The sequence below is a fragment of the Silene latifolia genome, chromosome 9 (assembly GCF_048544455.1).
Source record: "Silene latifolia isolate original U9 population chromosome 9, ASM4854445v1, whole genome shotgun sequence".
NCBI classification, from domain to species: Eukaryota; Viridiplantae; Streptophyta; class Magnoliopsida; order Caryophyllales; family Caryophyllaceae; genus Silene; species Silene latifolia.
Window position 1 is genome coordinate 165,132,248 of NC_133534.1, and position 72,089 is coordinate 165,204,336.

The 72,089-nt window shown below is 39.1% G+C and overlaps 1 protein-coding gene and 1 non-coding gene across 2 annotated transcripts; both read left to right on the forward strand.

Moving 5' to 3' along the window:
* Positions 1-7,262: 7,262 nt before the first annotated feature.
* Positions 7,263-7,369, forward strand: LOC141602958 (small nucleolar RNA R71). Its single transcript, XR_012524860.1, has one exon. It is a non-coding gene; the product is annotated as a small nucleolar RNA R71 (small nucleolar RNA).
* Positions 7,370-20,066: 12,697 nt separating this feature from the next.
* Positions 20,067-20,939, forward strand: LOC141601849 (uncharacterized). The gene has a single exon (XM_074422155.1). It carries the CDS (start codon positions 20,067-20,069, stop codon positions 20,937-20,939), a length of 873 nt encoding a protein of 290 aa, XP_074278256.1.
* The last annotated feature ends 51,150 nt before the right edge of the window (positions 20,940-72,089 follow it).

Sequence of the window (72,089 nt, forward strand, 5' to 3'; positions counted from 1 at the left end):
TCTCCATTTCGTAGCTTGAAGAACGAAATCGCTGTCTTTGTCTTTGTGATCCGTGCGGGCCGGGAGTCGGGACGGCCGGATCTGGGATGGACGATCCGAGCGGATCAAGGAACAAGACGCTCGGACTGGGCATGGGGAATCCGAGCGGATTCCTGGTGAGGACGCTCGGACTGGCGAGGACGGACGGATTCTCTACAATCCGTTCGGATTGTAGTTCAGCAGCTTTCCTTCTTCTTTTTCTTCCCTTTTCTTCATGAATTCCTTGGGGATTTCCTTGGGGACTCAAGGATCCCTTTCTCAACAATGCTCTTCTACTATGCTATGTACAAAGGCCTTCTAGTCTTGTCTCTCCTTGATGCTTGGTCATTGAATATGATCAATTTAGCCTTGTTTTGCCATGAAAATGCAAGATTCTTACTCCTTTCCTACCAAGGGATCAAAATCTCAAAGAATATGCAAAATAAAGAACTAAAGATAAGAAATGACCCAAATAGGCACTAAAAAGCATGGAAACAATGGTAATTCGGGGGCTAAATATGCGCCAATTATGGTCGCATCAAATATCCCCAAACCGAACCTTTGCTCGTCCCGAGTAAAGAGGTGACTAAGACTAGGACCAATACTAACCTAACCTAATAATAATAGCCGATATGAGACAATTAGCGGGTCTCACTCCGCCCCTTCAACTCACAACAAGACAACCATGAGGTAGGATGCCTTCTTGCAAGGCAAGGTGGGTCTTGCCAAAATGGCGACACATCCAAACATTAAGCACACAAAAACACATAATGGATGCATCTACAAAAAGAATAGCCACTTTCCTCATCTAAATGGCGGAAATTATCTACAAGGGAAGCAATTCAAGGGTACACAATCCTTCATAGATGCAATTTGTTCAAACTACTAAGCCTAGAAGGATACCAATAAATCACCTCCAAAAGGTGTCAAGCTAGGGTACCTTTGTCCTCAATCGTTAAATGCTTTTGTCAAAAGTAGACTCCCTATGGTGTTAGAAACACTGGAGGATCGCGGAATTCCCCCTCTTGCCTAGACAAGAAGAAGGGTCGTCCCCTCTCTACCATGCACAAAAATGGATACGATGGATAAAGGGATCAATAGATATTTGAGTTTCACTTTGGGAGTTTGCTTTTGTTTTTGTTTTCCCCCCCAAATTTCTTTGGCATATAACATTTGAGAACACTTTCTTTTTGCCATTTCTTTTTGATTTTTGGCTTTTCAATACTTGACAATTTTTTTGCATTTCTTTTTGAACATTTTCAAAGTCACCCCAATTAGTAACGAGGGTGCCTTGTATTTGAAGCTTTTAGGAGTTCTATTTTTGCTCCTCTTTTCATTTGATGCATTTTTGCAAACTTTCTTTCACTTTTCATTTCATTGAACTCAAATTGATTTCTTTTTGTTTTGTTCCCTTTGATGACAAAATTGTGGTAGAACATGGATGAATGATGGATGTATGCATGGTTTCAAGGGTCACCTTGGAATAAACGGTAGCCAAGGAGTTATCACACCACAAGGTACTCTTGACTAGGCCTTAAACCATGGGTCAAAGGATACTAGCATGACACATCCTAGGGTGTTTTACAAGTATTCTAACAAGCAAAGTCTTAAGAAGAAAAAGCATCTACTAGGGCCTATATACACTTGTCAAGCTTCCCAAGTAGACGGTTTCGCAAAATTTTCTAACATGCAACTACATGCCATGATGCAACTTAGCATATAAACATCCTAATGCATATGATTCTACCAACTAATATGACATATAAACTAAATGCAATCCTAAGTTCACATTGTTTTTACCGCATCAATCAAAATAAAGCCACATAGTCATTAACATAAAGAGGAAAAAGGAGATTGGAAAGATCATACCATGCGGTCTTCAATATCCTCATGTCTCGGATGTGGCGTAGTCAATCAAAGTGAACAAGGATGAACAAACGCAATATATACAAGACAATACATACAAAGGAGATGAACTTGTTTTTGGTTTTTTCAATTTTTTCAAATTTTTATGATTTTTGAATAAAAGTTAAGTGTTAGAATTCCCATCCCCACACTAATATGGGCATTGTCCTCAATGGCCAAAATGATGGAAATTATGCAAGAATGATGCATGATTTCTATACTAAATGCAATTCTACACTAAGCTATACTACATGATGCATGGTTTTTGTTATGACGGAGAGGATAATTTAAATTACCTCCCGTTGCGTATGCATTAACTTCCCCAAACCAAGTAAGACACTATTGCTAATGTCAAAGCAAGGGGGAGTTCATGCACATGCTATGCAATGCATGAAACTAGATTGTCATTTTGGATTTTACAAAAGTGGGAACAATAAAGAACACCTCAAAGGAACCGAGGTTTGAGTCCTTTGATGTTGCTAGGACTAAACCAACAATGATCAAAATGAAATAAAATACAAAGAGATATAGACAAACCGTGGGAGAGTAGGAATCTCCAAGGCTAGTCTTCCATCATGCTACTATCACCATCACTTCCCTCATGAGAGGTGGTCACATTGCCACTTTCCTTGGCACTTTCTTCTTTGCTTTCCTCATCACTATCTTCTTCATCATTATCTTCACCATCTTCACCATCTCTTTCTTTATCTCCACTTGCTTCTTCCTCAATGTTATCATCAAATTCCTCATCATTTCCAACAACTTCATTGCCTTCCACCACGTCCCTTGATGCACCCGGAAATAAGGCTTCTCTATCCGCCCAACTAGGCAAAGGACAAGATGGATCAAGGAGTCCTTGCCTAGCTAGATGTAGGAGGGGAGGATATTGAGCCAAATAAGCATTCTTCCGATCTTCATAAGCTTGCTTGTGCATGGCTTGCATTAGAAGAGTGACATAATCTTTTCCAATTTCAACTCCTTGCGGTGTGAACTCTTCATAATCATAGGGGTAAGGTGGTATAACAATGGAAGAGGAGGGAGTTTCATGATCACCCTTTTGTTGTTGAATGATGTACTCGGCTTCCTTGGATAGGGGAAGTAAATAGTTGGTCCGGTGGACACTAAGACGGCAAATCTTTGCGGGTAGAGTGAATGATCGAGCCTCACTTGTAAGCCACCCATACTTGGTATCAAGGGGATTGTGAGCAACCCACTTAAACTTGTTAATCAAGGTGGACATATCAATAAGATGGCCACCATCCTTAGCCTTGTACTTGCTATCCTTATTGAAATTAGGATCAAAGTGCTTGGCTAGGACCGTGACAAGGCCGCCATTAACAATTACGGTTTGACCCTTCTTCCCACTATCTACATGGAGCCATCTATCAACCAATAGCCTCAAAGAATTGTAAGGCTTGGTGTGAATTCTTCCAATATTCAAAGTTGATTCAAGGAGAATAAAATCGAGTCCCGTGAAATGATTGGTGTCTTTCCTAGCAATTATGGTATTTCCCACAACTTTGTGCCATATTCTTATGCCCGGATGATGGACCAAAGGAGCACGACAAGCTTTAAAATCTTCAAATTTCTTCCCGGAGATTGCCTCCCAAAGAGGCTCGGGATCATACTTCCCATATTGCTTATAAAATTTTTGTTCATCGCTAAGACCCAAAATTGCACCCAATTCCGGAAAGGTAATGCGTCTACTAGTGTTAGCTAGACGAAACTCAATATTTTCCCTATTCTCAACTTTTGTCACTTTTAAAGAACTTAAGAATTCCAAGACAAGGGAGGGGTATGTTACTTCCTTCATTTCAAACAATTTCTTTAAACCCATGGCATTGAAAAAGACTCTTTTTTGTTCAAGAACACCCAACTTCTCTAAAGCATCTTGGCATATGAATTTGGTGGATTGAATTTGTTTCATAGCAAACTTGACAAATGTATTTCTATGGGAATCGGAAATGAATGTTACCTCCGGGTAATGCAAGAGTTGATTAATTACCGGAGTAGAGGGTGATGCTTCCATAGAAATTTGTTGAGGTGGTTGCACTTCCAAGCTTGGTGTTGATACCACCATTGCCAAAGCCTTCTTCATTTGTAGAGCTTTTTCCCTTTGAGAGAGAGTTGTAGTCTTTGGTGCCTTTGCTTTTGCTTTTGTTGCTCCCTTTGTTCTTGCCATTTGATGAGCTAACCAAGAAAAAGATCAAAAATATTCAATTTGTAGAATGCCCAAATCGATTTTGAAGGTAAAAGGCTTTGCCTTTATGAGAACAAAAATCAATTCAAAGGTGAAGATTTTGTGCTTGGTTTTGATTGTTAATGAAGATGGAGTGATTGATTTGTTATTTGAAAGATGGTTTGATTTGATTTTGGTGAGTTTTGTTGAGGGTTTTTGTTTTTGAGATGGAGAGGATGAGGGTTTTGATGTTATGGGTAGTGTTTATGAGTGAATGAATGAATGAATGAAGGTGGGGTGGGTATTTAAAGAACTCGACAATATTAGGACGCAGGGGACAATCCGTGCGGATTAGGCGCAATCCGCTCGGATTCTTCAACTTCAAATTTTCAAAAATCCCGCCTAGAGACGGGCGGATTAAGGAATCCGCTCGGATTCTTCCGAGATGAGACGGGCGGATTTCGTGCGGACGGACGGATTCTTGTCCGAGATTTTTCTTTGTTTTTCTTCACCGCAAGACGGGCGGATTGTCCACAAGACGGACGGATTCTCGTGAGACGGGCGTCTTTCCGTAAATCCGCTCGGATTCTTCAACATCAAGAATTTGCGCTATTTCAGCTCAAAGACGGGCGTCTTCTCAGGGGACGCTCGGATCCTCTGCAGACGGGCGGATTCTCGTGAATCCGCTCGGATTGGTCCTTGTGTACACGGATTCCCCATCCGTGCACCAACGCATTCCCTTATCATTCTTTCTTTCTTTCTTTCAAATCTTGTGTTCTTCATTGTGGGGGCACTACTAAGGCATGAACAGCCTAGGCAATTGCCATCCCCACACTAAGGTAAAGCACTACACATCAATTAAAATCATTAGTCCCTCCCTCACTTCTCTCTTTTCATGACAATTATTTTGATCAAAGTAAATAAATCCAAAAATGACAAAAAAAATGCAATGCAAAAATTAAATGTAAGTTAGGGAGTTAGAAATATTTACAAGTGGTGGTTTAAGGAGGACTCCACCAAACTCTCATTCTTGATGAGATGTCAAGGAGGCATGTTCAAGGTGTTGTTGATGTTGCTCAACACCTCGAAGAAGTAATTAAAAGCTTGTTCATTGTTGTGGTAGAGGTCCTCAATAGACCGTGGCCCTTGTTGTTGATCATGATCGATGGCATGCCCAATGTAGGGATTAAAGATCCCTTCAAATTCATCGTCCCAAAGACCACAAACTTCATTGAGTTGATCATTGAAAATCTCTTGCTTGGATGGAGACAACTCTCCCAATTTCTTCTCTTGGCCAATGAGGCCATCATCTTCTTCCGTGGTTGATTTTGATGAGCTTTGCAAGCTCTCCTTTTCACAATTCACTTGCTCTTTGAATGGAGCATCTTCAACTTTCTTCCTCCATTGGAGTTCCGATTTCTTCTTTTCATCTTTTCGGCTATAATGATCAATCATGAAACATGGCTCATGCAAACGAGGAGCTCTCATGGTCTTGTCAAGATTAAAAGTTATGCTTTCATCTCCCACTTCTAGAGTGAGCTCTCCATGTTTCACATCAATCACCGCACCCGCGGTCTGTAGGAAAGGTCTTCCTAAGATGATTGGAATGTTGGAATCTTCCTCCATATCAACTATGACAAAGTCCACCGGGATGAAAAACTTCCCAATTCGCACGGGGACATCTTCCCATATCCCTAGCGGTGTCTTCGTCGATCTATCGGCCATTTGAAGAGTGATATTGGTACATTTAAGCTCTTCCCTTCCCAACCTTTTACTTACCGAGTACGGCATGACACTCACACTAGCCCCTAGATCACATAAGGCTTTGTTGATCGTTGTGTCGCCAATGGTACACGGTATTGAGAAGCTTCCCGGATCCTTTAACTTTGGAGGTGAACTCCCTTGAAGAATTGCACTACTCACCTTAGTGAAGGCGATAGTCTCAAGTTTCCGGATTGACTTCTTCTTTGTGAGGATATCTTTCATGTACTTTGCATAGGCCGGAACGTGATTGATTAATTCCGTGAAAGGAATTGAGACTTCTAAGTTCTTCACAATTTCCATGAACTTTCCAAGTTGATCATCAAATTTAGGCTTGGCTTGACGACTTGGAAAAGGAAGTCTAATCACAATGGGCTCCTTTTCTTTGGCTTTGTCTTCATTTTTCTTTGAACTTTCTTCTTTTGATGATTCCCCTTCCTTGGGACCTTGCACCACAACTTCATTCTCACTAGCTCTCACAACTTCATCCTCAACTTGCTTCTTCGGTGCTTCATATCTTGTACCACTTCTCAAGTGAATGGCACTAACCGTTTCATGTCTAGGAGGATTACCTTGAGGTGGTAATTGCCCCTTTTGTCTTTGTGAGTTTGAAGATGCTAGTTGGGTCAATTGTGTTTCCAACATCTTGGTGTGAGCTAGAATGTTGTTGATGGTGGTGTCTTTTACTTGGCTATCTTTTTGTATTTTGGTGAAAAATTCATGTTGATTTTTTTGCATTTGAAGGACCGCTTTTTGGACATCAAAACTTTGGTCATTGCGGTGATTGTATGGATTTTGATTTTGGTAGCCTTGGTTTTGATTGAAAAAGGGTCTTTGATTTTGATTTCTCATGGGTGGTGGAGTGTATGTTGTTTGAGGGTTTTGGACATTTTGGCTTTTGTATGAGAGATTTGGATGGAACTTGGTGTTTTCATTGTAAAAATTTGAATAAGGGGTACCACTTTTGTAAGCTTGGAAAGCATTGACTTGCTCGGTTGTTCCCCTACATTCACTTGAGTCATGACCCAAGGTTCCACAATTCTCACATATCCCGCTTGGGATTGATGAGGATGCCGTCATGGCATTGACATGATGCTTTGATGATTTTGAGCTTTCCTCAAGTCTAGACATAGCTTGTTCAAACTTCAAGTTGATTGTGTCAATGTGAGCACTAAGTTGAGCACCCAATTGAGTAACGGTGTCCACTTCATACTTTCCTCCTCTAGTAGCCTTGCGAGGCCTACTATATTGCGAATTATGGACCGCCATTTCCTCAATCTTGTTCCATGTTTGATTGTCATCAACTTCGGTGAACATTCCATTTGATCCCATATTGAGAATGTTCCTTGAATCTTCATATAAACCATTCCAAAATTGTTGCACTAAAAACCATTCGCTAAGTCCATGGTGAGGACATGAGCGACAAATACCCTTGAACCGCTCCCAAGCTTCGTACAAAGATTCTTCATCCCTTTGCTTAAAACCCGTAATTTGAGCTCTTAGCATGTTGGTCTTCTCCGGTGGGTAGAATTTTTGTAGAAAGCTAGAGCTAGCTTCTTCCAAGAATCTATTCCAAGGGTGGCCTTATCAAGGCCCTTCAACCATTGCTTTGCGGTGCCGATTAACGAAAAAGGAAATAAGACCCATCTTATTTGGTCTTGAGTCACGCCCGTTTGAGAGATAGCTTCACAATAATCACAAAATGTTTCCATATGAGAATGAGGGTCCTCACTAGGCATTCCCCCGAATTGGCTCCTCTCAACTAGTTGGATGAAGGCGGACTTGGCAATAAAGTTTCCGGTAAGATGTTGTGGGGTAGGAGTACCATTTGGTAAATCCTCCTCGGTGGGAATAGAGTGTGACGAGAATTTAGGCATTGTAGGTGGATTTTGTGTGGTATTGTTTAATGGGTTCTCTTCTCCTTCTATTGCGAAAGGATTGACAAACTCACTAGTAGGTTGAACAACTTCACCAACACCTCCCAAATTCCTCCTAACAAGTCTCCTATTATTCGTCAAGGTTCTTTCGATTTCACGGTCAAAAGGTAACAAATCTCTTTGTAACCTTCTAGACATGCAAAATATCAAACAACTAGAAAACAATTAGAACAAACCTTGAGGAGTTTTACTTCCCAAGGTGAAAAAGACACAACTAAAAACAATAAAAGAAATCTTAAATCAATTAAACACCGTCCCCCGAAAACGCGCCATTTTTGATCGGAGCCATTTGGTGTTCACAATTAAGCATATGTGGTCGTTGGTCAATGGTCCATACAAAACACAATTTATACTTCACAAACAACTCTACAATTAGTAAAGAGGCAAGTAAAGGTCGGATCCCAAGGGACGGGTATTGAAATGAAGATTCTATTGTAACTAGTGGTGTCTAGGGGTGTCACAAATTGGGTTGATGTAGAAGGTCACTAAACTAAAATAGCAATGAAAATAAACTAACAAGGTAGATGAAATAAGGGTGTAAACAATTGATTAAAAGCACTAGGGTGTCATGGGTTCATAGGGGAATCATGGGATATGATCATACAAACATGTTCTCAAATTATAAGCAAGCAATTATTGTTGTGATGGATTGAGTTGGGTTATATCTTACAATCCTAGGAAAGTTTGGGTCCCGGAGCCGAATCTCTTGGATTGTACAACACCTACAAGTCGACTTAATCTTCCCTACTTAACACATGCATGATCTAACAAGACTCGAGTTGGGTTATGTCTTACAAGTCAAGTTGAAAGGATAGAAGATGATAGTAAATGCAAGGATTCATAGGCTTAGCATTTCATCAAATATAACATGTGTATGTATTAAGATCAAAACAAGCAAGCAAATAAGATATGAAAGCATATTAATTTAAGCATGAATCATTCCCCATGTTGGTTTCCCCTAATCACCCATTAAACCCTAGCTAAGAGATTACTCACTCATTATCATATTGATCATGCTAGAAAGGTTGTCAATCATACTAACATAATGAAACATGATGAATAAATGAAAGTAATTAGCAATAATTAAAAAGGGATTAAGAGATTATACCTACTAATGATTCCAAAATAATAATGCAAAGAATAATAGAAGAACTTGATGATTGATGGAAGGTTGTCAATCTCCCAATAAACCCAATAATCTTCTAATTACCCAAAATAAAGTAAGAACAAGAGAGAGATTGAAGAACTAAAACTTGGATTAAAACTTGATTAATATTTGATTACAATATTGAAGAGAGATTTGATTGATATTAACTACTCTAATTTTTGATAAGAAGAACATGCTCCTCTAATTAGACTAATGGGGTATTTATAGTGAAAATTAGGGAGGATGCATTAGGGTTAACTAAGGGCTAAACTAGTAATTACACTTTTTAAGTTGAGCAAGGAGCCTCCGGGATTATCCGAGAGAAGGGCTTCTCCATTTCGTAGCTTGAAGAACGAAACTCAGCTGTCTTTGTCTTTGTGATCCGTGCGGTACCGGGAGTCGGGACGGCCGGATCTGGGATGGACGATCCGAGCGGATCAAGGAACAAGACGCTCGGACTGGGCATGGGGAATCCGAGCGGATTCCTGGTGAGGACGCTCGGACTGGCGAGGACGGACGGATTCTCTACAATCCGTTCGGATTGTAGTTCAGCAGCTTTCCTTCTTCTTTTTCTTCCCTTTTCTTCATGAATTCCTTGGGGATTTCCTTGGGGACTCAAGGATCCTTTTCTCAACAATGCTCTTCTACTATGCTATGTACAAAGGCCTTCTAGTCTTGTCTCTCCTTGATGCTTGGTCATTGAATATGATCAATTTAGCCTTGTTTTGCCATGAAAATGCAAGATTCTTACTCCTTTCCTACCAAGGGATCAAAATCTCAAAGAATATGCAAAACAAAGAACTAAAGATAAGAAATGACCCAAATAGGCACTAAAAAGCATGGAAACAATGGTAATTCGGGGGCTAAATATGCGCCAATTATGGTCGCATCATTTGTTCAGTTCACTTTGTCTATGTAAGACTCCTGACTGAGAGATAACATCCGTCGTGATCTATCTCGATAGATACGGATGCCCAGAATTCTTTGTGCCTCACCCAGATCTTTCATCTGGAAATGGTTTTTTAACCATACTTTCACCGAAGTTAAGAGAGGTATGTCATTCCCAATCAGGAGTATGTCGTCTACATACAATATTAGGAAGACAATCTTGCTCCCACTCGACTTGATATATAGACATGGTTCCTCGACCGATCGAGTAAATCCATTTTCTTTTATCACTTGGTCGAAGCGATGATTCCAACTCCTTGATGCTTGCTTAAGTCCATAAATGGACCGCTTAAGCTTGCACACTTTCTTAGGATGTTCTGGATCGATGAAACCTTCGGGTTGTACCATGTACAACTCTTCCTCCAAAAAGCCGTTTAAGAAGGCGGTTTTAACGTCCATTTGCCAAATCTCATAGTCATGAAAAGCGGCAATCGCTAAGATAATCCGAATGGAACGCAGCATGACTACGGGTGCAAAAATCTCATCGTAGTGCAAACCTGGCACTTGGGTGAAACCTTTAGCAACTAGTCGTGCTTTATAGATATCTTGTTGACCTTCCACAGAATGCTTTATCTTGTAAAGCCATTTGCATTGAAGGGGACGAACCTTAGCAGGTAAGTCAACAAGATCCCATACGTTGTTCTCATACATAGAGTCCATCTCGGATTGCATGGCCTCAAGCCATAGCTTTGAGTCAGAACTAGTCATGGCACCTTTATAGGTTGCGGGTTCACTACTCGTTAAGAGTAGAACGTCATCTATGTCATGTTCCTCGACCATACCAATGTATCTGTCTGGAGGAATAGAGACTCTTCCCGACCTCCTAGGTTCCTCAGGAATATTAACCGGAGCCGGGATTGAAGGAACTGGTTCCTCCAATGGTTGCTCGGTATTTGGTTCCGGAATCTCCGACAGGTCGAAGGTTCTATCACTCTTTGCATTGTCGAGAAATTCCTTTTCTAAGAATGTCGCACTAGCCGCAACAAAAACGCGTTGTTCGGTTGGCGAATTGAAGTAATGACCAAGTGTTCCTTTAGGATAACCTATAAAGTATGTCTTGACCGATCGCGGGCCGAGCTTATCCTCGTGTCTCCACTTGACATAAGCCTCGCAGCCCCAAACCCGTATAAAGGACAAGTTAGGGACCGTTCCCTTCCATAGTTCATATGGAGTCTTGTCAACAGCTTTAGACGGACTTCGGTTAAGTATTAGAGCTGACAGAAGAGCATAACCCCACAATGAGTCGGGCAACACGGTGTGACTCATCATGGATCGAACCATATCAAGTAGTGTTCGATTTCTCCGTTCGGACACACCATTCAACCGAGGTGTTCCAGTGGAGTTAACGTAGGGCAATCCCACGCCTTTAAGGTGTTGATCAAACTCGTGAGAAAGATACTCGCCACCACGATCTGAACGTAGTGTTTTAATCTTTCTACCCAATAGGTTCTGTACCCTATTCTGGTATTCTTTGAATTTCTCAAAGGATTCACTTTTATGCTTCATTAAGTAGACATAGCCATATCTACTTAAATCGTCCGTGAAAGTGATGAAATACCTATAGCCTTCTCGTGCGGTGATTGACATAGGACCACATACATCCGTGTGTATGAGTCCTAATAGGTCAGCAGCGCGCATTCCAACACCTTTGAAGGAAATACGAGTCATCGTACCGATGAGACATGATTCACACGTGCCAAATGATTGAAAATCAAAAGCCGAGATAGCTCCATTCTTGATGAGCTGTTTAACGCGTTTCTCATTAATGTGTCCCATACGGCAGTGCCATAGATACGTTTGATCTTTGTCACCAACCTTTAACCTTTTATTCATTACGTGTAATATTTCAGTGGTCTGATCTAAAACATAAATTCCGTTCATGGAGACTGCCTTGCCGTAAATCATATCGTGTAATGAGAAAATGCAAGTATTATTCTCTATTACAAATGAAAAACCAAGTTTATCAAGTGCAAGAAACTGAAATAATGTTTTTCGAAAGACTGGGGTACATAATAGCAGTTATATAAAGATAACTCAAATCCGCTAGGAAGTTGGATCACATATGTTCCCCTCGAGACGGCAGCCACTCGTGCTCCATTCCCGACACACAGGTCCACCTCACCCTTTACGAGGGGTTCGATGTTTCGGAGCCCCTGCAGATGATTACACAGATGAGAACCACAACCAGTATCAAGTACACAAGTTCCGTAACTTGCGTGGTTAATCTCAATCATATGAATAAAAGTAGAAGAAGAAGAAGACATACCAACAGGTTTAGCACGACCTGCCTTTAAGTCCTCATGATAAACAGGACATGTACGCCTCCAATGCCCAGTCTTGTGGCAATGATGGCATTCCATGTTTTCATTCTTGCTCTTTGTCGTGCCTGATGAGGTGCTCGACTCACCAGGCCCACTCTTACCTGAACCCGACTTCTTGAACTTCGGTTTACCTACTGTTAGGTTTGCCTGAGCTTTGCCCTTACCTTTCTCTTTGTTTGTTACAACGAGAACATCCTGTTTCAAGCTCCCACTGAACTTCATGTCCTTCTCGGTCTGTACGAGAAGGGAGTGCAGTTCATGGGGACTTTTCTTCAAATCATTCATATAGTAATTCGCTCTAAATTGCGAAAAACCATCGTGGAGTGAGTGAAGCATGCGGTCGATCACAATGTTCTCGCTGATCTTACAATCAAAGGTCTCCAGCTTCTCGACATTCTCAATCATGCTGAAAATGTGTGGGCTAACTGGTTGGCCCTTCTGGAGTCTCGCATCAAAGAAACGAGTGGTATGCTCATAGGTCACGATTCTCGGTGCTTTCGAGAATTCCTTGGGGAGCGTGGTGAAAATCTTGTTCGCACCATGGGATATGAAGCGTTTCTGCAAATTGGGTTCCATTGCAAAAATGAGTACGTTTTTAATCGCACCCGCTTCCATACAGAAATCATTAAACTTGGTGATTACAGCAGCTCTAGCCGTGGGACCTGGGTTTGCCGGGATGGGCTCTAATAGATATTTGAGCTTCCCGTCAGCAGCGGCAGCATTCCGTAATGCCGCCTCCCAATCCGCGAAGTTTGATCCATCATTCTTCAGTCGAGTAGACTGATTCATCTGATTTATGAAGATCCGAAGCCAGGACTCACGGTCCAATGTGGCACTTGGCATTGGGTTATCAGTAGAACCAGCCATTTGTTATTAGCAGTTTAAAAATTCGTGATCTACACTGAAAAGGAAAGAAAAACAAAACGAAATAAGCAACTCATCGAGGTGATTTAAGTCTATTTTAAAATACATTTTAACATGTAGACTCTCGCACTTGCATAATTGATCTCCCTCAAGAATGATACAAGTGATCCCAAGACTCAATTTCCGTAAATTGATAAGCCAACTGTTTAGCTAGTTCTTCCGTAAAAACTCTTGGTCGATAGATTTCTGGAAATCCTATCTATAGTCCACCATAATCACAGGATCGTACGAGTGACCATAGTGTTGAGATAAATAAGTCAATCGGTTCCAACTTACCCGACGTAGAAGGGGTCATATTATGCCTACCGACGAAGAAGGGATTCATTGGAGTTTGACCTATAAAGACCGTTCTCAATTTTTTGATTATACGAGGAAGATCCCATCAACTTAATTATAATTCATATTAAGTGAACGAATAACTAGCGTCTGCGTGAATGAATTAATTTAGGTGATGGCTTAGCATAGATCGTGTGATATGAGAATGTCAAAGAAAACTAACTCGAGACCTCTATATGTGTCAGTTTTCATGCAATAAATAGGTGGTTTGGTGTTTAGGCGGAATATGATGCATATTATCGTTGCGAAAAATAAATAAAAGAATGCAATACGTAAATAAAAAATTCCTAGTGTGGCCTATCCTAATAAAAAGAACATAAAACAACTTTGGAATCCACCGTTGGACCCGAGAAGCTTGTCTTGATGTTCCATCTTGATCCATGTAGCGGGAGTGAGCATCCGGTCTCCACCTTTGGTCTTCTCAAAAATTACATTTAAAATTACAAAATATAACCTATTTACATTCTAATTAAAACAGTAATTACAAGTGAAAAATCCAAAACGGAGATACGAGATCTCAAAATACAACCAAGACCGTGTTCCATCATTACGGTAACACGTTCTACTAAGGCCACACTAAGTTACAACCGTTTGTAAAATAAATAAATACGTAATATAAAGCATTCAAAATAATCAAAACGATAAATAAAATGCATTAACTAAATTAAATTTATTCGTGACATAATTCCGTAATTATGTTAAATTTATCCAAACCACCTTTTAATGATTAAAATTCATGTGATAAAACCGCTTCTATCATTCAATTTTAATCTAATACAATCCGTTACTTTAAATACGCTTTAAAATAACTTAATGGTACGTGTGTGAACCGTTTCACAATCATAGCGAGTGTACAATATCCGTATAAAGTACATATTAAGGACAAAAGAAAATTTAAAACAAAAGAATAAATTTTCAAAGCTTGCGAAACAAAAAAATCCCTCGATCCAGGGACAATAGTGCTCGATCGAGGAACTAAAGGGCTCGATCGATCAATCGCTAGTCGATCGAGAGGTATGCTAATCAGGAAGTACTCGATCGACAGAACTGGTGGTCGATCGAGGACTTTTATCAGCAATACTGCTCGATCGAGTACGAGGACTTCTCGATCGAGCAGTGGGGTTTTAAAAGTGGTCGATCGAGTACAGCAAGGACTCGATCGAGTAAAAACAAGACAGAAAAACCTCTCGATCGATTAAAAACTTGGTCGATCGAGAACAAAAGTTTCTGGAAAACTTAAAACCCTCGTGAAACAGTTTTGACGAAATAAAACAAAAACAATTTTGATCAAAACCACATCAAAACAATTTTATAATCTGACAAAACGTGACATATTGTTATAATCTCCGTATAAAACAACAATATGCATAAAAACAAATCGAAAATGAAAACAAAAACAGCCGCAAAACACGTTTGGCCGCACGGTTTTCAAAGCACGAAAACGCAACAACAAAAAAAAAAATTTCAGCCGAGAAAAAAAATTGCTGCCTCACGGTTTTCTAGACAATCCGAGATCGTCTCAAATCGTTTTTATGAAAAATCACAATGAAAATTTACGTGGCCTCGCTCTGATACCACTTGTGGGGTAATATCCGTATAAGACCCTTTAAATTTAGGACTATAACGTAAATTTAACATGTGAAATATGGTCATAAACGAAATACAATATAGAAACGACAAAGATAAAGAATCAACCTCGGGTCCTTTGTGGTGCGGCGTAAAGAACAGAAATCAACAGAGATTCCCTCCTAATTGTTGCACCCAAGACCGTCTGAGACTATGCCCTTGTGCTAGAAATGCTTTCTAATTGACTTGCAATATTGAGAAAGCTCTTGTGAGGTTTTACGATGTGAGATCTAGGTTTCGAGAGAAAATGATCTCCAAAACCCTAGTTTTCTCGAAAAATGAAATTGTCTAGGTCAAAAGGAGAGGGAGTCTCTCCTTTTGTTTGGTTCGGCCAGCCGTGGGTTTGCATGGGGAAGTGGGCTTCCACTTCCTCTTAATTTTACCTCGTGGACCGGCTCGAAAAACGCTAAATGTATATGACGCGGTTTATTATAAATCGTCATCGGTTATCGGTTATTAAAGCATCAACTAATAATACGGATTAGTTGAAACATTAATACATGTCCGACAAAGACGATATTGTATAATTATATTCAATATACATTTAATTAAATATAAAACGGTTATATTCAATTTACGAATTAACTGCTTAATTCGCCTTAGCCATTATTATTTAATCCGTATTAAATAACATATCTCAACATCACATTTTGACTTATTATTAGTCAAATAACTCGGACTAACTGGTTAGTCAATTTTGGCATCTACATGACAGTATTTTCATACTGTCACATCTCTCAAACGTATCCTATAGGTGTGATTTTGAGGGACCAGTTGATCACCGCCATCTGTATGACAATAACGTCAAACTTATCTAGCAAGCCAACCGTTATTGATAAACGTGGATCAACTGATAATAATACCAAAAGTATGCCCTTTGATCCTTTTAGAGATTTATAAGTCCTTGCACTAACTGTTAAGGACACCAACCCCAACAAGCTCCCACTTGTCCGTACAAGTGTATGTGCAATGACGTTATCCGCACTAACTGGAGGACACATGCTCCAACAAGGTTCTCCTCTCCTTCTATTGTGAAAGGATTTACGAACTCTCTAGTGGGTTGAACAACTTCACTAATACCTCTTAAATTCCTCCTAACAAGTCTCCTATTGTTCGTCAAGGTTCTTTCGATTTCACGGTCAAAAGGTAACAAATCACCTTGTAACCTTCTAGACATGCAAAATATCAAACAACTTGAAAACAATTAGAACAAACCTTGAGGAGTTTTACTTCCCCAAGGCGAAGAAAGACACAACTAATAACAATAAAAAGGAAATCTAAATCAAACAAACACCGTCCCCGGCAATGGCGCCATTTTTGATCAGGTCCGTTTCGTGTTCACAATTAAAGATGTGGTCGTTGGGTCACGGTCGAATCAAAACACAATTTATAACTTCACAAACAACTCTATAATTAGTAAAGAGGCAAGTAAAGGTCGGATCCCAAGGGACGGGTATTGAAATGATATTTCTATTGCAACTAGTGGTGTCTAAGGGGTGTCACAAATTGGGTTGATGTAGAAGGTCACTAAACTAAACTAGCAATGAAAATAAACAAGAAAGATGAACTAAAATAGCACTAGGGTGTCATGGGATCATAGGGGAATCATGGGAATTGATCATACAAACATGTTCTCAAATTATAAGCAAGCAATTATTGTTGTGATGGATTGAGTTGGGTTATATCTTACAATCCTAGGAAAGTTTGGGTCCCGGAGCCGAATCGATTAGATTGTACAACACCTACAAGTCGACTGAATCTTCCCTACTCAACAACATGCATGGTCTAATGAGACTCGAGTTGGTTTATGTCTTACAAGTCTCATTGAAAAGATAGAAGATGATAGTAAATGCAAGGATTCATAGGCTTAGCATTTCATCAAATATAACATGTCCATGAGTTGAGATCAAAACAAGCAAGCAAATAAAACATAAAAGCATATTAATTTAAGCATGAATCATTCCCCATGTTGGTTTCCCCTAATCACCCATTTAACCCTAGCTAAAAGACTACTCACTCATTATCATGTTGATCATGTTAGCAAGGTTGTCAATCATACCAACAATATGAAACATGATGAATAAATGGAAGTAATTAACAATAATTAAAAAGGGATTAAGAGAATTATACCTACTAATGATTCCAATAATAAAGCAAAGATAAAAGAAGTACTTGATGCTTGATTGAGAGGTTGTCAATCTCCAAACAATAACCCAAATAATCTTCAATTACCCAAAATAAAGGATGAACAAAAGAGAGATTAAGGAAATAAAACTTGTATTAGAACTTGATTAATTGTTGATTACAAAACTAAAGAGAGATTTGATTGATATTAACTACTCTAATTATTGATAAAAGAACATGCTCCTCTAATTAGACTAATGGGGTATTTATAGTGGAAATTAGGGAGGATGCATTAGGGTTAACTAAGGGCTAAACTAGTAATTACACTTTTTAGATTGAGCAAGGAGGAGCCGGTATTTTTCGAAGGAAGGGCTTCTTTCTTCGTAGCTTGGAGAAGAGGAAATCACGCTGTGCTGGAATCCGGGCGGAATAAGGTCGGGACGGGCGGATTCTGGTGATGGGGTCCGAGCGGATTCGAGGGAATCCGGGCGGATTGTGGAGGTGGAATCCGAGCGGATTAGAGCAAAGCCGCATGGATTGTGCAGCTGTGGGACGGCCGGATTGGTGACAATCCGCACGGATTGTCACTCAGCAAGACATCTTCTTCTTTTCTTCCCTTTTCTTCATAAATTCCTTGGGGATTTCCTTGGGTACTCAAGGATCCTTTCTCAACATTGCTCTTCTACTATAATATGTACAAAGGCCTTCTAATCTTGTCTCTCCTTGATGCTTGGTCATTGAATTCGATCAATTTAGTCTCGTTTTGCCATGAAAATGCAAGATTCTTACTCCTTTCCTACCAAGGGTTCAAAATCTCAAAGAATATGCAAAAGAAAGAACTAAAGATAAGAAATGACCCAAATATGCACTAAAAAGCATGGGAACAAGGTTAATTCGGGGGCTAAATATGCGCTAATTATGGTCACATCATTGGTCAGCACTGCTGCTGCATTTTTTTTTTCTTTGGGCTTTTGTTGCTGTGTTGTGCAGGAGCTACGGCCAATCTGTGCAGGCCGTGGCTGGGCATTGTCGGGGTGCGGCCAGGCCGTGGCTGGGCAGGTTATGGTCACGGCAAGGTCGTAGCCTCGGTTGGGTTAATTTTTATCCGTGAAATATTTTTTTTTCGGGTTTAATTAAATTGAATTTCTTCACATGTTTTATGCATATTAAATTCCTTATTTGCCATTTATTTACATATTTCTCACATGAGTCATAAATGTGGAACTTATTGTTTATTCATGTCATAACTATTTGAAATATCTTCATTTATCTATTATATGAGCTTTAATTAATTTATTCTCATTTATTTATCGTATTTCAAATACGAGCGATTTATTCCACTTGGTTAATTGATGAGTCGTATTCTTGTGAAAATGTCATAATGCTATGCCTTATTGCTTGACTAATTTACACCTCTCTCGTTGGCCGTTCTGCCGAGGGTTGGTTATTATACTCCTTCGACACTTCTCTCGTTGGCCGTTCTGCCGAGGTTGGTTATTATACTCTTTCGACACCTCTCTCGTTGGCCGTTCTGCCGAGAGTTGCTTATTATACTCTTTTGACACCTCTCTCGTTGGCCGTTCTGCCGAGAGTTGGTTACTATGCTTTCTCGACACCTCTCTCGTTGGCCGTTCTGCCGAGAGTTGGATATCTTATTTTATTTCTGCCGCTCTCGTTGGCCGTTCTGCCGAGAGTTTGGTACTCGACTTCCCTTCTGTCGATCGAGTCTTGGGTGCGAACCGTTCAACAGTAGGTCGAATCTGTCCAGGTTACACTAGGACCTACCAGGGGAAAGTGAGTCTAAGAGTAGCTAGTAAAGGTTTTGCATAGTCGGATAGTTGCATATGACATACTTCCGTAATTAATTGCATTTCATTTCTTTACCTTCTTATTTAATTGAGTATGTCCATAAATTGCCTAGTTTTATCCTATTGTGTCTCCTCTTATTAATCCATTATATATATAATCTCGTGTTCTCTCATGTTTCAAGTTATTTACATTTTAATTAACATGCTTGCCTATCTGAGTTCTTTGTTATGTTTGTATCGATTTAATGTGGCTGGGAGGATCCTTGAATTACTCCCCACCGACTGTGGCGTTCATGTTTACATGAATGACAGGTACTAATCGGCGTTTATATGGGGTGAAGACATGTGTGAGCTAGCGAGTACGTCGACCCTTGGATCATGTTATTTTTACCCTTTTATGACGCGTAGACTTATGTCCTAAATATGTTATTCGTGGGATATCTTTTCCCTGTTTACTAAACTTGGATGGTAAACATCTAAATTTACCCATTTGTACTTGTTTACCTATGTTATGGATACCTCGTGTTAAACTTCGATAAAACTTTAAAAAAAAAAAATATTCAAAATTTTCATGTTTTTCCGCTGTGGTTTATTAAGTTGTATCTTCCGCTTTAACGCGGGGTGTCACAGTTGGTATCAGAGCCTTTGTTGCTCCCGACACACACACGTGTACCCCAATTTAAATTTGAACTTGACCTTGAAATAATGAATGAGAGATGGTTAGAACTAAGGACCTAAGTTGGTAGTCTTCTTGTGTATGGTATTTGTTAAGTACTAACTTGTTTGATTTTCTTTGGTGCTTTAAGAAGTTATAAGATGGTGCGACCAAATAATGTGGAGAATACTATCTTGCAAGCCCTTACTCAAATTCTTCAAAATCAACAAAATGTCAATGTTCAAGCCAATCCCGCTCCACAAGTGGTAGATCGTCAAGGAAGTTTTGCTTGGATTCCAAGTCAACTAGCAAGAAACAAGGCTAGGACCTATGGTGGTGAAGTGGATCCTATTGAGATTTCTGAGTGGTTCCGTGACATGGAAAAGAATTTCTCTCTTTATGATGTCCAAGATCGAGACAAAGTGAAGTTTGCCTCTCATTTCCTTGTGAGGGAGGCCGATAGGTGGTGGACTATAACTGGACCTTCCGTCACTCAAGACCCCACCTTTGATTGGAGCCGCTTCAAGTCTCTTGTGGAAACTGGTTTCTACCCTAAGGAACTCAAACAACAAAAATTGAAGGAGTTCATTGAATTCAAGCAAGGAGGACTATCTGTCCAAGCTTTCACCGACAACTTCAATGATCTCGCTCATTATGCTTCAAGATTCGTGAAAGATGAAGATGAGCGTGTCTACTTCTACCGGAGCAAGTTGAATCCCAAGTTGGAAAGTATGGTGAGAAGAGACTCCACAACCTTTGTGCCGGTCTATGATGATGCTCTTTGGGCCGAGAATTCCTTGAAGGCTATTGAAGATGATGCTAAGCCTCGTCCCTCCTCTATTTCTTATCATCTTAACGTCCATGGCAAGAGACCCTTTGTGCCCCCGTCTTCGACGAACATTGCTAACAAGAAGAGATCCTTACCAAGAGATCAAGAACCAAGAGTACATGAGCCGAGTGGACAAGTCTCCCAACCAAGCTATAACACCAATTTTGAGAAGTCCCGCAAGTGCTTCGGTTGTAAGGAAGCCCTACACCCCGGAGTTGGATGTTATGGTAGACCCTTAACTTGCTACCGTTGTAAGACGTCCGGACATCGCTTCCATGATTGCCCCGAAAGGAAAGTTTCTACTACTTCTAATCCCACTCAAGCTCCAAAAGCTAAGCCAAGAGGAACCATTTATGTTATGAGTCGAGCCGAAGCTGCCGCTTATTCCGATATCATTACGGGTGTGTTTCTCCATTCTTGATCAACTTTGCCTTATTCTTCGCCTCTTGGTGCTTATCCTTCTTCTAAACTCTCTTTCGTTATACTTTGGAAGCCACTCTTATAACCTTCTCAACTTGCCCTTTATTTCTTGCTTACCCTCCTTGACCATAAGCTCTTTCGTTCATGCCTGTGTTACTCTTTTCGTTGTCCTTTCCCATTGAGTTCAAGTCTAGTGACCTATAAAAACTCTATGTCCTTTCGCCTTGTGTTGACCTTATTTACCGTGACTTTTTACCCTTAAAAGTTCGTCATAGCTCTTTTGTTGGTTAAGTTTAAATTCTCTTAGCGTGCTTTGTAAACGTAATATCTAAGTTGTTTTTTTTTCCATTTGTACAATCTCTAAACTTTTCAAACTACCATTTTTTTATTTGTTGTTAAAAAAATTTATGTTACTATTACAAAACTTTACCTATTTGTAAAGATTTGAAAAATGAAAATTTGATTTAATCCTCTTTTTGTTCTTTGAGTATAACTTCTTTTTATTGATTTTTAATTGCTGAACCCGGGCTACTTTTAATTTTGCTCAATTTCTAAATAACTTTGATTTATCTATGATTCTTTGTCAAAGTTTAATGTTATAATTTCAAGGACTTGACTCCTTTTTGAGTTTAAAAATGAAACTTTTATTTTCATTTTGGCTTTTGCAAAAAAAAAAAATTGAGTTGATTACCTTTTTCGATTGGTTATAACGTTGATGGAATGTTAGGACTCGTTATTAAAGGCGTCTAATAACTTGTCCTGCGCTTATCGATGAATGATTTTTGTTTAAAACTTGTCCTTGACTTGGAAAGTTAGCGTTCTTGTGTGCACGACAAGAGCAATTTCGTTCCATGAAGGGACTTACACTTTTGAAAACTCTCCATAGATATTTTTGGAAGTATTTTATTTCTGCAAATGATTTGGTTTTTAACCTTATTTTCGATTTGGAGTGTGATGTTCTTGAATGCGCAACGAGAACACTTCCGTTTCTTTGACGGGAATATGGTGCTGTTTAAAATCTTACTTGAAACTTTTGAAAAAAATAAATTTAATTTACAATAAGTATCCTTTTAATATTTTAGTTACCGATTTCAAAAAGTCCAGCTTTATTTTTATAACCTTTCATTTCTACTTTCAAGTTTCGAGGACGAAACTTTTTAAAAGGAGAGGTGATTGTAACACCCGCCCTTTTTGTATAATTTTCGTAAAGAAAAGTAATACTTTTACATTACTTTACCTAGTTAATTTAATTATATTACTAAAAGTGAATTTAATTAAAGCTATAATTTTTAAAGCTTACTTTATACGAAATATACGTTTTAACCGGATGAAGTAATAATGATGATAATAATAATAATAATAATAATAATAATAATAATAATAATAATAATAATAATAATAATATTAATAATATTAATAATAATAATAATAATAATAATAATAATAATAATAATAATAATAATAATAATAATAATAATAATAATAATAATAATAATAATAATAATAATAATAATAATAATAATAATAATAATAATAATAATAATAATAATAATAATAATAATAATAATAATAATAATAATAGTGTTAATAGTAATAAGTTCCGTCTTAAATTATAGTAGGTTTAAGACGTAATTTTTAAGTCTAGCTAGGAATCGTCACACGTTCTCATGTGAGACTAGACTAAAATCTACCCTCGACCTAGTCCGAATCGACAACTCAATGCTCAATTCATCACCCAATTAATACAATACAATACTTTATCTAATCTCCTCTCACACTTTTCTTTGTTTTGGTTCTGGACCAATCCTAAGCCATTGACCTTCCTTCCTTTTTCCACCTACCTGGTAAACCACAAAAAGGAAAGCAACCTGCATTGTGAAAACAATAGACGAAGCAGAGGTTAAAAGCTCCTTTTTCACGACCTTGTTACACAGATCCCGGCCCCATTTCTTCACCATTCCTCTTAAATTTTGTACCGTCCCCATCCCCTTTCCTTCCTTCATCTTTCAAGGTATGAAAGACATAGTCTTGTGGAGTTTTCGTCTCGACCCGTCTCATGAATGTAACGTTTTTAAGCTAATCTCGGCTATTATTACGGTTTCTAGGTGAAGGATTTGAAGACCCGGAGTAAGACTCGAGCTTTGGGGACCGTTTATTCGAAGAATAAGGAGCGTTTAAGGTAACGGTGATGGGATTACTCGACATTATGTCGAAAACTGACCCAATGCAGCCCATGGGACTACCTTTGTCCCGGGTTCAACATCCATGGGACTTATACACCTCTTGAGGGTAGTACTTTGATTGATGAGGACGCCGTCTTCAACCACCACCGGTGGTGTAGGCAATGGGAGTGTAGAATGGTTCACAAAAGGGTGTTCCTCTATTGTTCTTTCGGAGTGGAATATACCCGGTACCGACCCAAGGTTGACCCCGTATTCGCCTAGGCCGAGCTACCTTCTCGACATCCAAATCCTCGCCAAACCCCCCCCAAAGAGAAGAAGTACCTCAACAACCTCGTGGGATACCGGCAAGGCCTATTCCCCCGCTATCCTATGTGCCTATCCCATCTTACCCTACTCCTCATACGCTATTTTCACCACAAATCCCCAATGCTCCGGATATGCATGACTTGATGAACCTTATGAAGAAGGTTGATCTCGGAGTACACTGTAATACTACGGTTTTATGAGTCTCTGGGTACTCTATCGAGTAAGGGTGAGTTGCGATTTAAAATAGTTTCTGACCTGTTGGGTACTCGATCGAGTAACTTGGGTACTCGATCAAGTAAGGGGGCACTCGATCGAGTACCTTAGCTACTCGATTGAGTAGCCGGTTTACGGGGAGTTATTTCTCGGGTTTTGTTAATTATGTGATTAAGGTATATAATCTTTTCCGTCATTGTTTCTAAACACTTTTCAAAACCTAAATTACTGTCAAAGAGAGAAAGCAAGTACGTTCATCACTTTAATCGCATTGTTAGCAAATCCCGGAGTTTGGAAGGTCGGTTTTCATCGTTTGTTATACCATCGAGATCCTTGCGTCGAGGGTAAGATCTATGTACCCTTTTTTTCTGTTTTTCCTTTAAGTTGGTTAAACCCTAATATGGGGATTTGGGGGTTTTGTGTAGATTGTGATTTGGTAGTGTTTATATGTTTGTATGATAGGAGGAGGTTTTGTAGAAGAGGCTTTTTGATACAGCTGTTGATACCGTCTGATAGTTGTGCTTTCCAGGTAGGATTTCCTACTCAGTATTAGTCCCATAATGGGATGATTGTTGATGTGTTGAGATTGATTGTTTGCTATAGTAATTGTATTGTGACGGTTGTGATTGTGATTGTGATTGGTTGTCTAAGTTTCTCGAGGCGTGTCCTCGGCTGAGTAGTGTCTCTTGCGGGAGTGGCTTCACGCCCTAGTTTCGCCCTTCGTGGAACCCGCCACGGAAGGGGATGTGCACATTAATGGACAGGGTTATCGCTCAATATGAGGAGCGGGGATTTGGTGGGTAAGGCTGCGGTCCCCCACTAGCAGGGCTGGTCCAGTGGACAGTCGGTGATTGAGATTGACGGGATTGGAGTAATTGTGTGTATGTGTGACGGTTAAGCTGTCTGTTTATCTTACTGTTGATATATATAAGTTGTGTGATTAGTACTGACCCCGGTTGTTGTTTTGTAAACCCGCAGTGATCCATTCGGGGATGGTGAGCGAGAATGAGCGAGTTTGAGTTGAGTATTGGGATAGCTGGGATGTGCCACCGTCTGACGATAGAAGTCTTCCGCTGTAGTCTTTTAATTTTATGACATTTCAGTATTTCAGTAGACAGTTGGTTTTAAGAACTTGTACCCGTATTTTGGGATTTGGTTTCAGATGTACTTTTCACTAAAGTTATATTATTTAAAGTTGTTTCTTTATTGTCTTATGAATATAATGCCTCGGACAACAGAGATTGTGGCATCCTTATACCTGAGTGGTCCTGGTAAGGCACTTGGAGTATGGGGGTGTTACAAATGGTATCAGAGCGACGATCCTGAAACCTGTAACCAATGAATCTAATGAATCTAGGGAGTCAATTAAAATGAACCCGGGGTAAAGGTTGTAGGAGCTAATGGAAAGACTTGGGAGACGTCCTAAAGTTGCGAACTCGCTCTACAATTTTGAACCGGTCACCATGGGATATGTGTCAGGTTCATTATGTGCTAATTGTGTGCTGTGTGTATCTAGGTAGTAGTATGTTGTATGAATTGATGGATGCATGCATGTGGAGGATGGGGGATCTGAATTGAAAGATGATGATGACGTGAATTGTATGTTGGTTGATTGTAAAGCATGAAAGTATAATGATTGATACATGTAATTTGGCATGTTATAATTATGTAAGGAAAAGTGTTTTGTCTATATATATAAAGCGATGTGTAAGTATACATGTTGTTGTTGTCGTGTTGAGTAAAAGTACAGAAGGTTGGGAGTGTGAATTGAACATGTGCTGGGTTAATATGTTGAACGAATATGGTGGATAAATATGTGGTATGATGGATGAATTAGTGGAAAAAGATGAATCATCGTGGTATGATAACATGGTTCCTGATTAAGCATGTTATATAATGGAAGTTATTTTATAATGTTGTTATGCTAGTAACTTGTGAATAGAGGACTTGATGTCATGTATTTGTGATTTTGTTTACGAAAAGTGATAGAATAAAAACATGTGGGTAAGTCATAATTGGCAAGTTAGATAAATTATGTGCATGATGAATGTTGTTGCTTGGCTTTTGAAAATAGTAACATATGATTATGAATACTGGTTTTATGAGTTTTGGACTGGTTTTGTTTGCTTGGTTGTTGTTTAAGCTGTTTGGAAGTAAAAATCAAATAGTTATGTCGTCTGATAACAGCAAAGTTGTCTTTAAACTGTTATAACGTGAGATGCACAAATGATTTTGATGTGATTCAAATTGGAGGTGATAGCTTGTCCTTTTACGATTCTAACGATAGGTCACACGCCCAAAACGACCAAGAAATGAGTGAGTTATGACTGTTTTACGAAAACTGGACAGTGCTGAGAAATGCGTAGGTACTCGATCGAGTAGCCTTGGTACTCGATCGAGTACGTTAGTTACTCGATCGAGTGTCCCTGGTCATTGTTTTACGTGCTTCTAATCTTCACCTACTCGATCGAGTAAGTCCCTTACTCGATCGAGTGGCCTGTACTCGATCTAGTGACCCCTGTTTTGGGTCATATGCTTATCTTTTGACATTCGTTGCATATTATGTTTAATTCAAACCTATTATATTACTTCTTTATGCATTGTTTTACGTTTGTTTTGGTCCTGAAGCGTAAGTTACCTAATCTTATGATGTAAAGAGTGGCACCTATGATGAGTGTGAGTTCGATGGGGAGGACATGAGTTATACGTGGTTGTGATAGATAGTGGAAAAAGAAAAGGAAGATCGTTATGGCTTAATTGAGATATAGAACAGGTTTTGTGAGACGAGATGAGTGATATGATTGTGTGTTGGGTAATGTAAAAGTAAGTGAAAGTGGGTAAGGGATGATATGGGTCTAAGGAACGTGAGAATGAAAAGATTGAAAGGAAGGATTGGATAGTGGAAACTTGAGATGTGTAAAGAATTATGGAGGGAGATGGTTAGGAGTCGTGTGGGTCAAGAATATATGTAGTGAAAGTTCGTTTTAAAGGGGTTGAGAAGAGTGGTATATAGTGAACTTTGTGGAGACATGTCGCGAGGTGGATTTGTAGACAGTGAGTGAGTTTGGGGAGATTTGGCTTATTAAGAGGTGAAACCACTGTGGGATTTTTTAGGGATTTAACGGTATGAAATGAATTTTGATTTCTAGAGATTTACGAAGGAGATGCAATTGTTTGAACAGTGAACGTCGATTTTATGGATAGATTAGTGGCAAGTGTGAGTGATAGCATAATAAGAGAAGATCCATGGTAAGAAAGAGTGAGATGATATCGATAAGAAATAACGGGATTGGAATTTTGGAGCAATGAGAAGGTGATCGGAGCACTAAAGAGTTAGGAAGAAGTAATAAGAAGTTGAATGGTTAATTGCTTTAGTCGAGTGTAAAAAGAAAAGCATGAGGGGAGTAAAACTAAGAAAATGTTCACCGGAGTTATGTGATATAAAAGTAAGGAATCGTCAAGATGCATGATACTATCATGAGGACTTGAATTAATGGTTATATAGGATTTTCGGAACAACGTGATTAGTCTTGAGTTTTGAGGAATTAAAGAAAGTAAGAAGTTGGTAAAATATCTGCATGATATGAGACTTTGGTGGAGAGTTAGATGATGATACAATTAAGGATAGTATTGGGAATAATGTTGAGGTAATTTTGTTCATGGATTCGATGTTCGTGGTTTGGGATGTTAACCAAAGATAGGAAAGAAATCGTGATGTTTAGAGATGAGTGAAGAGGTTTGATGTACAGACAGTGGTAGTGTTATGGTTTATGACTAGTGGTTAAGGGTGACGGTATGTTAGAAAGATGGCAATTCAAAAGAGGCTGATTTTGTAGAGACTAAATTGATAGGTATGGTTGTGAGGAAGTATAAGACATAGTCTTGGGAGGCGGTCTCTCATAATGAGTGTTAGCTGTATGGTTATGTATGGCAGAAGGTGCTGGTTATACGAATGGAAGAATGTGATGAGGGGCATACGAGTTAAGCTCGGGTGACAGGTAAACTTTGTTGAGTGGTAACTTACGTGATCAGGATTGACTGGTTGGATGTGATTATGCGTCTAAGATGTATATAAATGTTGGTGTGAGGTTGTGACCTCACGAGAAGCGGTATGGTGTGATAGTTATAATGTTGGTATCTGAATGTTTTGTAATATATGTTGGATACGGTAACATAATGGAATGATGATCAAAAGTGATAGTTTGGGTGATCTGACATGACCGGTTATACTTGCATGTGTATTCATGATATATGTTGATTCCGTGAAAAGGTATGGAGGGTATGCATGAGTTTTCTTGTCTGTTATTCAGTATGATATATGGTGTTGTGATCTAGTAAAGCAGTTATGAGTAAGTTTTCTTGTCCGAGATGTTATATTGAGTCAGTGTTTATGGGATTGTGTAAATTGTGATGACTATCGATGTGGTTGTGGTGCCTCAGGTGGTGATCCGGGCACGGTATTTAGTGTTGTGATGCGGGTATTTTCGCCCTGCGGTGTGGCTGTTAGTGGCGGTGTTGTGATGCCGTCACCGGTTGTGGTGGAGTAGGCGAGATGATTATGATTCGAGTTTCGAAAGTACATACTAGTCATACATAGATTGTTGTTTTGTTTGCTGCTGTTCCTTGTGAGTTTTGGTTAAACAGGTGGACTGTTGTTTTGTTTGTTGATGTTTCTGACCAGTTTTGGTTTGGGAATGAAGGTAGAGTATGATATGAAAGATAGTTGTGCATGTTTCCGTTGTTGTCATGGTATAGTGATATTCTGTTGATGAGACACAGTTGTGAGAAGTTGTTACAGTAATTTTGATCTTGTTTTAGGATGAGGTATCAGTAGACATAGTCATGACAAGTGATTTGTGGAATAAGTGTTGTACTGATATGGAAGCTGTAAGTGGTTCATAATCTCTTATTGGGACAGGGAGTATAGGGTGTTGGAGAATAGTACCTTGTTAAGTGATGAATGAGTTTTGTGGTAATAAAAGAAAAGAAATCGAAGATCTAGTGTGAGTATGCGTAACGAGTGTGGATCGTGAGTTATGCCTTTGGGTGATAGGTGCTTTACATATAGAGGTATGTTGTTGTGCAGTAATAATGGAGAGTTAGTATGGTGATTTTTCTACAAGCTTTATGGTATAGGTTGGGGGTGTGCCGATGAGTTGAAGTATGAGAACGGTTTAAGTAAGAGAGTCTTGGAAATAGGAATGGTTATGGAAATTAGGTTATAGGCAGTTATCTTTGACATGTGGTGGTGATGAGAATAATGAGATGATATAGCTAAGGATTTAGTATTAGTGAGTTACGAGGACGTAACATTTGTCTTAAGAGGAGTAGGATGCGATAAAAGAGAGTTTCATGGTGGTGCATGTTGCAATATAATTGGAAGTAGAGTATTAGCGTAGCGTAAAGGAGGGATTTGTTTTGTGGTTGATACTGTTAAAAGGCCATGGTCGTGCTTTTAGTAGTGCGATGCTTCGGAGTGTGAGAATATTTTAAATAGTGTTGACAGTTGGAGGATGATATTATGAGTCTGAGTAAACTTCGAGGACGAAGTTCCTTTTAAGGGTGGTAGAATGTAACATTCCGTTTGATGTTATGGGTATTTTGTTATTTGATTGGCTCTGGATGATATATTACGGAGCTAGATGGTAGTGTATGGAGTTAGTGTTGAGAGAGATATAATGGGTTGATACGATATCGTGAGCCATGTGGTGGAGGTAGGAATAGTTAGTGGAGTTGGTGTTACGAGTTCATGTTTGGGTTGGAGTTTTGTTTTGAGTTCTTAGTCACGTTGTTGTGTCTTGATTGAGTTAGTATGTTTGCTTTTGAGTATGGGTTGAACTTCGGGGACGAAGTTCAACTTAAGGAGGGAAGATTGTAATACTACGGTTTTATGAGTCTCTAGGTACTCTATCGAGTAGGCCTTACTCTGTCGAGTAAGGGTGAGTTGCGATTTAAAATAGTTTCTGACCTGTTGGGTACTCGATCGAGTAACGTGGGTACTCGATCAAGTAAGGGGGCACTCGATCGAGTACCTTAGCTACTCGATCGAGTAGCCGGTTTACGGGGAGTTATTTCTCGGGTTTTGTTAATTATGCGATTAAGGTATATAATCTTTTCCGTCATTGTTTCTAAACACTTTTCAAAACCTAAATTACTGTCAAAGAGAGAAAGCAACTACGTTCATCACTTTAATCGCATTGTTAGCAAATCCCGGAGTTTGGAAGGTCGGTTTTCATCGTTTGTTATACCATCGAGATCCTTGCGTCGAGGGTAAGATCTATGTACCCTTTTTACTGTTTTTTCTTTAAGTTGGTTAAACCCTAATATGGGGATTTGGGGGTTTTGTGTAGATTGTGATTTGGTAGTGTTTTTATGTTTGTGTGATAGGAGGAGGTTTTGTAGAAGAGGCTTTTTGATACAGCTGTTGATACCGTCTGATAGTTGTGCTTTCCAGGTAGGATTTCCTACTCAGTATTAGTCCCATAATGGGATGATTGTTGATGTGTTGAGATTGATTGTTTGCTATAGTAATTGCATTGTGACGGTTGTGATTGTGATTGTGATTGGTTGTCTAAGTTTCTCGAGGCGTGTCCTCGGCTGAGTTGGGTCACTTGCGGGAGTGGCTTCACGCCCTAGTTTCGCCCTTCGTGGAACCCGCCACGGAAGGGGATGTGCACATTAATGGACAGGGTTATCGCTCAATATGAGGAGCGGGGATTTGGTGGGTACGGCTGCGGTCCCCCACTGGCAGGGCTGGTCTAGTGGACAGTCGGTGATTGAGATTGATGGGATTGGAGTAATTGTGTGTATGTGTGACGGTTAAGCTGTCTGTTTATCTTACTTTTAATATATATAAGTTGTGTGATTAGTACTGACCCCGGTTGTTGTTTTGTAAAACCTGCGGTGATCCATTCGGGGATGGTGAGCAGTAATTGAGCAGGTTTGAGTTGAGTACTGGGATATCTGGGATGTGCCACCGTCTGACGATAGAAGTCTTCCACTGTAGCCTTTTAGTTTTATGACATTTCAGTATTTCAGTAGACAGTTGGTTTTAAGAACTTGTACCCGTATTTTGGGATTTGGTTTCAGATGTACTTTTCACTAAAGTTATATTATTTAAAGTTGTTTCTTTATTGTCTTATGAATATCATGCCTCGGGCAACCGAGGTGGTGGCATCCTTATACCTGAGTGGTCCTGGTAAGGCACTTGGAGTATGGGGGTGTTACATACACGATATAGACATCATTGGAGAAAACGAGTACCTTTCATTTTCATGTCCCATGCTCATAGGAAGTGACCAAAATTGATGGCGTAGTTGGGCAGTAAATGTACTACTGATTGCTCAGGAATAAACAAAACTAAACTGGAAGATCCATCATCTTAATGCCTTTCAGAGACCTGGAAGTTCGTCATTATTAGGCAAATTTCAAGTTTCCTAAGGCAATACCTCTGTAAACTGCCCACTGTCGGTGAATGCTTCTCCTCGTGGACTTCTTTTTAATTAATATCATGCTCCTGGTCTTTAGCATTAACAACTGCAATGCTGCAAATAAAAATAAAACTTGTATTAGTCATCATTACCTTGCTGATCGTGAGTAATAGACCTTACTCAAACCATAATTACAACTTTATAAGTTCATATTACCCTGGTATTGAAACACATGAATTCTCGTATAAAATGGGCTAGTGATAAAACTATCATGAAACCGATCTTCTAAAGTAGTTACTCCGTATTTAGTTCCGTATCAAAACTGAATGCTACAAAATTTTAGATACTAAATGCATTTGAACCTAAGAAATCAAAAGTGTCTTAAACATTCTTGAACTAAAATAAGATTTTCCTCTGTTAGATAAAATCTACTTGTATTATTTCTTTTTAGTTCGTTCTCAAAGCTCTCTAGACTCGTGACACATGAAAACAAACACGTGAGACTATCGAACGTAGCATACAACATTACCAATGCACGTAGCAGACAACAATACCAATGTATTGATAGCGAGTGGAGCTTATGGTAGTAACCATTGGGCATTAACGATTCTAACTCAGACATAAAGCCATATATAGGGCACTGGTGAATGTTTGGAGAGTCGGAGACACCAGAAAATGAGCTTCCACGGATAAAGAAAGAACTACCCTCTATGTTATGTTAGTGGAACTCGACTGTAAATGCGGTATGTTAACATAACTCAATTGGGAATGCCGGAATATTAGCATGCCTATTCTGATAAAACTTGAAATGCTTTGAAAATACATAAAATTCAAACAAAGCAAACTACTCCGTATCAGAGTAGCTTAAGCCCAAGTTCTAAACAGCAGCATTTCATAGTAATAAAATAGCTTGCTAGTGAATAATCGAGTTTTCGAACTATTATAAACTATAGAAAAGTCATGTAATCAGAAATTGAACAATTTTCGGGCATAAAAATGATCAACAACAACTAATTTTAAACAAATTTTCATAAAATAAATAATCGAAAGAGTTCCTAATGTGAGGAGAAATTATATACCAGAACAGTGAGTCTTTCAAGGAGATTTCCGGTGGATTCATTTGTTTACGCTACTACCTGGAAATTTCACAAAGAAGAATTCAGCAGTATTCGAACCATAAAGACAAGTTGTATGATCCACAAAGCGAAATGAAACATTTTCGAAAGTTGAAGATGAAAAGTAGCAACAAGGTGACGAATTAGGGTTCGATTTTTCCGGATTAGGTAAAATTTGGGGTAAATAATTACCTAAATTAGGAACAATTTAGCAAGAGTGACTCTTCTTGAGCAGGGGTGGTCATCTCGCCACCAATTCATGTCGTCGTGGCCCATCAGCATGTGACGGCGTTGGTCGGTGGTTGAAAATGAAGGAGAGCGAAGGTGATAATCGTAGAGAGAGAAAACAAGATGGGTGAGAATAGGTTTTTGTAAAATGAGGTGATTATTATGGTTTTGGGGTGGGGGTGGTTGATTGTGCGAGACTTTTCAAGTTGAATGAGTTAATCTCGTGGTCCATTCGACATTAGATCTAAGGGCTGTGAGTGGTTCTCACGGTTCTCATTATCTTGATGGTTCTCACAGGATCTCAAATATATATATATATATATATATATATATATATATATATATATATATATATATATATATATATATAAAATTATGTTGAATAAAATACAGTATTTATATACCATATCATCACCACTCATTGTCCTTCGAGTATTTTTCCCAAAATACTTAATGATACCAACATGCGTCGATACCCCTCTCACACGACGTGGATGCTCTGCTTTGCCGATTGCCCTATCAATAATGTCATCACGTCCTTCAGGCTTCCATTTTCCTTCCTGTACCTCCGTCTCACAGATCCTCTACATACACAAAAATGCATTATGCGACTAAATTTTATTTAAACTCACAATTATATAACTGACCACCAGTGGTGAAGTGACATATTTATTCAAACTTATAATTTTCTCTTTGATGGCCTTATCATATGGAGTTTCTAAGATTTCATTCTTAGGAGTGTGATCGGCCACCCAAGCATCGTGATAATTGACATCCAATGTAACACCCCCATACTCCAAGTGCCTTACCAGGACCACTCAGGTATAAAGTTGTTACCATCTCGGTTTCCCGAGGCAATGATAATCAAAAGACAATAAAGAAACAACGTTTAAATAGTATAAAGTTTAAGGTGAATACAATCCAAAACCAAACTGCCAAATACGGATTACATGTTCATAAGCCAACTGTTTAAACAACTAAACAAAAGTCTGATAAATTACTCAAGCAACATCGGAAGACTCTATCATCTGAAGGTGACACATCCCAGCTAGCCCATATGTCTCGACTCATACCTGCTCAACAACTGCTCACCATCCCGGAATGGATCACCATAGTTTTTAAAACAATAAAACGGGGTCAGTACTATGCACACAATCATACATATACAACTACTATAAGACAGAAACAAACATATCTCAACCGTCACATAACCCAAACTCCACAATCAACTCCTCATCACCGACTACACACTAAAGTGTATAGTCCTGCCAGAGTACCTGTCGCAACAGGTTACTCCACTCCGCCAGTGGGGGACCACAGCCATTCCCACCTAAGCCCCGCTCATACCATAGAGCGAATAACCAAAATCCATTAATGTGCACATCCCTTTTGTGGCGGGTTCCACAGAAGGCGAATAATGGGCGTGAAGCCACTCCCGCAAGTGACCCCACTCAGCCAGGGACGCACCCCGAATACCACAGACAGATACAGTCAATCATAACTACCAACAGTAAACAATTCCAACAACCGTCACAATACTCGTATGATAATACTCAACAAACATAGATCACAACCAACACATATGTGAATAATACTAAGTAGGGAAACCCTACCTGGAATGCAAAACAATCAGACTATCTCAACAACTGTTATAAAAAAGCCTCCTCTACGAATTCTCCTCCTAACATATGATCACATAATTACTAACAATCATGAAAACAAACAAAACCCCCAAATCCCCAAATTAGGGTTTAAACAAACTTAATAAAATACTATAAAATCGGTACGTAGATCTTACCCTCGACGCAAGGATCACAACGATGTAAAGAACGATAGAATCCAACCTCCCAAGCTCCGGGATTTGTCAATAGTGCGAAAGATGCAAAGTACGTAGGTTGAAATCTCTTTTGAAGTAATTAGGTTTGATAAAAGTGTATTATGAAAGTGACGGAAAGGTTTATATATTAATTCGCATTATTAACAAAACCCAACAAAACATGACCCGTAAACCGAGCCACTCGATCGAGTGCCCAACATACTCGATCGAGTGCCCCCTACTCGATCGAGTACCAAGGCTACTCGATCGAGTACCCTACATACAGAAACTGTTTTAAAATCCAAAACACCCTTACTCGACAGAGTAAGGCCCACTTGATAGAGTACCTAGAGACTCATAAAACCGTAGTATTACAGTCTTCCCTCCTTAAAAAGAACTTCGTCCCCGAAATTCAAACCACAACAAAACAAAAACATACTACCACACTTGCGACACAACAACCAACATAAAACTTAACATAAAAACATGTTACCAACCAAACTCAACCCGACTCAAACCACTACAATACAAACCAACACAACATAAAAAGGGTGTAAAACTCTTTGCGATCATCTTTTACCCCCTAAAAGAAACAAGGTTACGTCCCCGTAACCATACATACCTGATCAAAAAGGAAAGGGTAACGCTCTCTCATAGCCTCCTCTGCCTCCCATGTAGCTTCCTCTACCTCATGATTAGACCAAAGGATCTTAAGCAAAACTGTCTCACCACTCCTAGTCTTCCATATGGCCCTATGAACTTCTGACTCAGCTTGCCTTTCTTCCCAAATCTCATAACCCCACGTATAGAAGACACTTTCAGAAGAACCTTGTCCCCAACCTGAAACTCGATATCCCGGCGATGTAGATCTGCAAAACTCTTTTGCCTATCCTGAGCTGCTCTCATCCTCTCCCTGATCATCCTACTCTGCTCAACCATATCATGTACCATCGCTAGTCCTAAAACCACTGCCTCAGCACTGTCGTCCCAATAGATCGGACTCCTACATCTCCTCCCATATAAGGCCTCAAACGGTGCCATTCCAATACTAGTGTGATAGCTGTGGTTGTAAGAAAACTCTATCAAATCCAATCTCAGTTCCAAGCTACCACCAAAGTCCATCACACAAGCTCGTAACATATCCTCAAGAGTCTTGATTGTTCTCTCTGTCTGACCATCTATTGCAGGATGAAATGCTGTACTCATCTTCAATGTCGTTCCCAAAGATTCCTGTAACTCTTTCCAAAACTTGGAGATAAACCTCGCATCTCTGTCAGATACTATGTCTTTGGGCACCCCATGTAACTTTAGCACATTCTTTCGATAAGCCATAGCTAATTGTGCTTTAGTCCATGTATCTTTCATTGGCACAAAATGAGCCGACTTGGTCAGTCGATCCACTATAATCCATATCATGTTGTTACCCTGTTGACTCTTTGGTCAACCCACGATAAAATCCCTAGAAATGGATTCCCACTTCCACTCAGGTACCACAAGAGACTGAATCTTACCTTGTGGTCGTCGCTATGCCCCTTTAACTCTCTGGCATATCAAACAACGGGCCACAAACTCAGCTATTTCTTTCTTCATCCCAGGCCACCAGAACGTGTTCTTTAAATCTTTGTACAGCTTGTCACCACCTGGATGTACCGAATACGGTGTACAATGTGCCTCTGTCATGATTGTTTTCAGCTCCTCATCATTAAGTACACACCACCTCCCATCAAACCTCAAACGACCATCTGAATGAATAGAGAATCTAGACACTGTCCCTTTCTCTACTCCAGCTCTCCACTCTACCATCTTAGGATCCAAAGCCTGTTTACCTCGTATATCATCACAAAGATCAGGCTGCACTGTCAAATCTCCCATGGCATCCCCTCTCTGCATCATATATATCCCAAACTTCCCCACCTCATCTCTCAACCTCATCAAGGATATAGTTTTACATAAAGAATGTACACTCTTCCTGCTCAAAGCATCTGCAACAACATTGGCTTTCCCTTCATGGTAGATAATATCCATGTCATAATCGCCAATCAACAGCATCCACCTCCTCTGTCTCATGTTCAACTCCTTTTGAGTGAAGATGTACTTGAGACTCTTGTGATCTAAAAATACCTTAAAGGTCGCCCCATAAACGTAATGTCTCCAAATCTTGAGAGCAAACATTACTGTACCCAACTGTAGGTCGTGTGTAGGATAATTCTCCTCATAAGGCTTCAATTGCCTAGAAGCATAGGCAATTACTTTACCGTTCTGCATCAACACACATCCCAACCCATTCTTTGAGGCATCTGTATAAACCTCAAAGTTCTCACTCCCTTCAGGCAATGCTAAGATTGAAGCTGTGGTCAAACGCTCCTTTAATGTTTGGAACGCCGTCTCACAACTCTCATCCCAACGAAACCTGTTCTCTTTCCTCATCAAAGCTATCCTAGGTCTAGCAATCTTGGAGAAATCCTTCACGAACCGTCTGTAGTATCCAGCTAAACCCAAGAAACTCTGAATCGCAGCTACATTCTTCGGTGCTTCTCACTTGGTCACTGCCTTAATCTTTGCCGGATCCACAGCTACCCCATCCTTAGAGATCACATGTCCCAGAAAAGCAACTTTCTCTAACCAGAACTCACACTTGGACAGCTTAGCATACAACTCGTGTTCTCTCAAGGTCTGCAACACGATCCTCAGATGTTCCTCATGCTCCTCCTTAATCTTGGAATAGACTAAGATGTCATCAATGAAAACCACCAAGAACTTGACCAGAAACTGACTGAAAACTCTGTTCATCAAATCCATAAACACAGCCGGTGCATTAGATAACCCAAAAGGCATCACCACATACTCATAATGGCCATACCTCGACGTGAAAGCTGTCTTTGGTATGTCCACCTCCCTAATCTTTACCTGATGGTATCCCGACCTCAAATAAATCTTGGAAAAGACTGATGCGCCACTCAACTGATAAAACAAGTCATCTATCCTTGGCAAAGGATATTTGTTCTTTCCCGTCACTCGGTTCAACTCCTTGTAATCTATGCACAACCTCAAACTCCCATCTTTATTCTTCACGAAAAGAACTGGTGCTCCCCACGGTGATACACTTGGTCTAATGTATCCCTTCTCTATCAGATCGTTCAACTGCTTCATGAGCTCCACCAACTCCTTAGGACCCATCCGGTGCGGTGCCTTAGAGATTGGCCCTGTCCCCGGTTTCAACTCAACCGTGAAATCTATCTCCCTCTTCGGCGGCAACCCCAGAATCTCCTTTGGAAAGACATCTGAAAACTCCCCCACAAGTGGTATCTGATCAACTTTCGGACTCTGTATCCGGTCATCTCTCACATGGAACAAGATTAATGGGCAACCCTTCCTCAGATAGGACTTCAAGGTCACAGCTACAATCAACTTAACTTTGGGTTTGACAACAAACCCACGATAAGACACACTAATGCCCTTAGGACCTCTCAGAGACACTTTCTTTTGATGACAGTCTATCTTTGCTTTATACTTTCCTAACAAATCCATCCCGACTATCATCTCAAAACCGTTTAAAGGAAACTCAAGCAAGTCCACAGGTAGATCAACTTGCCCAACTATAAAAGATACATCCCTAAACAACCTCCCACTTGTTACAGACTCTCCCGAAGGTATAAAAACTTTCTCACTTACAGACTCATACTCTCTCAAGCCCAACTGTTTAACATGACTCGAAGATACAAACGACTGAGATGCCCCTGAATCAAACAAAACAAAGGTGTGAACACCATTAACAAGAAAGGTACCCGCGATAACATGTGCGTCGTCCTCAGCTGCTAGTTTATCCATTATAAACAGCTTTCCACTGGTCTTCTGCCCACCTCCCTGGACAGTACTGGCTGAAGTAGTCGGCTTGGCACCCGACCCTTGGTTGTTGTTGGTGTTGGTAACTGGTTTCTGATAAGAATTACTGCCATTGCGGTGACCTCCACCGTTGTTGCTCTGACCTCCCCGGTTGCTCCATGACCCAGCTGGTCTGTTACTCGCAAAACTTTGTGCCGGCCCCTGAGAAAAAGTCCCCTGTCCCGATCTCTAGTAACCCCCGTTCGCTGCACTGGTGTACTCATGTCCCTTGTGGCCTACACCGCCATAGTTAAATCAGGTCATATCCCAACTACCACCACTACTACCACGGCCACGCCCGTATGAAGCCCCAGTACTAAACCCTGAACTAGAAGAATACGCTCTAGCCTGATTGTGGTTGCCTTTCTTGTAGTTTGATTGGCCACCACCCTCGCTCTCAACCTTTCTTTTCTCAGCACCTCTCTCCCGGGCCATCTCTACCAACCTCTCGGCTCTCCCAGCTCTCTCATAAGCTTCCTTAACATCAGTAAGGACTCCCACGGGTAACTTATCTATTATCTTGGGGTCAACCCTTCGAACCTCGTAGCTAGGTTCTCCTTACTCACCCCATATCCTCAGCATATCTAGACTTCTCATTAAACTGTTTATAGTACTCAGCCACAGACATCTCAGAGGTCATCTTGAACCCATCAAACTCCTCCCTCAGCTTACTCCTCACATGTTCCGGCACGAACTCCCTCTTCATAGCTTTCCTAAACTCTTCCCACGGAATAGCAGGCAGCCCCTTCTTCTCATACATCTCTCTAGCACTCCCTTTCACCTTGTCCCACCACTCTCCTGCTGCCTCCCTCAAGTAGAGCGCAGCTTGTTCTACCCTCATCTCATCCGGACAATGCACTAAATCCAGAATGTTCTCCATCTCTCTATGCCAATTGTCAAGAAGAATTGGCTCTCCGGTCCCCTTATACTCTTTGGGGTTAAACCTTGCTATGTACAGGCTGATCTTAAGAGTGATCAACCTCCTTATCCTTCCCCACTCTCTTAAGGGCCTCCGTAAGAGCATCTTGATGCTCCAACATCTTAACTATGTCATCCACGTTCATGCTCTCAGCTCTCGCATACAAAGCGGTTTTCTTTGGCGGCATCTTGAAACTATATAAGAAAAGGTATATATAAACATACGTAATATAACTCAAAACACGAAAACAGCCTGCCCTGAACCCACTTGATCGATTGCCCAAACCTACTAGATCTAGTGGAGCCTACTCGATCGAGTGCCCCACGTACTCGATCGAGTACCCCGACTCCAGACCCCAAACAGACCTTCTGATCTCTAACCTACTCGATCGAGCTGACAAGCCACTCGATCGAGTGCCCCCTACTCGATCGAGTGCCCAAAAACACGGTTCTGGTCATAAAAACGTCAAATACCCACTCGATCTAGTCACACCCATTCGGTCGAGTACCTCACCTACTCGATCGAGTGCCCCCCCCCCTCGATCGAGTCATGCAAACTCGTGAATACTACCCGCATGTTATCTCACATTCCCCAACGTACTATACATTCATTAGTATCTCAACATTATAGTTACAACTACGCATGCAAATCTACACAATTCCTCATACAATCAACAAAATAATCTACTTCATGTTATCAAGTGCCACATTATAAACAGCTAACATGCCTTTCATTCAATTCCACATATAAAACACACCCCTTCAACTTTTAACCACACACCCAATCCTCCATTTCCAACATCCAATGATTCTCAACATATATTATTACGTACACACACAAACCAAAAGATAACACACACGACTCCGACACATACCTCCCATGTGACCGGTTCAAAATTGTCGGGCGAGTTCGCGACTTTAGGACGTTTCCCAAGCCTTTGAATTAGCTCCTACAACTTAAACCCCAGGTTCATTTTATTTGACTCCCTATGTTCATTAGATTCATTAGTTACAGGTTTCAGGATCGTCGCTGGATACCATTTTGTAACACCCCATACTCCAAGTGCCTTACCAGGACCACTCAGGTATAAAGCTGTTACCATCTCGGTTCTCCGAGGCAATGATAATCATAAGACAATAACAAAATAACCTTTAAATAGTATAAGTTTAGTGAAAGAATACAATTCAAAACCAAATGCTCAAAATACGGGTACATGTTCTCCAAAACAACTGTCTAATCAACTAAATAAAAATGTCTGACCAACTACTAAAGCTACAGCGGAAGACTCTATCATCTGAAGGTGACACATCCCAGCTAGCCCATATGTCTCGACTCATACCTGCTCAACAACTGCTCACCATCCCCGAATGGATTACCACAGTTTTTAAAACAATAAAACGGGGTGAATACTATTCACACACTCATACATATACAACTACTATAAGACAAAAACCAACATATCTCAACCGTCACATAACCCAAACTCCACAATCAACTCCTCATCACCGACTACAAACTAAAGTGTGTAGTCCTGCCAGAGTACCCATCGCAACAGGTTACTCGACTCCGCCAGTGGGGGACCGGAGCCGTTCCCACCTAAGCCTCGCTCATACCATAGAGCGAATAACCCAAATCCATTAAAGTGCACATCCCTTCTGTGGCGGGTTCCACAGAAGGCGAATAATGGGCGTGAAGCCACTCCCGCAAGTGACCCCACTCAGCCAGGGACGCACCTCGAATACCACAGAATGATACAATCAATCATAATTACCAGCAGTAAATAATTCCAACAACCGTCACAATACTCGTATGATAACACTCAACAAACATAGATCACAACCAACACATATGTGAATAATACTGAGTAGGGAAACCCTACTTGGAATGCAAAACAATCAGACGATCTCAACAGCTGTTATCAAAAAGCCTCCTCTACGAATTTTCCTTCTAACATATGATCACATAATTACTAACAATCATGAAAACCAACAAAACCCCCCAAATCCCCAAATTAGGGTTTAAACAAACGTAATAATATACTATAAAATTGGTATGTAGACCTTACCCTCGACGCAAGGATCCCAAGGATGTAAAGAACGATAGATTCCGATCTCCCAAGCTCCGGGATTTGTCAATAGTGCGAAAGATGCAAAGTACGTAGGTTGAAATCTCTTTTGAAGTAATTAGGTTTGATAAAAGTGTATTATGAATGTGACGGAAAGGTTTATATATTAATTCGCATTATTAACAAAACCCAACAAAACATTACCCGTAAACCGAGCCACTCGATCGATTGCCCAACATACTCGATCGAGTGCCCCCTACTCGATCGAGTACCAAGGCTACTCGATCGAGTACCCTATAGACAGAAACTGTTTTAAAATCCAAAACACCCTTACTCGACAGAGTAAGGCCCACTCGATAGAGTACTTAGAGACTCATAAAACCGTAGTATTACATCCAAGCTTCTTCTTAATCAATCTATAACCACCTCTGGAGCCATGAAAGACGCTCTCTTTCTTTGAAATGTTCTCTAGGTGCTGCTTACTCATAGTCTTCATAAAATGAATTGTGTCGAGTAACCTAAGCATGTTACATTACTTATTAAGTGATTACTAATAAAGTGATCCCAATGAGTCGCAAATAAATTACCTTAAACTTGTCGGACTGCCTATAAGCAATAAAGTTATACCATTCTTGCTGGCTGACATACCGATACTTCTTCGGTGGTGGTTTCTTGTTTATCTCCCTGGTCTTCTTGTTGAACAAGTGGTTCCGAGAAACCTTTAACTTCCATGCTCTGAAGGATTCCCCTATCTTTTTTTTAGGTAACCATTATGTTCTTGGGGGACAGTGTAAGCAGCCTGAATATATGGTGAGCATATTTGGTTAGTTTCGGCTAATAGCACATATCGAATACTAAGATCATTTCATCTCACTGCATTTATTATTATATACACATATATTTATTCTCCCACATAGCTTTTCCTCCTGGTCTTTACTCAACTGATCGATACGCGGTAAACCGAGAGGCACATACTCTCTTACACAACAACCAATCCAACTCGCGAATTGTGAAGCAAAGATACCATCTGGCATCCCCGTTTATTTTATCCCATTGAAGTTTATTAGGTATCCCTCTCTCTATTGCTTCTAAGAAAACCCTATAGCTCCTTCGTCCAGTATCCGATTCCAAATTATTCTCATCACCTGAATCTTCTTCGTTTGACCTTTTCCCATCATTTCTTTTCCGCTTTCCACCCATATCTAAACCAGAAATTAACAAACTACTAACTTTAAGCATTAAGTCGAGATAGCAAGAGCACCGTCTCAAATAAATGATCACACAGTACACCTAAAAATATAGGTTTGTTTAACACACAATATACTTAAAATAATAGGTGTTGTTTAACACACAGTAAACCTAAATTAATTAGGGGATAATATCACAACTAAAAAAGAAAATAAAGATATTAAGTTAGTGAGACGAAGTAGTAGGGTTTATTATTACTTCTTCAAAGAGGAGAAGCCGGCTCCGGTATGGCGATGACAGAGAGGGTTTTAAGTGAGCGAGGAGAAGGTTTGCATGTGTGTTGGTTGAAGAATTATTTAATTGAAACTAATAAACACGGGTTAAGCGAAACCGTATTCTGTTTTTTGCAATATGACCATGGCTGACTATAAACCCATAATTGTTTTCATTATATTACATCGGTTGGTGCCTAACCGTTGTCATTTATCTTTCATTATGTCAAGTTTTTCCCGCAAAAAAAAAATTACATCTTCCATATTTGGTAATCCGTATTAAGTTAGTACAAACTTCTTTCCTCAACTAGGCAACTGGGATAGCAAGTGGGGGAAAATGGAAATTCAAGACTAAATTATACACAACCCAATGTAATTAATGCATATATTAAAAACTTCTCTCCTCAATTAGATTCCTAAACACAAGACAATGAGCAATTAATAAACATACATTAATCAAATAACGCAAAATACACTACGTCATGGACAATATCTATTCCCATTTATGATGGTGTAGGACTCTATTTCAACTCTGGTCTTTTCCTCCAAATCCGACATCACTTTCGATGACCTAAACCACCATTGACGTTAAGCTTTTGTTGCTTCACTCACGGTAGATACATACCAATCGCATCTGGGTAATATATACCCCACCATCAAATCCTCAGAAGAACCAACTTCGAAAGCCGATGAATTCTCATCTGTACCTTATAGAATTATATGTTTAGGGGGAAACTAAATGAAATGGAAATGACTGTAATACTACGGTTTTCATAGGCTGGTACTCGACCGAGTATGGCCCACTCGGTCGAGTAAAGTGTGTCAGGTATTCTGTTTGGCTACTGCCTAGGAACACTCGGCCGAGTACGCTGAATACTTGACCGAGTGGAGGGTACTCGGCCGAGTATACACTATACTCGAACGAGTATCCGGTTCGTCGGGTGTTGTTTCCGCGGTTTGATTTGGAGATGGTTAGGGTAATATATAGTTCACTAAACAGTTTCTAATTACGTTTAACAAAACTTAAAACATCCTACGATGCTCTAATCATCTCTGAATCTCTCCTTTGTGTGTGGGTGATCATAGCAATTGCATGTTGGAGTATGTGTCCTCGACAATAATGCGATCACATGTTTAAATCTCATATTAAGAATACATAAGGGAATGAAACATTTTATTGTCAACTGATCCACATTAATCGGTAATGATTGACTGACTAGAGTTTGATATTACTGTCGTGTGACGGTGGTGATCAGTTGATCCCTTGAGGTCATACCTCTAGGGAAACATTCTTAATTGATTAATTGATTAAGTGTATTATGATACAAGTTAATTAATTCCTTAAAATTGAACAAATGATTTTGTGAGTGATAATTCGTATCTTATAGTAATTTGATTAAATAAGATTCATGTTAAGTAATTAAATTGTTTTATTACTTAAGGTTTATTTATTGTTTATTTTTGTATGTGATTTATTTTGTTTATATAATGATTTTTAATTTCTTAAAAATGCATTATTTAAAAGACATGTCTAGTAACATGTCCAATTTGTCACACAATACAATTTAACAAATTGACAAAGTTAAAATGGATCCATTTTACATATGTAAACCGTGTAAATGGAAGATGATGGATTATTTGTGCCTTAATTAGTTTAATTAGTGGGTAACATGATAATTACCTACTAATAGGGTTGCATACCTATTGTTCTTCTGAAGAGCAACATCAAAAGCTATTGGGCACTCTTCCCCCTCCATCCACCCGCCCACTCTAGAGAAAAAGAGGAAGTTTTTCTCTTCTTATTTTTACACTAATTCATTCTAATTATTTCATTGACTTGAATATATCTTATCTCGCTAGGTTTTATTTTTGAACAAATTTAAAAACTCACATAAATCTCTAATATTATTCTCTTAATACTAGAAGTAGTATATATATAATATTAGTAATTTTAAGGGGACAAATATTAATTCTAGTAATCAAATTAAGATTTGTATTAAGAAGGATTTCCTTGGTACAATCCTTGAGGAGAGATTCCATAATTGAATCTTGTTCATCCATTTGGGAAGCTCAAGAACTAAGTAAGGAAGGAGACCTTAGTAGTGCCCTAATAGTCGAAAATACATTTGTAAGGAACCGTTTTTCTTCACTCTTGTATTTTGTTTTGCATGCATAAGATCTAGAATTAATTATATGACTAAATTAATTTATCACATATTTAATATGTAAACTATGAGATTGATGAATCCCAACAAGTGGTATCAGAGCAACACAGTTGTTGCATGCAAAATCGGGTTAGTTTTTCCGAGTTAATTTGTTAACAAATAAGATTTGTTATTTAGGATTTATGAAGATAAATCATGAAATAATTTTGCATGTTTAAAGTTTCTGGTCCTAAATGGATTTTTGGATATGTTTTCACATATATTATCTACTGATGTCATGTTAATTCTCGTGAATAACTAAGTTATTTTGCATGAAATATGAATTTTATAAGCTTAAATTGAATTTAAAAGGTTTATTAGGTTAATATGAGTTAAATTTCGAATCTGGTCATGGAATTTTTATATGTTGTCACATGCATTTTTACTCAGTGTGTGTAAAAATCTTAGACGTATTGAACTTCTTATGCATGATTTATGAATTTTTGAGTAAAACTTTAATAAATAGTGACTTAAATTAGCCTATAATGCTAAAACATATTTCATGACTATAGAAAAACGTCATATGTTGCATTTTATCCCTCTTTTCAGATCTAAAAGTGAAAAGTTGATTAAAATTATATTTCTCATATTTTAATGGTCATGGTTGTTAAAACCGATAAACCGCAACGATGTCTTTCTCGAAAAAAGTTCGAAATTTTTAACCTAAGTTTTGAACACTATGAGTGTCATGGTATTTTTCCAGAATGTTCATGAGTTTGAATTTCAAATTTTGAAATTATTTGGAATTTTTATAATTTAATTTGGAGTTTATAATATAATATTGTATTTTTGGGTCCATAATGAACAATATTAGGGAATCAAGTTGAATTATTGTCAAAATGTTAGTGAACACTAAGTTTTGAGTCCTAAGATGGTTAGGGTAATTAATTTGAACATAAATATGGATTTATGAGACATTTTGTGAATTTAACAAGCTTATAGTCACGTAAATCCATAAAAACTGATAAAATATACGATATTGGCTCTTAAAAGGCGATTTAGCATAAAATTAAGCATGTTCATACATATTATAATGCTGCATTTTATTTATGATTGTCATATTTTTATTTTATATAATTTTTGAATTATGTAATTTTACTTAATATGGCCTTAATTTTTAGTTGATATTACCCGAAATGTATGGGAATATCGATTCGGTTGTAATTATTATGATCTCGTATCACCGTTTTATAAATTAATAGATTTTTTTTTTATTACAAATGTATAATGGGAAATTATGTAATTTTTATTTGTTATTTGTAATTTCCCGGAGTTTCCATGAAGACGGTGTTACCTCGAGATGCGTGCGAAGACCGAAGTTCAAGGGACCAAAGGAGTTGGTTTCCGAATTTGTAATAGTTTATTAGATTTACTATTTTAGGAAGGTCATACTAGGACTTTATATTTATGCTTGGCATTTTCTTTATATGTTTGCATGCATCGCTAAATCGCCTTAACTGAACATGCATTTTATTTAATCGAGTCATCGACCGTGTCAATTATAATTATCGTAGTTCACCGCTTTAGTTCACTTAAAACGTGATAGATAATAAATTGACATGACCTCTCGCTAAATTAATAATTGAGATATAGCCTTACCAAATAGTAGAACCCATGAAGTACCAATTTCATAAGGGAGTTAAGCCGGCTTCACCGTAATACAAACCTTGTTACGTTGGCGAAGTGGGGTAGTAAAATGTTATTACATCGAAATTTGGATTGAGCTCAACGGAAGTATTCGTGACCGTAGTCGCATGTGTTCCGGGCTAAAGATAAATATTAGAGTAATTTTATCGACCGAGAGTTCTAGAAGTAGAATCGATTAAGGAGTTAATCCACCAAGTTATATTGATAAGGGATGAATCGGCTCACCGTGCCCGAATTAATATGAATTTGGATCTCGGGATCATTTATAATAGTTGGGTAGAGGTCACTATATAAATGTTTAAAAATGTTTGCAAATTTTATTAGATGACAAATGTTAATATTTCCTTTACCTCCATTTGTAGTTGATTTATATCACAATGGATCCATCACAAGCAACAACACCAATTACCATTGAGTCATGTCACAAATTATTTGACGAAATTTGCTCCAACCACCAACTCGATACTACTAGAGAACTTCATTTTCAGATCGGTTCTGATGTAAACCTCAATTTCATCACTTCCTCCATACCTCCTACTATAACTAGGCCTTGTGTGAATGCGTCTCGGGTAGACCATGTCACTAAGTCTATGAAATCCCTTTCTTTGGAAGTAAGGGATGTGGAAGTAAGTAGGAGTTCTAGCAAACAAGTTCTTGCTACAAAAGGGAAATGGTTCAAGAGAAAAGGGAGAAAATTCAACGATGGGGCTAGTGGGACTAGTAGAGGAGCCAAAGTTGATGATGAATGCCATTATTGTCATGGCATGGGACATTGGATGAGAAATTGCCCTATATATTTGGGAAATATAAGGGATGGACTTGTCATTCCGCTTGGTAAAATTCCTTCTTAAATTTATGTTATTGATGTAAATTTCACTTCCACCACAACATGGGTACTAGATAGTGGTTGTGGTTCTCACCTTTGTAATCATTTATAGAGGCTAAGAAACGTGGAAAGGCTGAGCAAAGGCGATGTTGATCTCCGACTTGGGAATGGAGCTAGGGTAGCGGCTGCGTCCAAGGGTACTTATGTGCTTGTTCTACCGAATGGATTTGAATTGTATTTGCATAATTGTTTTTTTTATGTACCTACTCTATCTAAGAACATCATTTCAATTGTTATGTTAGACATAAAAGGTTTTAATTTTGCCATTAAAAACAATTGTTGTACTATTTCTAGAAATGACTTGGTTATAGGCCGAGGTTCATCTATTAATGGCATTTATGTTCTAGAGACATCAAATCCAAGAAAAGACATCTATAATACACAATCAAAGAAACTCAAGTCTAGTGATCCAAATGAATCGTACATTTGGCATTGTCGATTGGGTCATATCAATGAGAATCGCATTAAAAGATTAGTTTCCACTAATTTTATTAAACCAATCGATTTTCAATCATATGGTGTATGCGAATCTTGTATCCTAGGTAAAATGACTCGTAACCCTTTTAGTGGTAAAAGGACTCGAGCTAGTGAACAATTGGGACTTATACACACCGATGTATGTGGACCAATGACCATCACCTCTAGGGGAAACTATGACTACTTCATAACCTTCACCAATGATTTAAGTAGATATGGGTATATCTACTTAATGAAGTATAAGAGTGAAGCTTTTGAGAAATTTAAAGAATTTCAAAATGAAGTATAAAACAAATTGAACAAAAGGATAAAGGCACTACGATCCGATCACGGTGGAGAATATCTAAGTAATGAATTTGATTCACACTTGAAAGATTGGGGCATTGTGTCACAATTCACTCCACCGGGTACACCACAACTTAATGGTGTTGCTGAAAGAAGAAATCGAACCCTACTAGATATGGTTCGATCCATGATGAGTCAAATCGAGTTACCCGACTCGTTTTGGGGATTTGCAATCCAAACTGCAATCAAATCTTTGAATAATAGTCCAACAAAGGCCACCGAAAAGACTCCATATGAGATGTGGAAGGGAAGGGTTCCTAATATATCCTATATGAAGATTTGGGGACGTAATGCTTACATCAAGGCAAAAACCGACAACAAGCTTGCCCCACGATCTGAAAAATGCATCTTTGCAGGTTACCCCATTACCTCCCGAGGATATTACTTCTACAAGCCTCAAGAAAACAAAGTGTTTGTGTCTAGTGAGGCTGTCTTCTTAGAAACTGAGTTTATTTATAAGAGACAGAGTGGGAGAAATTTTTAACTTGATAAAGTTCAAGAGCCACAAACCGAAGTAGAGACGAAAGAAGATGTTCCTTCGTCGTCTAATCCTGTTATTAATCCACAACCAAGGAGACCAGGTCAAATTTCAAGTCATCCTGAAAGATATGTTGGACTTATCCAAGAGGATGGAAGTCTTGATGTGTTACTTCTTGAAAGTGACGAACCGATCACCTACAAAGCTGCAATCTCTAGTCCAAATTCAGCTTTATGGCTTGAAGCCATGAAAATTAAGTTTGGAACTTGGTAGATTTGCCTGAAGGGGTGAGACCTCTTCAGTGCAAATGGACCTTCAAAGTAAAGAATGGCATAGAAGGACATGATGATGTCTACAAAGCTAGGTTAGTTGCAAAGGGTTTTACCCAAGTTTAGGGTCTTCACTATGATGAAACCTTTGCCCCTGTAGCCATGCTAAGATCCATTCGGATATTGTTAGCGATTGCCACATTTCATGAATATGAAATATGGAAAATGGATGTAAAAACCGCTTTTCTAAATGAGCATTTAGAAGAGGAGGTGTACATGTTGCAACCTGAAGGTTTTTTAGATCTCAAAAATCCTAACAAGGTGTGCAAGCTTAAGATATCCATTTATGCTCTTAAGCAAGCATCTAGAAGCTGGAATCATCGATTCAATCATGTTATAAGAGAAAATGGTTTTACTCGAAGTGTTGAGGAACCATGTTTATACATGAAGTTCAGTGGGAGCAATGTTGTGTTCCGAATATTGTATGTGGATGACATACTACTCATTGGAAATGACATTCCAATGTTGTCCTCCGTCAAGGAGTATTTGGGAAGTCATTTCCAAATGAAGGATTTAGGAGAAGCACAACGCATACTGGGTATCCGGATCTATATAGATAGACCCAAAATGATATTGGCATTGAGTCAAGAATCTTACATTGACAAGATTCTTCGACGCTTCAACATGGATAAGTCTAAGAGAGGCTTAATTCCTATGCGTAGTGGAATCTTTTTGACCCAAAATTGTGAATTACTAGTTAATTTTTGTATGTGATTTATTTGTTTATATAATGATTTTTAATTTGTTAAAAATGCATTATTTAAAAGACATGTCTAGTAACATGTCCAATTTGTCACACAATACAATTTAACAAATTGACAAAGTTAAAATGGATCCATTTTACATATGTAAACCGTGTAAATGGAAGAGGATGAATTATTTGTGCCTTAATTAGTTTAATTAGTGGGTATCATGATAATTCCCTACTAATAGGGTTGCATACCTATTGTTCTTGTGAAGAGCAACATCAAAAGCTATTGGGCACTCTTCCCCCCCTCCATCCACCCGTCCACTCTAGAGAAAAAGAGAAAGTTTTTCTCTTCTTATTTTTACACTAATTCATTCTAATTATTTCATTGACTTGAATATATCTTATCTCACTAGGTTTTGTTGTTGAACAAAATTAAAAACTCACATAAATCTCTAATATTATTCTCTTATTACTAGAAGTAGTATACATATAATATTAGTAATTTTAAGGGGATAAATGTTAATTCTAGTAATCAAATTAATATTTGTATTAAGAAGGATTTCCTTGGTACAATCCTTGAGGAGAGATTCCATAATTGAATCTTTTTCATCCATTTGGAAAGCTCAAGAACTAAGTAAGGAAGGAGACCTTACTAGTGCCCTAATAGCCGAAAATACATTTGTAAGGAACCGTTTTTCTTCACTCTTGTATTTTGTTTTGCATGCGTAAGATCTAGAATTAATTTTATGACTAAATTAATTTATCACATATTCAATATGTAAACTTATGAGATTGATGAATCCCAGCATTGCATTCTTTCCTTTGATTCATCGTCGGTAAGTTCTTGTCTTCATATTTAATGGTTTATATTTTAGGGTTTGTCTTTGATTATGAATTGGGGGAATTGGGGTTTACATATAGTGATTGTGTTATGTTATTATTGATTAGGCGGAGACTTCGTAGAGGAGCCGTTCTAGATTGCTTGCTCGTATTCCTTGCTGTTGTGCAAAGGTAGGGTTTCTCTACTCAGTTCCTTTTTAATTGATTTGAGATTTTGTTGTTTTACGTACGATTGTTTGTCTGCTGATCATCGTTGGAGTGTTGGTGCGGTGTTAGTGTAATGATAGTGTTGGTGTTGTGATGATTGTGGTGGAGTCACTTGCGGGAGTGGCTTCACACCCTAGTTCGCCCTCCGTGGAACCCGCCACGGGAGGGGATGTGCACATTAAGGGACAGGGATATCGCTCAGCGGGACTTAGGTGGGGATTGGCTGCGGCCCCCCACTGGCAGCGAGGATTACTTGTTGCGATGGGTAATCTGGCAGGGTTACACACTTCGGTGTGTAGTCGGTTCCTGTGTCAGATCGGGTGACCGAGGGTGGAGGATGATCAACTGGTTGCTTTATAAGCTTGTCTTATTTTAATTATACGGTAACTGACCCCGTTGTGTTTTGTAAAATCTGTGGTGATCCATTCGGGGATGGTGAGCAGATTGTGACAGGTGATGCTCTTGATAAGCTTGGGGTAGTCATGGGAGAGTCACCACGCAGATTAGTTATCACCGTCAAGAGTCTTAGCTGTCTTTTTGTAGTTGGTAGTTTTGGTTAATACTTATGTGGGATTTAGAGACAATGTAACTTCTATAACTCTCGTACTTTAATAAATGTGTTTGGACTGTTGCTTTTGATATATAATAACCTCAGGCAACCGAGATGGTAACAGCCTTTCATGCGAGGGTAGTCCTGGTAAGGTACCTTGGTATGAGGGAGTGTTAGAAAGTGGTATCAGAGCCGACGATTCCGGCACCTAAAACTAATGAACCCAATGAACTTAGGGAGTCTAAATAAATTGAACCCGGAGAGAGTTGTTTGGAGCTACCGCAAGGAGTTGGGAGACATCCCGAAGTCGCACTATGGCCCTCACAATCTCAAGCCGGTCACCAGGGGGAATTTGGTGTGTGTCTATTCGATGCATGTGTGTTGTATGTAGAAATTGAATGGTTGGAACATGTGGTAGAAGGTGTGATGTGTGGAAATATGTGTAAAACATGGTGAAATTGGTTGAAACGGATTTAATATGAAACATGTTGGCATGTTATGTGTTTATTATATGGCTTTAAGATTGATGACATATTATGCTTAATTTTGGATAGAAAAGCATGATAGGATATGTTTATGTGCTGTTTTAGCTCATTTTGGCATAACTCGGCCGAGCAGGGCAGGTACTCAACTAAGTAGGGGGTACTCGGCCGAGTAACCAAGCACTCCACCAAGTGTTTTTTTGCAGTGAGTAGCAGTGGCTACTAGAAGTGTAATACTACGTTTTTATGAGTCTTTGGGTACTCTGTCGAGTGGGGCTTACTCTGTCGAGTAAGTATGTTTGTTATACGAAGCAGTAGTATGGGTACTCTGTCGAGTGGGGCTTACTCTGTCGAGTAAGTATGTTTGTTATACGAAGCAGTAGTATGCCTGTAGGGTACTCGATCGAGTAGGCTTGGCACTCGATCGAGTAAGTGGCACTCGATCGAGTACGTGACTTACACGATCGAGTAAGTCGGGTTAAGGGTGTTATTTGACGGGTTTTGTTAATAACGCGGATTAATATATAACAAGTTTCATCATCTTCTTTAAACACTTTTACAAAACCTAATTCACTGTTAAGAGAGATTTTAAATTACGTTGCATTGTTCTTCCGCATTATTAGCAAATCCCGTAGCTAGAGGTGTCGCTTTCCTTTGTTCTTTATACCATTGTGATCCTTGTGTCATGGGTAAGTTCTACGTATCATTTTTATAGCGTTTTGTTAATGTTGGTTAAACCTTAATTTGGGGAATTGGGGGTTTTTATGATTTGTATTGTTGTAGTAGTAATTGTATGAATGTGTATATAGGAGGAGGGTTCGTAGAAGAGAGGTTTTGAGACAGCTGCTAGATCGTCTGATTCTGTGATTGCATTCCAGGAAGGGTTTCCCTACTCAGTATTAATTACATGATGTGTTTGGTTGTTTCATTGTGATTATTGTTAAAGTATATTGTTGGTGGTTGTGACGGTTGTTTGTTATATTGTTAGTTGTATTGTTGATTAATATCGTCGAGTGTTGTTGTATATGTCGGTGGTCTTCGGGGTGCGTCCCTGGCTGAGTGGAGTCATTTGCGGGAGTGGCTTCACGCCCTTGATTCGCCTTCTGTGGAACCCGCCACAGGAGGGATGTGCACATTAATGAACATGGGTTTATCGCTCGATGGAGATGAGCGGGGCTTAGGTGGGAATGGCTGCGGTCCCCCACTGGCGGTGTGGAGTGTCTGTTGCGATGGGTACTCTGGCAGGGCTATACACTTTGGTGTGTAGTCAGTTGTGTGGAGATTGATTATGGAGACTGGGGTTTGATGTGACGATCTTGCTGTTTGGCATTTGTTTTATTGTGATTTGTATTGTGTAATTAGTACTAACCCCGTTTAATTGTTTTAAAAACTGTGGTTATCCATTCGGGGATGGTGAGCAGTTGATGAGCAGATATGATATGATGCATATGGGCTAGCTGGGATGAGTCATCACTTGCAAATAGAAGAGTCTTCCGTTGCGTCAGACGATGTCCTTTAGTTATTCAGTTTTGTTAGCAGACCCTTTTGGATTGGTTGTATTTCATTTAACAGTTTTGGTTTGAGACATGTAATCACTTACATTATATTTACTTTTAAAGTACGTTTCTTCACTGTCTTATGATTATCATTGCCTCGGGTAACCGAGATGGTGACGTTCCTATACTTGAGTGGTCCTGGTAAGGCACTTGGAATATGGGGTGTGACAAAGTGGTATCAGAGCGACGATCCTTAAACATGTAACCAATGAATCTAATGAACATAGGGAGTCAATTAAAATGAACCCAGGGTAGAAGTTTTAGGAGCTAATACAAAGGCTTGGGAGACGTCCTAAAGTCGCGAACTCGCCCTACAATTTTGAACCGGTCATATGGGGTACGTGTCGGGATCGTATGTATTATCTTCTTGGTTGTGTATCTATATAGTAGCATGTGCTGTGGAACAGTGGATGTGTGAATGTGGAGAATAGGAGGTATGGAATGAAAGTTGATAGATATGTAGTTTGTATGTTGGATGAATGAAGCATGTTGATTGTCTTACAATGTGGCATATTAGATATACGGAAGTGAAATTGTTTTGTTGAGTATATAAAGAGTTGCGTATAATTGCATGTATAGTTGTTGTGGTTATGTTGAAAGTATAGAAGTTGTATATAGTGTTGGGAAAGTAAGATGAACATGCGGGTAGTGTTTACGAGTTAGCATGGCTCGATCGAGTGGGTCTGACTCGATCAAGTGGGTAGTTTACGTTTTCTGAGCAGAAGCGAGATTTTGGGCACCCGATCGAGTAGGTAGGGGCACTCGATCGAGTGGGGTCAGCTCGATCGAGTGGCTAGTCAGCTCGATCGAGTGGCTAGTCAGCTCGATCGAGTATGTATTGAGAAGCGTTCTGATCAGGTTCTGGAGTCGAGGAACTCAATCGAGTGGCCTCAACTAGACCGAGTGGGTTTTGGGACTCGATCGAGTGGGTTTTATACAGGTCGTATGCATGTTTTGGGTTATAGTATGAGTGTTTATGTCTACCTTTTCTTATATAGTTACAAGATGCCGCCAAAGAAAACCGTCTTGTATGCTAGAGCTGAGAGTGTGACGATTGACGACATAGTAAAGACGTTGGCGCACCAAGATACTCTTACGAAAGCTTTGAAGAGAGTGGGAAAGGATAAGGAGATTGATCACTCCAAGATCAGTATCCACATATCTAGGTTCAGTTCGAAAGAGTATAAGGAAACCAGGGCGCCAATTGTTCTGGATAATTGGCACAAGGAGATGTTGAATATCCTGGAGTTAGTTCATTGCCCGGATGAGTTGAAAGTGGAACAAGTTGCGTTCTACTTGAGGGAAGCGGCAGGTGAGTGGTGGGATAAGGTCAAGGTGAGTGCTAGGGAGATGTATATGAAGAAGGGACTACCTGCAATACCTTGGGATGAGTTCATAAGAGCCATGAGACGTGAGTTCGTGCCGGAACATGTGAGGAGTAAGCTGAGGGAGGAGTTCGATGAGTTTAAGATGACATCTGATATGACGGTGGCTGAGTACTACCGTAAGTTTAATGAGAAGTCCAGATACGCTTAGGATATGGGCCTGAGTGAGGAGAATCTAGCTTTGAGGTTTGAGAAGGGGTTGACCCCCAACATTATGGAGAAGCTACCGGTGGGAGTCCTTACAGATGTTAAGGAAGTCTATGAGCGAGCTGGGAGGGCTAAGAGGTTGGTTGAGATGACCAAAGAAAGAGGTGCTGAGAAGTGGAAATCTGAGAGCGAAGGGGTGGTCATTCTAGTTATAAGAAGAGTAATCATAATCAGGCGAGAGCATATTCATTTGGTTCAGGGTTTAGTGTTGGGGCTTCATATGGGCGTGGCCGTGGGAGTGGTAGCAGTAGCTTGGGAATAACCTCTTTTAACTGTGGCGGTGTTGGCCACAAGAGACATGAGTGCAGCAGTGCGGTGAGTGGGGGTTTCCAGAGACCGTCACAGGGGAGCTTCTCACAGGGTCCTGCACAGAGTTATGCGAGTAACAGACCGGTTGGGTCATGGAACAACAAGGGAGGTCAGAACATCGGTGGGGGCAATCGCAATGGCGGTAATTCTTGTCAGAAACCAGCTACGAACACCAACAACAACCAGGGGTCGGGTCCTAAACCGGCTACCTCAGCTAGTACTGTCCAGGGAGGTGGGCAGAAGACCAGTGGCAAGCTGTTTATTGTTGGAGCTTGTGTCCTCCACAAATTAGTGAGATAACATTTGTAAATCTCTTACAGGTTCACAAGGGTATACTTCGTATATTTAATCAGTTGATTAACGTTTACCTAATAACGGTTGGCTTGCTAGAAATTTTGACGTTATTATCATACAGATGGCGGTGATCAACTGGTCCCTAAAGGTCACACCTATAGGACGTATTTGAGAAATGTGATTATAGAAATATAATTACATTGATGCCCCAAAATGACTAAAAAGTTAGTCAATGTGTTGATGAGATAATTATTTAATGAAAATTAAATAATATTAGGTTGAGACGAATTAACTGTCAATTCGTAAATTAAATATAATAAGTTATATTTAAATTTAATATATATAAGGTTAGTTTGGGCGAATTAATCTGTTAATTCGTAGTTAAATATAATTAGTTGTATTTAATATCAACAAGTTGAATGTGTCATAGTGGTAATAGTGAGGGCACACATACAAAGAGGTCATGGGTTCGATCCTCACTAGATGACAATTTAACACACTCTATTTATTTTTGGAAAGACCAAAAATAAGGAAATTTTTATTCATTATTTCGGTCATTATTGGCCGAAAATTAGGAGAATAATATATTTCCTAACTGAATTGGTAATTCGGTCTATACAAGTGGTATCAGAGCACTAGGCTACGATTTTAATCTTGATGATTTTCATAAAAATTGTATGTAAACTTTAACCTGTTTTTCGAAAAATTAGGGTTTCGAATTTTATGATTCGGAATTTTTTTTGTGTGTGCCGTTTTTTTTCCTTTCTAGTTTGATGATATTTTTTCCATTCTATTTTTCATATTATAGTTTATAATCAGTTAAAATTATCATATGAAGAATTAGTTGTTTTAATTTAATGCAGATTAAGTTAAAATTGAATGGAATCATCATGTTTATGATAAAAAGATTGTTTTTGCTATATAGTTTTTGGCATATAAATTGATCATGTATGTTCATTATTTCATATGCTAATCATGTTCTAATAGCAAAGGTAAACAATTTAGTCATCAAATCTAGTTTTAGGGCATTTTGCCGCAAAAGGAAAGAAAAAAAAAAAGGAGAGGCCGTTTTTAGGGTTTACCGAAAAAAAAAAAAAAATTGTTAATTTTTTGTTTTTGGTAAACCGAGAAAAAGAAAAGAAAAAAAAATTAGGAAAGTTTTTTTTATTGCCTTTTGCCGAAAAAGATGGAGAAAAAATTTTATGGAAAGTTTTTCCCTTGTTTTTTTTTTCCTATTTACCAAATTAAAATAGGAAAGGGGTTGTTTTTTTTTTTTTTTTTTATTTCAGCCGTGACAATTTAAAAAAAATTAATAAAAAAAAATTGTTTTTTTTCGCCGAGACATATTTAAAGCATTGGTTTTTTTTTTTTTTTTTTGGCCAATTAGTTATTGTGAATCGGTTCACAATTTTATGATACCGTGTTATTTTAAAGCGGTTTAAAATTTTGACGGATAGAATTCATATTACAAGTTTAATATGGATTGAAATGAAATTAATGTGATTAAATTGCGGAATTGTCACTTAATTTAATTTAAATAGGTGGTTTGGATAAATTAATCAACATAATTAATGAATTGTGTAATGAATGTTTAATTTATTTTAGTTGATGCTTTTAATTTTGTTGAATGAATCGAATGAATGAATTTTATTTACGTATTTGTTTTTGCAATCGGTTGTATTTTGTAATACTTAGTGTGGCCTTAGTCAATTATGTTTTCGTAATGAAGGAAACATAATTTTTATGTAACTATGAGATCTCGAATCTCCTTTATTTTAGTTTTGGGTTTTGAAATTAGAATGTAATTAATAGGTCAATTATGTAATTTTAATTATTGTAATTACAAAGAAGACTAAAGATGAAGATTCAAGCTCACTCCCGCTACATGGATCAAGATGGAACATCAAGACAAGCTTCTCGGGTCCAAGGATGGATTCCAAACTTGTATTTATTGTTCATTTTGATAGGATAGGCCACACTAGGACTTTTACTGTTTTTTTTTACGTTTTTCATTTTATTGCTTTTCATTCACATGCTAGTAATTGCATCATATTCTGCCTAAAACCAAACCACCTACTACTAAAATGCATGAAAATTGACTCATATAGTTGTATGTTAGTTTTCATGGACATGCAGATGTCACAGTCTTTAAGCCATCACTTTAGTTTAAATCATTCTCGCATGCTAGATAATAGTTCACTTAAAATGAATTAAAAATAGTTGATGGGATCTTCCTCTAAAAACCGGAAATTGAGATTAGTCTTTATAAGGGCAAACATCTATGAGTCCCTTCTTCGTCGGTAGGCCTAATATGACCCCTTCTACGTTGGGTAAGTAGTTGTGTTGACTTAGTTTACCTCAACATCATAGTCCGAAGAGTTTCTCGTGATTATGATGGACTAAAGATAGAATTTACAGAAATTTATCGACCAGGAATTCTAACGGTAGAATTAGCTAACAGGTTAGCTTATCATTTTACAGAGAATTGAGTCTTGGGGTCATTTATATAATTCTTGAGGAAGGTCAATTGTATAAATGTTTTTGAGTCTTCGCGTTATGACATTAGTTCATTAGACTTAAAATAAAAACGATGCATGCTTATTATTTTATTCTCCTTTCGCAGTGTGGAACACGCTTATTATCAATAATACTGTTACAACAAATGGCTGGAAATAACGCAATCCCAATGCCTAGTGCCACACTAGATTGTTCATCCTGGCTGAAAGTATTCATGGACCAAATGAATCAGTCCACGCGACTGAAGAATGATGGGTCCAACTTTGCGGACTGGGAGGCGACACTACGAAATGCTGCCATTGCTGACGGTAAGCTCAGGTATTTAACTGAGCCAATACCGGTCAACCCAGGCCCAAATGCAGGAGCCAACGAGTCACTCGCTTATAGTGATTTCGTTATAGAAGCGGGTGCGATAAAGAATGTACTCATCTTTGCAATGGAAACCAATGTGCAGAGACACTTCATTGCCCAAGGTGCAAACAAGATTTTCAACATGCTCACTAATGAGTTCTCAAAGGCACCGAGAATCATCACATATGACAATACCTGTCGCTTCTTTCATGCGAAACTCCAGAAGGGCCAACCGGTTAGCCCACACATTCTTCACATGATTGAGAATGTCGAGAAACTGGAGTCACTGAATTGTAGAATCAGTGAGAGCATTGTCATTGACCGAATGCTTCATTCTCTTCACGATGGTTTTGCCCTTTTCAGGGCGAATTACTACATGAATGACTTGAAAAAGAGTCCTCATGAGCTAAACTCCCTTCTCGTACAGACCAAGAAGGATATGAAATTGAGTGGCAGCATAAAGCAGGATGTTCTCACGATTCACAACAAGAGTAAAGGTAAGGGCAAGGCTCATGGCGACTTAACTGTAGGTAAGCCAAAGTTTAAGAAGCCAGGAAACGGTAAGAGTGCGCCTGGTGAGACTAGTGGCTCACAGGGCAAGACAAAGAGCAAGGGCGGTGACATAGAGTGCCACCATTGTCATAAGACTGGACATTGGAGGAGGAACTGTCCCGTCTACCGTGAGGACATCAAGGCAGGCCGCGTCGTTCCTGTTGGTATGTCATCTTATATTCATATGATTGAGATTAACCATGCAAGTTTCGGAACTTGGGTACTAGATACTGGTTGTGGTTCTCATCTGTGTAATCATTTGCAGGGCCTAAAGAACATCATACCTCTCGAAAAAGGTGATGTGGACCTGCGAGTCGGGAATGGAGCACGAGTAGCTGCTGCCTCGAAGGGAACATATGTAATCCAACTCCCTAGTGGTTTTGAGTTATCATTAAATAACTGTTACTATGTACCCAGTTTATCTAAGAACATTATTTCTGTTTCCGTACTTGCTAAAGACGGTTTTACATTTTCAATAAAGGATAATAGTTGTATTTTCTCTTTTAATGAAATGATTTATGGCAAAGCAGTTTCCATGAATGGAATTTATATCTTAGATCAAACCACGGAAGTATTACACATGAATAATAAGAAATTAAAGGTTGGTGACAAAGATCAAACCTATCTATGGCATTGTCGAATGGGACACATAAATGCGAAACGCGTAAAGAAACTCGTCGATAATGGGACTATTCCCTCATTCGGATTTTCTGCATATGGCACGTGTGAATCATGTCTCATTGGCAAGATGACTCGAATTTCCTTCAAAGGTGTTGGAATGCGCTAGTGACCTATTAGGACTCATACATACGGACGTATGTGGACCTATGTCAATTACCGCTAGAGATGGCTATAGATATTTTATCACTTTCACGGACGATTTGAGTAGATACCGATATGTCTACTTAATGAAGCATAAAAGTGAGTCCTTTGAGAAATTCAAGGAATACCAGAATAGGGTACAGAACCAACTGGGTAGAAAGATTAAAGCACTCCGTTCAGATCGGGGTGGCGAATATCTTTCAAATGAGTTTGATCAACACCGAAAGATCGTGGAATCGCTCTACGATTAACTCCACCTAGAACACCTCAATTAAATGGTGTGTCCGAACGGAGAAATCGAACCTTACTTGATATGGTTCGATCCATGATGAGTCACACCGTAGTGCCCGATTCATTATGGGGTTATCTTTGTTTTGTCACCGCTCTTATACTTAACCGAAGTCCGTCTAAAGCTGTCGACAAGACTCCATATGATATGTGGAAGGGAACGGTACCTAACTTGTCCTTTATTCGGGTTTGGGGCTGCGAGGCTTATGTCAAGTGGAGACACGAGGATAAGCTCGGCCCGCGATCGGTCAAGACATACTTTATAGGTTATCCAAAAGGAACATTTGGTCATTACTTCTATTCGCCTACCGAACATCGAGTATTTGTTGCGGCTAGTGCGACGTTATTAGAGAAAGAATTTCTCGAGAACAAGTCGAGTAATAGAACCTTCGAGCTGTCGGAGATTCCAGAACCAACAACCGTGGAACAGATGGAGGAAGTTGTACCTCCAACTGATGATACGGTTAATATTCCTGAGGAACCTAGGAGGTCGGGTAGAGAGTCTAATCCTCCGGACAGATACATTGGTATGGTCGAGGAGAATGATGTTTTACTTCTAGAAAGTAATGAACCCGCAACCTATAAAGGTGCCTGTAACACCCCCATACTCCAAGTGCCTTACCAGGACCACTCAGGTATAAGGATGCTACCATCTCGGTTACCCGAGGCATGATAATCATAAGACAATGAAGAAACATACTTTATTAAATAAGTTTTAGCGATTACATAACAAAACCAACTGTAAGCAAAATACAACTGTTCTCAAACTATAAACCAACTGAAAGGAACCGTCCTAACAAACACAAATGAAGACTAAAGACTCGATATGTGATGACTCCATCCCCACTAGATCCCACGCGTATCCAAGATATACCGCTGCAATCGCTCACCACCCCCGAATGGATCACCACAGTTTTTAAAACATTTAAACGAGGTCAGTACTAATCACACAACTTATATATATATATATATCAACAGTAAGATACACAGACAGCTTAACCGTCACACATACACACAACTACTCCAATCCCATCAATCTCAATCACCGACTGTCCACTGGACCAGCCCTGCCAGTGGGGGACCGCAGCCGTTCCCACCTAAGCCCCGCTCATCATACCGAGCGATAACCCTGTCCATTAATGTGCACATCCCCTTCCGTGGCGGGTTCCACGAAGGGCGAAACTAGGGCGTGAAGTCACTCCCGCAAGTAACTCCACTCAGCCGAGAACGCATCTCGAGAACCATAGACAACCAATCACAATCACTACATCAACAACCGTCTGAATCTATCAACAATGTACAATCACAATCACAGCCGTCACAATACAATCACTATATCAAACAATCAATCTCACACATCAACAATCATCCCATTATGGGACTAATACTGAGTAGGGAATCCTACCTGGAAAGCATAATTATCAGACGGTCTCTACAGCTGTATCAAAAAGGCTCTTCTACAAAACCTCCTCCTATCATACAAACATACAAACACTACCGAATCACAATCTACACAAAAACCCCCAAATCCCTAAATTAGGGTTTAACCAAACTTAACAAAACATTATAAAAATTATATTAAAAGCTTACTCTCGACGCAAGGAACTCAACGACACGAATAACGACAAGAATCGACCGTCTGAACTCCGGGAATTGCTAAGAATGCGATTAGGAAGATGAACTGGTTGCTTTCTCTCTTAAACAGGGTTTTAGGTTTTGTAAAAGTGATTTAAAACAATGACGACGAAGCTTAAATACCTTAATCGCATAATTAACAAAACCCGAAAAAACTCCCCGTAAAACCGGACACTCGATCGAGTACCCAAGGTACTCGATCGAGTACCCCCTTACTCGATCGAGTGCCTAAGGCTACTTGATAGAGTACCCCCTTACTCTATCGAGTACCTAAGGCTACTTGATAGAGTACCCCCTTACTCTATCGAGTACCTAAGGCTACTTGATAGAGTACCCCCTTACTCTATCGAGTACCTAAGGCTACTTGATAGAGTACCCTACAGTGTCGAAACTTTTCTAAAACGCAACTTACCCTTACTCGACAGAGTAAGGCCTACTCGATAGAGTACCCCAAGACTTATAAATACGGAGTATTACAGTCTTCCCTCCTTAAAAAGAACTTCGTCCCCGAAGTTCAACCCATACTCTAAAAACAACCATACTAACTCGACTAAGACACAACAACATAACTAAGAACTCAAAAACTCGACCAAACATAAAACATGAACTCTTAACACCCACTCCACCAACTATGTTTACTTCCTTAACATGACTCACGATATCGCATCCACCACATATATATCTCTCACGACACCAACTTCATACATAACCAACCACCATCCACTAACACTGCTAGCTCCATAATATCATCCACTATCAAATCCAAAATCAAGACACTCCTAGACATCAAACGAAATGTTACATTCTACCACCCTTAAAAGGAACTTCGTCCTCGAAGTTTACTCAGACTCATAACATCATCCTCCAACTCACAACATTATATAAAATATTCTCATACTCCGAAGCATCACAAGATTAAAGCACGGCCATGGCCTTTTATAAGTATTGTCCACAAAACAAATCCCTCCTTTACGCTACGCTAACACTCTACTTCCAATTATATTACCGCATGCACCACCATGAAACTCTCTTTTATTGCATCCTACTCCTCTTAAGACAAATGTTACGTCCTCGTAACTCACTAATACTAAACCCTTAGCTATATTATCTCATTATCCTCATCACCACCATATGTCAAAGATAACCGCCTATAACCTCATTTCCATAATCACTCCTATTTCTCAAGGCTCTCTTACTTCAACAGTTCTCATACTTCAAATCAATCTGCACACCCCTAACCTATACCATAAGGCTCGTAGCAAAATCACCATACTAACTCTCCATTATCACTGCAAACCAACATACCTCGCTATGTAAAGCACTTATCTTCCAGAAGCATAACTCCCGATCCACACTCGTTACTTATACTCACACTAGATCCTCAAGTTCTTTCCTTCATTACCGCAAAACTCATACATAACTTAATATGACACTAATTCCCCCAACACCCTACAATCACTGTCCCAACAAAAGATTATGAACTACCTGCCGCTTTCAGATCATTACAACACATGTTCCACGAATCATTTTCCATTACCATGTCTACTAAAGCCTTATCTAGAACAAGATCAAAATTACTGTAACAACCTCTCACAACCGTGTCCCATCAATAGAACATCACTATACCATGACAACAACGAAAACATATTCAACCCTATTCCATATCATACTCTACCCTCATTCTCAAACTTAACCTGATAAAGAAAACACCAATGATCAAGATGACTGTCTATCTGTTCAAACTGAAACTCACAGGAAACAACAACAAACGAAACAACAATCTATGTATAATTGGTATGTACTTTCGAAACTCGAATCATAATCATCCCGCCTACTCCATCACAACCGGTGACGGCATCACAACACCGCCACCAACAGCCACACCGCAGTGCGAAAATACCCGCATCACAACACTAAATATCGTGCCCGGATCACCACCCGAGGCACTACAACCACATCGATAGACATCACAACATACACAATCCCATAAGTACTGACTCAACATAACTTCTTGAACAAGAAAAACTTACTCAAATCCACTTTGCTAAATCACAAAGCAACATATTGTATGAATTAAACAGATAATAACCTCATGAATATCATCCCCTTACCGCATCACGGAATCAACATATATCATGAATACATACAAGTATAACCAGTCATGCCAGATTAATCAAATTATTACCCTTTTGAATATCATTCAATTAAATTACCGTGTTCAACATATATTGCAGAACATTCAGATAACAACATTATAACTATCACACCATACCACTTCTTGTGAGGTCAGAACCTCACACAAACATTTATATATAACATAGACCCATAATCACATCCAACCAATCAATCCTGATCACGTAAGTTACCACTCTACAAAGGTTACCTGTCACCCGAGCTTAACCCGCATGCCCCTCATCACATTCTTCCATTCGCATACCCAACACCTTCTGCCATACATAACCATACAGCTAACACTCATTATGAGAAACAGCCTCCCAAGACTATGTCTTATACTTCCTCACAACCATACTTATCAATTCAGTCTCTACAAAATCAGCCTCTTTAGAATTACCATCTCTCTAACATACCGTCACCCTTAACCACTATTCATAAACCATAACACTACCACTGTCCGGACATCAAACCTCTTACACTCATCTCTAAACATCACGATTTTTCTCCTATCTTTGGTTAACATCCCCAAACAACGAACATCAAACCCATCAACAAAATTACCTCAACATTATTCTCAATACTATCCTTAATTGTATCATCATCTAACTCTCCACCAAAAATCTCGTATCGTCAAATACTCCACCAACTTCATACTCCCTTAATTCCTCTAAACTCATGATTAATCATGTTGTCCTGACACTTCTGTATATAACCATTAACTTACTTACTCTTAACAGTATCATACATCTCGACGATTCCTTACTTTTATGTCACATAACTCCGGTGAACATTTTTCTCAACTTACTTTTATCCTTCTTTTCTCTTTATACTCAACAATATCATTTAATAGTTCAACTCCTTATTCCTTCTAGCTAACTCTTTAGAAATCCAGTTACCCCTTCGTTGCTCCAAAACTCAAATTCCATTATTTTCTACCGACATCATCTCACTCTTTCTTACCATGGATCTTCTCTTATTATGCTATCACTCACACTTGCCACTAATCTATCCATAAAATCAACGTTCACTGTTCAAACAATTGCATCTCCTTCGTACATCTCTAGTAATCAAAATTCATTTAATACCGTTAATTACCCAAGGAAATCACACAGTAGTTTCGTCTCTCGATAACACAAATTTCCAAACTCAGTCACTACCTGCAAATCCACGTCGCGACATGTCCCATTAAGTTCGCAACATACCACTATTTCCAAACGACCTTTCATTACATATGTTCTTACTCAACACTATTTCTAGCCATCTCCCTCCATAATTTATTATACATCTCAGGTTGCTACTATCCACATCCTTTCTTTCAATCTTTTCATTCTCACGCTCCTTAGACCCACATCATCCCTTACCCACTTTCACTTACTTTCACATCACTCAATTTAGCGAATAAATCACTCACCACGTCTCACCAAAACTTGCACCATGCCTCAATCAACTCATCAATATTCTTTTTCTTTTTCCACTTCTCAGCACAACCACATATAGCTCATCTCCTCCCACCAAACTCATACTCATCTTAGGTGCCACTCTTTACACCACAAAATTGGGTAACTTACGCGTCAAGACCAACATACATGTAAAACAATGCATAAAGAAGCAAAATAACACCTTTGAATTAAACATAATATGCAACGAAGTCAAAAGATAAGCATATGACCCAAAATAGGGGTCACTAGATCGAGTACAGGCCACTCGATCGAGTAAGGGACTTACTCGATCGAGTAGGTGAAGATCAGAAGCACGTAAAACAAATCACCAGGGCTACTTGATCGAGTAGCTAAGGTACTCGATCGAGTGTCCCCTTACTCGATCGAGTACCAAGGATACTCGATCGAGTACCCCAATTCTCAAGACACTCCAGTTTTTCGTAAAAACAGCCATAACTCACTCATTTCTTGGTCGTTTTGGGCGTGTGACCTATCGTTAGAATCGTAAAAGGACAAGCTATAACCTCCAATTGGAATCACATCAAAATCATTTATGCATCTAAAGTTATAACAGTTTAAAGACAACTTTGCTGTAATCAGACGACATAACTATTTGATTTTTACTTCCAAACAGCTTAAACAACAACCAAGCAAACAAAACCAGTCCAAAACTCATAAAACCAGTATTCATAATCGTATGTTACTATTTTCAAAAGCCAAACAACAACATTCATCATGCACATAATTTATATAACTTGCCAATTATGACTTACCCACATGTTTTTATTCTATCACTTTTCGTAAACAAAATCACAAATACACGATATCAAGTCCCCTATTCACATGTTACTAGCATAACAACATTATAAAATAACTTCCATTATATAACATGCTTAATCCGGAACCATGTTATCGTACCACGATGATTCATCTTTTTCCAATAATTCATCCATCATACCACATATTTACCCACCATATTCGTTCAACATATTCACCCAGCACATGTTCAATTCACACTCCCAACCTTCTGTACTTTTACTCAACACGACAACAACAACATGTATACTTACACATCGCCTTATATATATATATATATATATATATATATATATATATATATATATATAGACAAAACACTTTTCCTTACATAATTATAACATGCCAAATTACATGTATCAATCATTATACTTTCATGCTTTACAATCAACCAACATACAATTCACGTCATTATCATCAATTCATGCAACATACTACTACATAGATACACACAGCACACAATATGCACATAACGATCCCGACACATATCCCATGGTGACCGGTTCAAAATTATAGGGCGAGTTCGCGACTTTAGGACGTCTCCCAAGTCTTTGCATTAGCTCCTACAACCTTTACCCCGGGTTCATTTTAGTTGACTCCCTATATTCATTGGATTTATTGGTTACGAGGTTTCGGGATCGTCGCTCGATACCCATTTGTAACACCCCCATACTCCAAGTGCCTTACCAGGACCACTCAGGTATAAGGATGCTACCATCTCGGTTACCGAGGCATGATAATCATAAGACAATGAAGAAACATACTTTATTAAATAAGTTTTAGCGATTACATAACAAAACCAATCAGTAAGCAAAATACAACTGTTCTCAAACTATAAACCAACCGAAAGGAACCGTCCTAACAAACACAAATGCGGAAGACTAAAGACTCGATATGTGATGACTCCATCCCCACTAGATCCCACGCGTATCCAAGATATACCCTGCTAAGCAACCGCTCACCACCCCGAATGGATCACCACGCTTTTAAAACATTTAAACGAGGTCGGTACTAATCACACAACTTATATATATATATCAACAAGAAGATACACAGATAGCTTAACCGTCACACATACACACAACTACTCCAATCCCATCAATCTCAATCACCGACTGTCCACTGGACCAGCCACGCCATGGGGGGACCGCAGCCGTTCCCACCTAAGCCCCGCTCATCATACCGAGCGATAACCCCGTCCATTAATGTGCACATCCCCTTCCGTGGCGGGTTCCACGAAGGGCGAAACTAGGGCGTGAAGTCACTCCCGCAAGTAACTCCACTCAGCCGAGAACGCATCTCGAGAACCATAGACAACCAATCACAATCACTACATCAACAACCGTCTCGAATCTATCAACAATGTACAATCACAATCACAAAGTCACAATACAATCACTATATCAAACAATCAATCTCACACATCAACAATCATCCCATTATGGGACTAATACGAGTAGGGAATCCTACCCGAAAGCATAATTATCGACGGTCTCTACAATTTTGTATCAAAAAGGCTCTTCTACAAAACCTCCTCCTATCATACAAACATACAAACACTACCGAATCACAATCTACACAAAAACCCCCAAATCCCTAAATTAGGGTTTAACCAAACTTAACAAAACATTATAAAAATTATATTAAAAGCTTACCCTCGACGCAAGGAACTCAACGACACGAATAACGACAAGAATCGACCGTCTGAACTCCGGGAATTGCTAAGAATGCGATTAGGAAGATGAACTGGTTGCTTTCTCTCTTAAACAGGGTTTTAGGTATTGTAAAAGTGATTTAAAACAATGACGACGAAGCTTAAATACCTTAATCGCATAATTAACAAAACCCGAGAAAACTCCCCGTAAAACCGGACACTCGATCGAGTACCCAAGGTACTCGATCGAGTACCCCCTTACTCGATCGAGTGCCTAATGCTACTTGATAGAGTACCCCCTTACTCTATCGAGTACCTAAGGCTACTTGATAGAGTACCCCCTTACTCTATCGAGTACCTAAGGCTACTTGATAGAGTACCCTACAGGTCAGAAACTTTTCTAAAACGCAACTTACCCTTACTCGACAGAGTAAGGCCTACTCGATAGAGTACCCCAAGACTTATAAATACGGAGTATTACAGTGCCATGGCCTGTTCCGACTCAAAGCTATGGCTCGAAGCCATGCAATCCGAGATGGACTCCATGTATGAGAATAACGTATGGGATCTAGTTGATTTACCTAATAAGGTAAAACCTCTACAGTGCAAATGGCTTTACAAAATAAAGCGTTCTGTAGACGCGCAACCAGATATTTATAAGGCACGACTTGTGGCAAAAGGTTTCACTCAAGTGCAAGGATTGCATTATGATGAGATTTTTGCACCTGTAGTCATGCTACATTCCATTCGGATAATCTTAGTGATTGCCGCATTTCATGATTATGAGATTTGGCAAATGGATGTGAAAACCGCCTTCTTAAACGGTTATTTGGAGGAAGAGTTGTACATGGTGCAACCCGAAGGTTTCATAGATCCTAAACATCCTAAAAAAGTATGCAAGCTTAAGCGTTCCATTTATGGACTTAAGCAACCTTATCGGAGTTGGAATCATCGTTTCGACCAAGTGATAAAAGAGTATGGTTTCACTCGATCGGTCGAAGAACCATGCCTATATATCAAGACGAGTGGGAGCAAGATTGTGTTCTTAATATTGTATGTCGATGACATACTCTTGATTGGGAATGAGATTCCTCTCCTATCTTCGGTTAAAGAATGGTTGAAAAACCATTTCCAGATGAAAGATCTGGGTGAGGCACAGCGTATTTTGGCAATCCGTATCTACCGAGATAGATCACGACGGACGTTATCACTTAGTCAGGAGTCTTATTTGGATAAGGTTCTTGAGAGGTTCAGCATGACCAACTCCAAGAAGGGGAACCTTCCTATGACGACTGGGATGCAGTTGAGCAAGTCTCAGTCACCCACGACGCCTGAAGGTATTGAGCGCATGAGTCGTGTTCCTTATGCTTCTGCAATAGGATCGATCATGTATGCCATGATATGCACACATCCAGACGTGGCATATGCATTGAGTATGACGAGTCGGTACCAAAAGACTCCAGGTGAAACACACTGGATAGCAGTCAAAAATATCCTCAAGTACCTACGGAGGACTAAGGATTGGGTATTGACTTATGGAGGCGATACTAAGCTATGCGCAACCGGTTACGCAGATGCTAGCTTCCAAACGGATCGAGATGATTCAAAATCTCAGTCCGGGTTCGTCTTCACTCTTAATGGTGTTGCGGTCAGCTGGAAGAGTTCCAAATAGAGTGTTGTAGCAGATTCTACTACTGAATCCCAATACTATGCCGCTTCGGAGGCAGCAAAGGAAGAGATATGGATGCGTCAATTTTTATAAGGGCTTTCGGTAGTTCCTAGTTCGAATGACCCGATCACCATCTATTGTGACAATAGAGGTGCCATCTTCCAGGCTAAGGAGCCAAAGTCTAGCAGCAAATCTAGACATGTACTTCAGAAGGCTCACCTGATCCGTGATTACGTGGAGCAAGAAGAGATAGTGATTGACAAGATTGCGACGGATGATAACATCGCAGATCCTCTCACCAAACCGTTGAATTATGATAAGCATGTAGGGCATGTAAATTCCATGGGAATTAAACATGTTCCTAAGTTGTAGTACGTGATTATGGATTTGATACATTATCTTTTTCTTATATTATTTACAACTTCATCGTATTATATATAATATTTTGTTTTTCATGTGGATTGTACTGACAACATTGAACGCCACAAAGTGAACTGGATTACATTATATTTGTTTAGGTCCGTAATCGCCAATGTGAGCTGATAACTCCGGCTATTATATTGTGCAGTCGATTGATGGTGGGTTCAACGAGCCATAAGTTAAACGGTTGACTAATCGATCACAGATACGAGATTATGACGATACCTCGTAGGACAATTTTTATTTGTGACAACGTAATGGAGTCCTAAATGTTTTATAACATTCGGTGCCAGGTCGTGGATAGGACATCTATTGTGTACCTAGAGTCGATTCTTTTGACTATCAACTGTCTCTTGAGATTAAGGCAGTCTTTGGGTGACTTTGGTTTCTTTCTCACAGTCTACCGTAACTGGGGCTAAGTAGATTTTTTCTGGGTCATTTCATACTGTGCTTACATCTGCAAGTTTTGAGTTGAGGAAAATATCCATCCCTTATCAGGTATAGTTATTTCTCGGGGCCACTCGAGGAGTTATAACTGAAATGCATGGCCATGCTCGAATGTTGATTCGTTTATCAGTTAAGTTACTCTCCAGTCGGGAAACCACTCTTGATACTGATCGCTTGTAAAATACGACCTTTGTGAATTCGGATTTGCAAATTGTTTTACATTGAGTGGGAGAAATTTTAAAGGATATGAGAATCGGTTATCGCACATACACTTGTGAGGACAAGTGGGAGTTTGTTGGAGCTTGTGTCCTCCACAAATTAGTGAGATAACATTTTTAAATATCTTACAAGTTCACAAGGGTATACTTCGTATATTTAATCAGTTGATTAACGTTTACCTAATAACGGTTGGCTTGCTAGAAAGTTTGACATTTTTATCATACAGATGGCGGTGATCAACTGGTCCCTAAAGGTCACACGTATAGGACGTATTTGAGAAATGTGGTTATAGAAATATAATTACATTGATGCCCAAAATGACTAAAAAGTTAGTCAATGTGTTAATGAGATAATTATTTAATGAAAATTAAATAATATTAAGTTGAGACGAATTAACTGTCAATTCGTAAATTAAATATAATAAGTTATATTTAAATTTAATATATATAAGGTTAGTTTGGACGAATTAATCTGTTAATTCGTAGTTAAATATAATCAGTTGTATTTAATATCAACAAGTTGAATGTGTCATAGTGGTAATAGTGAGGGTACACATACCAAGAGGTCATGGGTTCGATCCTCACTAGATGACAATTTAACACACTTTATATATTTTTGGAAATACCACTAATAAGGAAATTTTTATTCATTATTTCGGTCATTATTGGCCGAAAATTAGGAGAATAATATATTTCCTAATTGAATTGGTAATTCGGTCTATATAAGAGAAAAGGGGAAAATTATTTCTACTCTAATACTTTTTCTGACCTTGCCTCCTCTTTCTCATCACAAGAACACAAAGACAATAAAATTTTACAGAAAATTTTAGATTGATTTCTAGCATAATCAAAGGGTATATCTCAGATCGTCTTGGGTGCAACTAATAGGCAAATATCAATTTTGATATTGTTCTTAGGCCAATTTTGCTAGGACCTGAGATTAATTCTAAATCCTTTTGCTTTTGTTTATGTATTTTATTTTATGACCTTAGATCATCTTTGTGAAATCGTTATAATCCTTAATGTTAAAGGGAAGTATACAGATTATTTCCCACATTTATGATGGAAAAGAAAGCAGCTAAGGACGACGCTCATGTTATCACTCGTACATTTCTTGTTAATGGTGTTTAAACCTTTGTTTTGTTTGATTTGGGAGCATCACAGTTGTTTGTATCATCGAGTCATGTTAAACAGTTGGGTTTGAGTGAGTATGAGTCTGTAAGAGAGGAAGTTTTTATACCTTGAAGGGAGTATGTATCTTGTGGGAGGTTGTATACGGGTGTATCCATGATAGTTGGGCAAGTTGATGTACCTGTAGACTTGCTAGAGTTTCCTTTGGATGGTTTTGAGATGATAGTCGGGATAGATTGGTTGGGAAAGTACAAAGCTAAGATAGATTGTCATCAAAAGAATGTTTCTCTGAGAGGTCCTAAAGGGATTAGTGTGTCTTATCGTGGGTTTGTTGTCAAACCCAAAGTTATGTTGATTGCAGCAGTGACCTTGAAGTCCTATCTGAGGAAGGGGTGCCCGTTGATCTTATACCATTTGAGGGATCACAGAGTTGAGAGTCCGACATGTGAGCAGATACCAGTTGTGGGGGAGTTTCCAGATGTCTTTCTAGAGGAGATTCCAGGGTTGCCACCA

Bases quoted from the DNA above. Each gene is read 5' to 3' on its own strand.
- LOC141601849 (XM_074422155.1), top strand. From the start codon at position 20,067: ATGGAAAAGAATTTCTCTCTTTATGATGTCCAAGATCGAGACAAAGTG.